This window comes from Sabethes cyaneus, chromosome 3, assembly GCF_943734655.1.
Source record: "Sabethes cyaneus chromosome 3, idSabCyanKW18_F2, whole genome shotgun sequence".
In the NCBI taxonomy this organism is placed as follows: Eukaryota; Metazoa; Arthropoda; class Insecta; order Diptera; family Culicidae; genus Sabethes; species Sabethes cyaneus.
The window spans coordinates 69,501,089-69,573,177 of record NC_071355.1 but is presented as its reverse complement, the minus strand read 5'-3'; the positions used below and the strand labels follow the sequence as shown (position 1 = coordinate 69,573,177).

General features: G+C 39.7%; 3 protein-coding genes across 3 annotated transcripts; all 3 read left to right on the top strand.

The window, feature by feature from the left end:
* The first annotated feature begins 22,574 nt into the window (after positions 1-22,574).
* On the top strand, positions 22,575-23,042 carry LOC128742705 (nucleoside diphosphate kinase-like). Its single transcript, XM_053839146.1, has one exon. The coding sequence runs from the start codon at positions 22,575-22,577 to the stop codon at positions 23,007-23,009; it is 435 nt and encodes a 144-aa protein (XP_053695121.1). The 3' UTR covers positions 23,010-23,042.
* Positions 23,043-26,614: 3,572 nt separating this feature from the next.
* LOC128739686 (WSCD family member AAEL009094) lies at positions 26,615-28,062 on the top strand. Its single transcript, XM_053835183.1, has 5 exons — positions 26,615-27,233; positions 27,299-27,378; positions 27,438-27,609; positions 27,676-27,845; positions 27,907-28,062. Exons 1-5 carry the CDS (start codon positions 26,615-26,617, stop codon positions 28,060-28,062), a joined length of 1,197 nt encoding a protein of 398 aa, XP_053691158.1.
* Positions 28,063-34,196: 6,134 nt separating this feature from the next.
* On the top strand, positions 34,197-70,810 carry LOC128739194 (ceramide synthase 6). Its single transcript, XM_053834630.1, has 5 exons — positions 34,197-35,130; positions 41,127-41,247; positions 66,308-66,751; positions 66,816-67,076; positions 69,125-70,810. Exons 1-5 carry the CDS (start codon positions 34,946-34,948, stop codon positions 69,317-69,319), a joined length of 1,206 nt encoding a protein of 401 aa, XP_053690605.1. The 5' UTR covers positions 34,197-34,945; the 3' UTR covers positions 69,320-70,810.
* Positions 70,811-72,089: the final 1,279 nt, after the last annotated feature.

Sequence of the window (72,089 nt, the reverse complement as noted above, 5' to 3'; positions counted from 1 at the left end):
TACGAGGAATTTATCTCCTAGGAGACTGGAAATTTCCACAGCAGGGTGGAATACCTGAAAAAAAAAATTAAAACGAAAACCGAACAAGTTCATTATTTACAGCCAAAGTATTTCTGCGCAGTGGAATATTCAATGAATGCTGATAAACGTTGCTTTGAAAACGAACAGGAAAACTTTGCCCGGCCGAACAGAAACTAAGCCAGTGACAATAATTTGTAACTCAGCACACGGGTGTGTATTTTATTGGATTTGGATTCCAACCTACAACTAATGCGATAAGTTTTAAAACTATCTCATATACCGTGCCTGCGGGTAATTCCGCGCAGCACATTATTCCGCACAATCATCCTAAAAAACAATTTTTCAACAGTAAATTTCACTAAAACATCATTAATAAGTATACTATCACAGTATACCATGTTCCTTTATTGTTTTTGTTAAAAACTGACAACTTTTGCTTCGTTAGTCTGGCCAAACCAAAGGCTATTTCATTGCATGCTGACCAAAACGTGATTTTCGAATGTTTTCTTAACAATTGTTCTAAGCGGAGGTCTAAATTACCGGAAGATTTTTTTCGCTCCAAAAAGTATTTTTTTATGATGAATTTGTGATACACAGGTACATAGATGTACATTTAACTGTTTTATGGAGATAGTTATGAATAACTCATTTTTCTGTTTGTTTTGTTTAAAGATTTGTTGTGAGCGGAATTAAGAGCAGATAAATTAGTGTTGTTTATAATTCCGCGCGGATGTAGCAGGATCATATCGGGGAAAAAATTGATAGCAGAATATGCATTACTCTTCAGAAAACTCTGTAGACACGTTGAAGAAAGTCAAATAAGGTTGCTCAGTACGGAAATCTGCGAAAATGTTCAGGATTCCGGTCAGTACCTTACGGAATGAAAAGCACCAAATGCACAGAGATCCAAAACCAGTGAACCAAAACGTGCGCACTAGAGGTTTGAGTAGGAAATCTTGGTTTTAGGTTTGTAGAACCTTTGCAAGAGTTTCTTGAGATTAAAAGATCTATCGTTTGGTGGAATTCAACTTTTGATTAATCTCCCTACAAGTGAAATAAAAAACTCATTTTTCTTCATTTTCAATATAACACATTGATGTGTTCTGAGAAGTTTTAGAGTAGGGGAGAGTAGTCAACAGTGAGACAACAGGAACAGTGAGACATCGGGAATAGCTTCGCCATAAAACATATAACATCCATGATATTTTCCTGCAAAGTAAAGTTTGTGAATCTATATCACATAATACAGTTTGAGAAAAATTTGTTAATTTTTTAGTATATTTTTCAACAAAAGTCGTTTTTGGGGAGGTCAAAGTAAATTTTATTGCGATCATTTTCAGGTGATTTTTAACGGCAAATCGCATAACTAATCCAAACTAAATTTACTACATGGCATCTCATAGGAATGAGAGATAAAAATAAAAAATATAAGACCATCGAATTGTTTGCTAACACCACTATTTCACTATTTCTTATAAAACATTTCTATTGGGAACAGTGAGACAAATAGATGTGGGTAATTTTCAAAAAAAAATTTTGTGTTGAATTGTAATTCAATCCATATAAATTGATTGTAAATGAGTTCTGAAGTGTAAGCTGAAGGTCAGATAACCAGGATTTGACCTTAATATAAATATAAATGTAGATGTGAGAAAAATCGGAATTTTTAATAATGCGCAACAATAATGTATCCTTTATGCACAAAATAAACAGTACGACCTTTAAACTATTCTTTGTAAACAAAAAATATGGTTTAGGTTTAATTCTAATATGTGTCTCAGTATTCAATACTCATTGTCTCACTCTTCCCACCTACTGGGGAACAGTGAGCCAAAAAGACACCTTCACATTTGCGTTTGTAACTATTTTATCTTTTAATCAAAAGAGCTGAAACTTTTTTTCAGACAACTAGAAGGATATACCTTTCAAATGGATTGAAGACCTCGTTGGTAACTATCACCAAAAATTTTTTAAAATTTTTGGAAAAAACGTGTCTCACTGTAGACGTCTCTCCCCTATATTATTACAAGAAAATTTAATGAAAACAGTAATCTTCTATCTCTTCAGCGAAGATAGAAAAATCCTATTTCTTATATATGAATCACTAAAATCAATTTTCCTATTTTACCTCTTTTTTTAGTTGTTGTATGATTTTTCCATGGTCTATAAAGTTGTACAAATAGTAAAAATGCACGACTTTGCTAAACATAGTATAACTCTATCGTTGCTTGTTTAGGAAGTGTAGAACTTTTAATGTAAAGAATACCCCAATTTTGACCCCGAACTACTCGACTATCGGCAGCTATATGACACTATATGAAAAATGCTACAAAATCCAGAAGGTTTCATTCGTGACCGTCTGCTGATACATACTAGTTGAGTAAATCGGGGTCGAAATTGGGGGTTTTTGATATTAAAAGTTCTACAACTCCTAAACAAGCAAAGATAGAGACATACTATATTTAACATAGTTCTGTATTTTTACTATTTGTACAACTTTGTAGAACATGAAAAAGTCAACAACAACAACTACAAGAAGCGCTCAAACAGAGTAACTGAGTTTAACGATTTTTTCAATCTTCAGATTTTTCTATCTTCACTGAAGAGATAGAAGGTTACTGTCTTCAGCAAAATTTCTTATAATAATATGCTCTAAAACTTTGCAGAACACAGCAACACATCAATGTGTTATATGGAAAAAGACGAAAAATAAATTTTTAAATTTTACTTTTAGGGGGATTAATCAAAAGTTGAATTTCACAAAAGGATAGAGCTTTCAATTTTAAGCAACACTTGCACAGGTTTCACAAACACTACTACTCAAAATTCAAGTGCGCACTTTCCTACTCAAAATTCAAGTGCGCACGTTTTTTTAGTTTTGGACGAATGTGAAATGGCGTAATTTCAGGACCACAAACGAGAATAAAACTCTAAACTATCAAGTTACGCTGAACGCGTTTAATACCTTTTCAACAATTGTAAATTTGTGTGGCAGAAAAATAAAGAAGTAAATTTTAGTGATCAATCTAATTATTATCACTAAGCTAATTTTAAAATGTAGTGTAATGTATCTACTGCCTAGAGGGTATCCAAGTAAATTTGTCCAAACATTTTAGCTTGAGCTATTTTCCGGCTTTTAGGCAGTTTTAATCTATTAACGTTGATGAATGCAGTCCATTTCTTATTTAGTTGTTGCCATGTGTTATTATCAGCACTCTTTCTTATTATGCTCCAAGATGTTATGTACATGCTTGTCTGTGTTGCTAAGTCTGTTTGTCTATGGTTCCAGTTCCTACCAGACGTCCGGACCTAAAGTGTACTCGTTTCAATTTTAGACTAGTTTTGTCTATGAACTTGTTTTAGACTTTGTGTTTGTGATTATTACGATAAAAATATAGTGCGCGGAATTAAGTACGCGTCCGAGCGGAATAATAATCAAGTCATAAATTAGTGCGCGGAATTATGTGCACTGACACGTAACCGGCCGAAGCATTTTTTTTCTTGTTTATTGGTACTTTACACCAACTGTCATATTTTTCTCATAAAAAGGACTAAAAATCCTATCCGATGGTGAAGTTATGGTTATTCTAACTCACCATTCGAATTTTTTACACAGATCATAACATTGTCTGCGCCTTAAGTGCGCGGAATTACCAGCAGTTACGGTAGCCCGTATAAAAGCAAAACCAATATTGCAAGCACATGCGACTTTCCTTTGGAGTTTTCAGTACAGTTTTGTGGTAAACGTTTTCCAAGAATTTGCTTACATTTTCGTTAAAATAATGTTTATTATACGATGCCTAGTTTATGAAACATGATTTTTTGAAGTACGCAATGGACGAGAAAATCATAAGACCATTTGTCCGTTCTAAAGTCCCGAGAACAAATTGCAAGGATTCTTAGGCCCAAATCGGAATTTTTAAGAATATTTAATTAATTGAGTGAATTGAAAAATTTCATATGGACCAAAAAATATTCAGGTTGTGCAATGTCAGGTAGAGTTCACACACACGATCTTTCGATTGGTACTCGACTGCTTTACTAACTAAACTACTGGCATTCGCTATGTCAGGTTGGTTACTATTCTCTCGATTCTAATGGTTTTTATATTGTACAATAAGCTTTCGCGAAAATTTTAGGAATAATTGGGTAAAATGGACATCTTCTCAAGGTTTGCACAAGTTGGGACTATTACCAATCGCATTTTTTTACATAGGAATAGGTAGGTAGGGTAACGACCCCAGAATTCGCCCCTTTTATCAGGTTTTTATGCTGTAAAATGAATAAATCGCCATATTATTATAAAATCAGCCCTGAACTCAGACAAGTAGGACTATATATTAATATTCTATCTATTTTGGCTATTAGGAATCGCGAAAATTGAAATTTGATAGCAAAAAAGCCAATTTTGTGCAGGAACCTCTAGTACCACATTTCGCCCATAGCGATCCAAAATTCGTCCCCCATGTGACCCAGATTTCGCCCACTTGTTATTTGTTGCAAATTTCCCAAATAACCTCAATTATTTTGTTAGAATTGTTGTTACTATTATTTAACTTTAAGATTATGTCTATCCAGTCCTTAATATGGCAATCAATTTGTATCAGGAATTCGTTAAATGTTAATCTAAATTGAAATAAACTGATCATCATCACTTCCTGATACCTGATTCAGTAAAACTAAAAAACACAGAGAAGGTGGGTTTTTACTAAATGTTTATTTTCATTGCAGTAAAATAAGGCTTTTGACACTCGTCAAAGATATTTAAAATGAATAGTGGTTTTTCTGGTCCTTTGTTGAATTCATTTTCACTATTGATATGTGGGCAAATAAATACAATTCAGTGCCTACAGAATGGTACAATGTTTATTTTAATAGTTTAAATAAACTTAATGATTACTTATATCAGTTTCACGTTTAGTAATTTTTTGGGAAAGAGTAAATGTTTACTGTGAACAATAAAAAATTAGTTGAACTGGGAAATCTTGATATTCGGCTATATATATTGACTAATCGAAGGTGAGACTCGAGTTCACAACCTAACCTCTTCGCCAAGAAATAACTAAGCTTAACTGCTTAATATAGTCAATAAAAAGATGAAGAAAAAAAATTGTTTAGTAAATCACTGTCTGTAAATGGGTATGTCGGTTTACAGTATTAAATATTCCTGGTAACTGGTAAGCATACCCATCTTACCTACTCAACTAGGATATTTTTTGACATAACTTGGAATTCTTAACTAGCATTTTTGGTTAGACCGGGTTTGTAATGCTAAGCTATTAGAATTTTCATGATATTATCGAAATACAGTTGGATTTCGATTTTGGCATGGTTCGTTTTTGGCATGGTTCGATTTTGGCATGCCTCGATTTTGGCAACAAAAGTATTCGTTTTTGGCAACACAAGATATTTCACTTCCAAAAATATGCTTAAATATCAATCAGCTTCCGCATACATCCTTTAAATGACGAAAAACTGATGCCCTCAGTATGTTCATAAAAAAAAGTTATGTGATTTCGAACAATAAGTTTTTTATTGCCGTAGGACTACGTCTTACCGCAGGGTGTCAATAACTTATTTGTACCGGACGGATAGCTCTTGGCGGACTTTTTAAACATAAAATGGTTGCAATCGTTGATTAATGATATTTAGTCAATTTCTAAAGCATTTACATTCAATTTTTTCACATCAAAAAAGGGTCTCGATTTTGGCACGGTTTCGATTTTGGCAACATAGGCGACAGGCATTTGTTGCCAAATTCGAAATCCTACTGTATTCTATTTTATCAACACGATTATTTCTTTGTTGTCTGCATTGCACATTAAATACTTTTCAAAGTTTTATTCATGACAACAATTTTATTGCGCTTAGATGCTTTAAAATAGTAGACGGATTTTTCGTGTGATTTTCCAATAGTCAGATTTATTCTCATGACAAGAAAAATTGTGATTTTTGAGAATATTATGCGCGTCTTATTAATTCGTGCGGTTTTAATCTTATTATCAATTTCGATGTCGATTATTGCTAATTCAACAGTTCGTTTGGTAGAAACCCCATTAGCCCATGTTTAGCAGGTAATTCTTTTGTTAGATGAATTCAAATGAAGATATGATGTGCTTTCTGCATCAAAATATTATTTATTCTATACTTTTACTCACCATTTTGATAAACATAAATCAGCGAACAAACTAATCGATTGTGACTTGCATTTGCTTATGTGTGGCATATTTGCATATATTTGATAGATGAGGGCGAAAACTGGTTCACGCAGTAAGTTCGGCTAAGTATATACAGATTCGACCCGGGCGAATTTTGGAACTCATATGATTTACAATACCCAGTTTTCGCCCAGTGCATTTATGTTCTATTTTCAGCAGAATTGCGATAAAATATCAAAATAAAAGCACAATTATGAAATTTGAAACAGATATAACCAAATTGATGCGAAAAAAGTGCAAACAGATACGATTTTCCATTACTTTTCCTCAATTTTATTTTTCGTGCTCGTTCTTGAAAATGGAAAAATCGCGTCTTAAATACATTACCTATTTTTCAAACCACATTAAATAATTAAAATACATAAAACAACACAACGAATTCTATTCAAATAACTGAAAACTGAGTTAAAATGAATATAAATTAAACTAACAACTTATATTTCAACTATATATTGAGTTAAATCACGGGAATACCAATGGGAGGGCGAATTCTGGGGTGGGGGCGAATTGTGGGGTTCTTACCCTATATTGCAAAATTCTAAACAAGCGGTTTCTAATTATTGGGATTACCCAGATAACACAAAATCGTAATAGAAAGTGCACATTAAATCGTTTTCATGTCAATTTCACATTGGAATTGTATAATGATTAGAGTATGTCAAATCGAAGTGAACAATAAGTTGTTTTGCAGTCGTGCGTGTCTTCATATACAATTCATGACTGTGAATTATAAAGCAGGATAGACAATTGCAATATTTGATTATATCTTAATCATATATTCGGGAGTATTAAGTTGCGTGTTATAAAAACTGCGCAAAATAGAATTACAAATAGTTGTCAAAGTTTTCGCACGTATATCGCCTCCACTTTGGTGCATATATGTTCTTATATGGCGTGAAATATAACTTTTTCGTTCAGATATGATTTCATATATCTCAGTTGTAATTGAGATATACAAACCAAATGGTTTACTGGGTACGACCTCATTTTTGCCTATTGTGCAATGCTCGGCGCTTACAAAGAATTCTCTACAAAATGCAGCGTTAGCGTCGATGATATTCTCGATTTTGGCACGGTTTCGGTTTTAGCAACATAGACGACAGGCATTTGTTGCCAAAGTCGAAATTCTACTGTATTACATATACGTTACCGCCACGTATTAAGTAATTTCTGCGCTATTTTCCATACCATCTTAAAGGTGGCAGTCATTTGAGTAACCTTCCCGGAGACCGCAGCTTTTTAGATAGTCAGCAGCGCCAAATATAGCCCATTTAAGATTACATATACACTAGCGCCACGTAGTGAGACAATTCCGAAATACTGCAATCCAACGAAAAGCCCTTGATCTGCTGAACGACTTTGTTGAGGACACCAACGTTTTATACGCAGGATCACGAGTTATCCCATGTTGGAACCAATCAAGTCAATTCCCATATGCTACATAGACTACATTAAGAACGTTTCCATTAAGGCGGTCCCTATTAACGTTCATATTCGGGGGATTTCTGTAGTGTCTTATGCAAGTAAAATGGTGAGAGAAAAATGAAAACGAAAGACAAAAGGGATTAAACGGAAGAGAAAATCAGAACGTGACAGAAAAGATAGTAGGGTAAGGGATCTAGTTTTTCGACCCTGTGCTAGTTTTCGAACTACTGCTGAAAAATGCACCAAATAAGTTTCTAAAACGGTTTTTTTTTACAATTTTCGGAAGGAACGGTAACAGGAACGGTCTCCTACCGTTCCTTCTGAAAATTGTAAAAATAATGTTATAGAAATTTATTAGGTGAATTTTTCAGCAGTAGTGCGAAAACTAGCACAGCGTCGAAAAACTAGATCCCTTACCCTAAACTACAGAATGAAAGGAAGAACAGGCGAGCGAAAAAAATCGAACGACATCCGGATAAGAATAAGAGTTAAAAAACGAAAAAAGACGAAAACCTGGACAGAAAAAATGGAAAAAGATTGAAACGTGACAGAAAATGAAAAAAATAAAGAAGAAACGAGTCTGAAAACGGGGAAAACGGAACGGAAGGAAATTCAGAACTCAGAAATAGGGCGAAAAATAGGACAAGAAAGGAAGATAAACGGAACAGAGAATGAGGGAACAGTGGACACAGAGAAAAATAGTGAAAACCTGACCTGACCTGAGAAAGGGAATATGAAACTGAAAACAAGATTGGTTTGAGTAGGATAACGAAAGAAAAAAAGAAACTAATAGAGGAAACGAGAAAAACGGGAAAAAGAGGTCAAACAGGATAAAAAAGGAGCAATATGTGACATAAAACGGAAAAATGGGTAAGAAATGAAAAAAGTAAACCGGAAAAGAAAAAGACGATAAACGGGACTTCAAAAAGAGTAATACGGTACAGACGAAGAAGTAAAATGAGGAGGAATAGAAAGAAAGATTTAGAAAATACGAAAACTAGAAACAAAAAAGGAAAAAGGAGAAGAGAAAACACTAAAAGCGGGAGAGAAAACAAAAAACGCGTGAAAAGCATAAAGAAAAACGTGGCTAAAAATAAGTAAAACAGGAACAGGAAACACGGGACAGAGGAAAGGAAACCACCGAAAAAGAGCAATAACGGATGGAAAGTGAAAGCAAAACAAAAAAACAACAAAATAAGGAACAAAAGTAAACCAAAAACGGGACTGGAAAAAAGAAAAAACGCAACGGAAAAGAGGTAAATCGTGCGAGAAAATAAAACGAAAATGTCAATTTTAATTTCAAGTAAAACTTCGCGTTTAATTTTGTGTCCAAGTCCGGTTTTAAGTAAAATATCACGTACATATTACTTCATATTCAAGTCTACTTTAATGTACAATGTCAAGTTCAATTCCTTGTTCAATTTTGAGCCCAATTTCAAGACTGATTTAGTTCAATTTTAGGATCAATTCTAAGTCAAACTTAAACTGATTTCAAGTACAATTTCAATTCTAATTTTAAGCTTAATTTCGATCTTAATTTTAAATCCAATTTCTAATCAAATTCCGACTTCAATTTCAAATTTCAACTTTGTTTTTAAATTTAGTTGCGCCCGAAAGTTCGGAAATGTCAACCTAATTGGCTGGTATTTTTGTGATAAGAAATAATAGATTTGCCATTCTACGATTATTCCATTTTTTAAGGGTACAGCATTCCTCTGAAAGGTCGGGTGCCCACCTCTTGTTTCTGTCTAGTCTAGGCACGCCAGTGGTTCTTTTTGAGATGAGACAAACCACACTTTCCAAAAACTTCGGAAGCTTCTTTTTTCCCAATTTCTCGCCGCTTCTCTTTAAGATCGGGAACCAGAACACTATTATCGTTTGTGGACTCTCCTAGGTTAACTTCCGTTCAGTCTCCTTCTGTTATATCGTCATTGAGATGTCCATTGAATAACTGCTTCCTTCTGCAGACCACATCGTGCTCGATTCTGACCAGGTTTTCCTTCTTATTCCTACACATACCAGGCTTCGGTGTGTATCCTTTACGGCATTGGTCTCATCACCATCTTAAGCGCCCAGTTAGCTTCGGGGTACGATGCTGGCCTAATAAGCCAGTCGTCGTATGTTCGAATCTTGGCTGGGCAATGCTGCCATGGAGTCGGTAGAATTGTTGCACTAGCCCCGTATTTGTCCTGTACTCTAACAACCGGCTGTAAAGTCTGTCGATAAAGAAGGGTCAAGTTCTAAAAGTCGTTTATACCCATGACCTTATTTTTGTCATTGGTATCATAGAACTTATCCCTGTCACTGATCGGGAAAAGTTGTTCCAGGTCTTCAAGATCTCTGCCATTCTTCTGGCGTGCTTTTCTCCTCAGGATCTAGGTCAACTGATTCCGCACTCGTCGATACTTGACCAAATTCTTCCTAGTAGCAATGCTTAAATAACTTTTTCCAAGCTCTTTTTCGCTGGCATACCCTGTCAAACCAATCCTTTTGTGCACTCGTGGTTTCTTTACCAAGCCGTGCGGTTGCAGCCTCATCGATGGCCTAGCGTATTTTACCCCATACGTCTTTCAGGCCTTGCTGGTGGTATTCCGACTGTTGAACGAAGCATTTATTATCAGAACGTTCGTGGACTTCGAACTAGAACTGACGCCATCCTTCGGGGAAACTAAATACCTAATGTGAAAAATTACTCTCGTCAAATGCCATTTCATCTTCCATCAATAATTCCAGGAGATAAAGGTGTTCGAGAGAGAGAGAGAGAGAGAGAGAGAGAGAGAGAGAGAAGAGGAGCTAGAATAGAATAAATAGAGCGAAAGAAGATAGATGGAGAGAGATAGAATTGAGAGAGAGAGTATTGTTTGTGTGACCATTTTTATTTCTGAACAACAGGTAGGGTACGGAAGGGTATTCCCAGCACGCTATTAAATTCGACATACATTCCCTTTTTTGCTGTGCTGTGTAAATAAAAACTTTACAACTAACAACAATACTGAACAATACTGAAACGAATGTAGCACTCCTAGGTTTTAATGCGTTATAACTATATTCATAAAATGTAAGCAATTTGATCATTTTTATTACACATCAAAACCACGGTTTCTCCACTAGCATGTATTAGGCTGAAAAAATAGAAGCAATCGCTTACGCGTATCCGTTCTTGATCATGGTTTGGAAAACACACAATTATGATCACGTTTACCTATTCCAGAAATTAAATAGCTGTGAATCACAGAACAATTCTACTTCTTTTTATCACGGAGAAACACAAAAATTCCCCTCTGATTTTGAAATATAAATCAATTTTCATTCACTGGCCATTTGCAGCATTTGGTTTTTAATTTCAGCATATGGTGCTCTATTCACACTACCACAAATTTGCGAGAAGATGCATCTGAAATTCTTCTATCGTGTTGACACAGCTAGTTTTTTTTAGTGACAACCACTTCCCAAGTAACATTTTTGTTGTACAATAGCTTATCAAGCACTTGTTCCGCGTGAATCAGCTGTACAACAGTTTAATAAGCTATTATACAACAAAAATGTTACTTGGGTTGCTTCTGGTGCTAGCGGATATGAACGATTTAATGTACACTAGCGCCAGAAGCAAGCTGTTGTCACTGCAAAACCAGTTATCTTCAATGAGCCGGTATGCAGGCAATACCGACACGTTATCCGTTATCCGTTATCACGTTATCTGTCTGTTTCGCTTTTGATCTGTGTTTGAACGACAGTAATCCTCCGAATAGGACCTAGGATAGGACTAGTTGTTGCTCTTTTCTCATTGTGATTTCTTAGGCTTCTTCAAATAGATACAGCTGATTTTTGGTAGACGTACAGGAAGCCTTTGATAAGCTCCAACAATATGCCAAAAATCAGTTATATTGTTAATTTCGCAACTGTGAAATTATGGTGGGCGCACACGCAATGCCACCTACTGAGTTATTCAGCGGATTGTTTTGTAACTGTTATGGTTTGTTCCATGCAGGCTTTTTCGTCCTGCCGAATATAGAAAACAATTCATCATTTCTCGCGACTATAACTCAAATTCACTAGCGTTTCATTAAGACCAAAATGCACTCCGATATTGAGTAAATATTATTCTACCAATTGGTATAAAAAACTTGTCTCAAATAGATGTAGTTTCAACGTAATTCTCGAATATTGTTCAGGCTACCGCTTAATGGACTGAAAATACCCTCCCGTACCCTATCGGTTCTGAATTCCATCGAAAAAGAAGTTTATACATGCAAAACGATAGTTATTTTGACAACGTGAACATGCCAAAAATTCGAGTTCGATAGGGTTGAAAATAAATCAAACGGGATGAAAAACCTTATACAAAATTGTGAAGAAGTTCCTAGACTTGAGGAAAGTTTCAAGTGCTAAAATAATTAATAATCTTGTAATCCAAATGCAACCCAATAAACATAATACTTCTTATCAAAGTTTATTCAGGAAGCAGTCTCAACGTCTAATAAATAAACCCTATAGTTCCATAATCACAAAAGTTTACGGTGCAAAAACAGAACGAACCTTTGGTTTTTGTCTGTTCTTGGGAAGAAATCACTTTTTCCTACTTCTACAGCATTAATCTGCTCAAATATATGCAGCCCATTCGCCGACGAAATGAGATGGGGAATTTATCCAAATAGCGAGAGTCATTTCCTGCTGGCCTTGTGTAAGAAATGTTGGAGAAGTTTTTCTCCATCTCCACCCGTTTGTTTTATTGTGGGTATACGGCATTGATTTCGGTGGAGGAGCACTTGGCTTGCTGAATAAGTTCCAATACGGTATCGCCCCGCTAATTCGGATCTTGCTAACTGAAAAAATTTCGAATTAAAAAACATTGTACCTACTTAGCTTCTTTCAGTCGACCACTGGTTTCGTTGGGCATCTCCGTTTAAGTCAAGATGGTGCTTCTTCTACCTAAATGGAAATTGTGAATGTGAACGGTGCTACTTCTCACTACGTTTGATTTAGCCGAGACCTGAATTTTTTCAGCGCTTTTTTGAATAGAGTGACGTATTTATGCTTGTTTAGAAGCTGACCAAGAACATTACTGAATATGGAACAAATTTTAAATCAAGACTAAATTTCACACCAACACTGACATTGGCTTGACTACCGATTTATCGAGTCAAAATTCGACCATAAATTTGCCAGACTGACAGGGTGGGACTGTACATACAGCGGCAGCAAAAAGGGAATACTGCACCCTGCGGGTAGCAGACGAACGCTACCATTATTTCCCATTTCGTAGGTACTTTGCTGCATGCATACATATAGTTATGGACTAAATAAAAGGAGGCGAACGGTCGAAAGTCGTCGAGTGAGGCTACAGCCGCGTCGTTAGATTTGCCGATGAGATGTTTTACTATGTTCAATCGACAGCAAACGATTCAACCGCACCCTGCACTGTGAACAAAGACCAAAATCGAGTTTATATATGTGTAATGGAGGAAATGGTTTGCATAAGTTTAATATTTATGATGCAATATTCGGAGCGTACACGTATCCTGCATGTTTGAAAATTGTTGCATTGCAAATAATAAAACGAACAAAATTGCTTTAGATATGCACATAAAATTTGCTAAACGTTTCTTTCTAGAATTTTCGAACGAGTATTTTTTTTCGTTAAAATTGAATTTATTACTCATCATTATCAATGCCATAATGACGAAATGTGCAAACGTAAACTATATTCTTCAACAATTTAAGGTAGCAACTTTTTGAAGCTGCCAGCACTAGATATTATCTATGCAAGAAGCTAACGTCATTAATGTCCTGACTGATGAATTGCATTAATAATAAGAAAAGACTCCATTCACAGTGGCTAGGATGTTTTAGCTCAATCTTTTGTTACGCCGTTTTTTGTCTTTGACCGGAATAATGCTAAACTGGTTGAAAGTCATGAATGATTAAACATTTTCCAAGAAAATATCTGAATTTTAAAGTCTGTTCAGTTCAAATAAGTGAGACAAAGGCAGTTTTCTTTCTGAATTGAAGCCATCATCCGTTTAAAGATTTACCTTAAATAACTACCAATCGCGCCATCTAACTACGCCCCGTATGAACGGTATGATAAAACATCCGGCATTCACCCCATCTCAGTGATTTCCGTAAATCAAAATCAAAAAACAATTACTTATCTCTTACGAAGAATGCCTGTCTAAAGCAGCTGGGCTAAATCATAATACATATGATGAAATAGAAGTTCACTCTGTAGATGAAATAGAAATTATTATAGGAAGGAATGGCTTCCGAAAAATTATTAAGATTCTATTCTACGTAAAGGCCGTTTGATAATTTAAAGGTACACTTGGTACAAAAATGCTCATTTTTCTGTCAACGATGTTGCAAGTGTTAGGGCATCCAGCAATACTGTAGAAAATAACTAGTTCTACAAGTGTCCCATCCATAACCTTTTCAAATTCTACTTGACTGAGCCAGTATAGTCAAATGAGCAAAGTTAAAGCATTCATCGACAGTTTTTCTGACCACCAATGATTCGCATAATGTCAATCTGGGATATAAGTTCTGTCAATTTTTTTTATCCTGAAAACAATCTGAAGCTGCACCCAAAACAGGAGAAAAACTGTTACCAAACGATGCTCGTAAAACAAACCGTTTTGCTGCTAGCGTCCGTTTGATAAATGACCACGATAAACGCAAACCGCACCGAGTCGCAAGAAACAAAAACCTCTAATTTTCATGCTGAAGTTTTACTACCTTTCTATGATCCATTCGGATGCAGAATGTAGCAAAGTAGCATACCTACCCAAGCTAGCAGCAAGGTGCCAGTTGGCGAAAAACTTGGCATTTGGTTTCTTCTTCCGGTGGATTAAGGTCCCTTTTACTGTACGTAGAGCTTAGCTGTACAGGTATATCATGGGTACCTACGTATACGGTACTGCTGATGGCGCATACAGATCTGGCTCATAAATTTGACAGCAACGCTAAACAGTGACTTCCGCCACGTTCCTTCCTAAGCGCTGCCGGTTGCTCCGAAGGAGAGAAGTGCAAACGAGGAAAAATGTTTCCTCTAGTTGTACCACCGATTTATGGACACGATAGCATAATTGGAGCTATTGTTTGCTTTTCATGCGGTCACATTTTAGTTGGAAAGTTTCACTGCCCGTCCGGCCATAGAAATGGCCGTCTATCCGTTTTTCGTTTGTTCAGTGCTAATGTCAAACGATGTTGGATCGAGCTTACGACATGATTTCGTAAGCTAATAAACACATTTCGTTGGATATTACCACGGGTAGGATTATTTGTGAAATCAAAATCAATAATATTTCAATGAAGCTACTATGTATTTGTGGGTGGTTTTTCTGCCCGAAGGAGCATCAAGCTAGCTTTTGAAAGCCGATTATCTTTCAAGGTTAATTTTTTTTGACTCATCTTGAGATGTTTGTTTGCCGATCAGTCCTGAAGGTTTAAATGAGAGAGGTTGTTTGTAATTTATATAATTTTACTAAGTCTAAATCAGCTCACCATCATCTAGTACAAAAAAATTTGGCAGTAATGGCGGACAATTGGATTCTTTTACTCGCTTTGCATTGAACATTGAATTCAACAGCTGTTAGCAGAGAAAACAGAGATGTCATATTTTTACAAATCAGTGCCAGTTCGATACGGGTTAGTTTGGAGCAGGAACTGAAACGGTTGACACTTTTTCTATAGAGGATTGTCCCCGGTTGTGAAACATCCACTATTTTTGACCAAGTTACTACCAACATGCAACAATAATCAAAATTTAACTTACAGAATGTGTTGTAGGACATGTATACGAAAAAACTACCCAAAAAAGTTTTTTTTTTGAATGTTTTGGGATTGGTTTTTTGTGTATCAAATAAAACAAAAAGAGGCAGTAAAATGCATATAACCTTAGTTTTGGACCTATATTTCATCACAGAGACAAATTTTGTGTGAAATAATTGACTCAAAAAATATTATATAAATTTATACAAACTGGTGTCCGCCCTGGTTCTCCAGTTATGAAAAATCCAGAAATTCAATTTTTTAATACTTCGACGATCACAAACACTTTTAAAACGCTTTTCAGGCATAAAGCAAAGCAAAGCCTAAGTGCTACATTCCGTTATCGAAGCTTGATCTTCTGTTTTTATACGACAGATTTCGCAGCCAGCTGTTAGAATACAGGACAATTGCAGGGCCAGTTGCTACGATCCTATTGATTCCAACTGCCTCTCCCAGCCGAGACTCGAACATACGACGACTGGCTTATTGGACCTTCATTAGGCTTTTTAGGCACACGATGGCGAAATCTGCCTATTGGATATCTCGAATATCCTGTTTTTGCATGCATTGATTGTAAATTGGCGATTACAACCGCGCTGGCCTGTCTTGGAAGTTGCATGCAAGCAACAAATACTTAGTCGTCGATGACCAGTCTTCCAGTATAAATAATGGCAGTTCCTGTCTTTTAGATGGCGTTGCATTGAATGGTCTTTACCAGATCAATCCGGTGCACAATCACAATGATCGATTCTTGGACCTTATTTTCGCTAACCAGTCAGCATTGGTAGCTTGCACAGTAACTAACGCATTTGACGAGCTTAGCAATATTGACCCTCACCACCTCCAGTTGTAGTTAGATATGACAAGCCTATCGGTGCTCTGTTTTTTGACGAATTCGATCCCAATGCACTTGACTTCCGACGAGGCGATTTCGATGCAATTGAAGCGGCCCTTTATAATACTGATTGGTCCTTATTGGCTAAGAGCTCTTCTGTCGATGATGCAGTTGCTGGTTTCACTAGCACTATTCAAGAGTTAATGTTACAACATATCCCTCAAGTTCGTCCGCGCTGCAAACCCGCTTGGGGGAACCGGGAATTGAGCCATCTTAAACGTCGTAAAAATGCCTGCCTGCGTGCTTACCACACATCTAGAAGTGCGCGGAATCGTTATTTGTTTAAGTTGGCTTGTCAGAAATACAAAACCCTGAACAAAAATCTTTATCGCAACTACGTGCGCAATATTGAGCGTAACCTCCGCGGCAGCCCGAAGAATTTTTGGCGATTTGTTAATAGCAAACGGAAGGAAGATGGTTTGCCATCTACAATGTTTATGAATGATGAATCAGCCTCTATCACCGATAGCAAATGTGCGATGTTTGCTAAATATTTTATGAGTGTGTTCAACTCTGATTCAATTTCACTAGATAGTGTAGCCGAGGCTTTGTCTTTCGTTCCAAGAGATGAAATTTCAGTTGAATCTTTCTTGGTTACTGCTGAAAACGTAGCTTATGCCATTCTAAGTACAAAACAATCATACTGCCCGGGACCTGATGGTATTCCTGCGGCTTTACTGAAAAAATGCTGCGACGCTCTGAAATCTCCAACAGCCACTATTTTCAACCTCTCTTTACAATGGCACATATTTCCTGAATGTTGGAAATCATCGTTTATGTTCCTTGTGTTCAAGAAAGGTGATAAGCATAGTGTGGAGCACTACCGTGGAATCACTTCATTGTGTGCTTGCTCCAAGATATTTGAAGCCACAGTCTATGACCATCTATTGTTTTATGTGAAGTCCTACATCTCCACTTCACAACATGGATTTTATCCTGGCCGATCAGTCTCAACCAACTTACTGGAGTTTACCTCGCTTTGTCTGCGTACAATGGAACAGGGCAATCAGATTGATGCCATTTACACTGATTTGAAAGCGGCTTTAGATCGAGTCAATCATGATATTTTGCTTGCTAAACTCGACAAATTAGGAGTGTCAACTAATTTGCTTTCATGGCTTAACTCATATCTACGCAATCGTAAAATCGCTATTAAATTGGGTCCCAGTCAATCGAGATGGTTCCAGAATGGCTCTGGAGTTCCACAAGGTAGCATTTTAGGACCTTTGCTATTCTCGCTGTTCGTGAACGACGTCACTCTACTGTTGCCTCCTGGAACAAGACTGTGCTACGCTGATGATCTAAAAATTTATCTGCCAATTGAAGCCACCACAGATTGTTTGCAACTTCAGAAATTGATCGATTTGTTTGTGGAATGGTGCAACTCCAATCGTATGCTTATCAGCACTCAGAAATGTACCGTTATTAGCTTCACTCGTAAAAAACAGCCTCTAGTGTTCGATTACTGCATCAATGGAACGTCTCTACAGCGGAGTAACAACGTCACGGATCTAGGCGTTGTGCTAGATAGCCAGATGTCGTTCAGACAACATTACACCTTTATTATTAACAAAGCGTATCGGCTGCTTGGCACTATCTTCCGAATCGGTAGAGATTTCTCTGATCCGGACACACTACGTACTCTGTACTGATCCTTAGTCCGCTCCGTTCTTGAGACTAGCTGTGCTATTTGGGACTCTTATTATAATTATTGGATACTTCGCATTGAACGAATACAAAAACACTTCATACGTAAGATCTGCGGCAGGCTACCCTGGAGAACCCTGATACTCTTCCGCCATATGAGGATCTTTGTCTGCTAGTTGGGATTGCACCTCTTGAGCAGCGACGGAAGGATATCATCGCCAAGACTGCTCATAAGATCCTGTTGGGTGCTCTTGACTGCCCTGCTGTTCTGTCGCAGCTTCAGCTATACTGTCCCCTTCGGTCTCAAAGGAACCAACAGTTCCTACGCGTCGATTCACACCGTACTAACTATGGACTTCATGAACCAGTTCGTCGTATGGCTTTGGAGTACAATCGTCGCGGAAATAGCATGGACTTTTAGCTACTTTTTGGTGCAGTTTTTAAAATGTTGGTTTGTGTATTTAAGTTATTTTACTGATTTTGTACTATGTATGTTTATTGTATATCGATGTAAAAGACACTGGGTTTTTGTGCCACTTTGAGTAAGAGTATGTAACTTACTCAAGGTGGCTTTTCCCAGTCCAATCTAATTTCATTAAGACGTAAAGTCGGATGAATTGAATTAAATAAATAATAAATAATAATAATAATAAATTGAAACTCTGATTTGGATGATTAAATTAAAACACTGATAAATTATTTTGCATTTAAGGTGTTTTTCGTTAAGGGTTTTTTTTATTTATTTATTTATTTATATACAGTCAACAGGTTAAAAACAACCCCAATGACTCCACTTAAATTTACTTACAAATAATACAAACATCTTTTAACATCACACCGATAACGCTCTTACAAAATTACTTTTAATAACACGTCTACACAAATTAAAATCGAAGCACTCGAAACAATTCTCAAATACACGACACATATTTTTTATTGGCTCATGCATCCCATAGTTTGTCCTGGATCTCCCTATATCGAGGAACATATGGGAACGTAGAGCACGTCTGCGGATGTTCACGTCCAAGAGGCCTAGAAGTTCAGGGCAGTCAATGTAGGACGTTAGCAAGTCGCTGATGAAACAAGCCTTGGCGACATCTCTCCTAACGCTGAGTGAGTCAAGGTGGATTAACTTGCAGCGATCAGCATAACGAGGTAGGTTATTCCGGTCGTTCCATGGCAGGTGTCGTAGTGCATAGCGTACAAATTTGCGTTGGACGGCCTCGACTTTGATGATCCCATTTTGATAGAACGGTGCCCAAACGACCGACGAATATTCGAGAGTTGAACGCACTAAAGCACAGTATAAGGCTTTGAGGCAGTAAGCGTCCTGGAAATACTTGCCGAATCGAAAGATGAATTCCAACTGCGACGAGGCCTTGGAGACAACATATGACACTTGATCTTTGAATGTCAGTGAGGAATCAAGAAGTACACCAAGATCTTTCACAGTGTTCTCAGGTTTTAAAGATGTACCATCGAGAATGTAGTCGTGAAGCATTGGTGATTGTTTGCGGCCGAAAGAAATAACACAGCATTTAGAAGCGTTCAAAACCATCCGATTTGTTTTACACCATGCTGCAAATGCTACGAGTTGTTATTGAAGAGGGAGGGCATCGCTTGGTTTGTTGATGACGTAATAAAGTTTCAGGTCGCCAGTGTAAGATTTTTTATAACAATCCAGGATCAAGTTTGCGTCATTCATGTATAACAGGAAAAGAAACGGGGCAAGATGGCTGCCTTGTGGAACTCCGGACTTAACTGGAAACGAAGGCGAAACAAAATCTTCTATCTTAACGGACATATTCCGTCCAGTCAGGTACGAACGCAACCAGGAGTGTAGGCTACCAGAAATTCCCAATCTCTCGAATTTAGCCAATGCAATATCATGATCCATTTTGTCAAATGCAGCCGACAAATCAGTATAGATGGCGTCTACTTGCGAGCCTTTCTCCATATGGCGAATGACAAAAGAAGTGAATGCCACAAGGTTGGTGGTAGTCGATCGCTTTGGAATGAAACCATGTTGATCTGGCCAGATATATGGCGAGCATTTCTGCGTTAAAAATTCAAGAACAATTAGTTCAAAAAGCTTCGAAGAGGCACACAAAGCGGCAATTCCTCGATAGTTGGATACGGATCGCTTGCATCCCTTCTTGTGAACCGGAAAAACGTAAGGATTTTTCCAGCAGCTAGGAAAAACACCAGTGGCCAATGAGCAGTCAAATATTGATGCAAGTGGAGATGCAATAGTATTGATGCAGTTCTTTAGCGTAACGGCTGGAATTCCATCGGGGCCGGCATTCGAAGAACATTTCAAACGTTTTGCTGCTGCTATAACGATATCACTTGTGATCGAGTAATGGGGACCAACGCCAGGTAAGGATGGCACATTCACAGCTGCTTCTGTGATAACAAGCGGGCTGGCTGGAGCATCTAGGAAAACACTGCTGAACTGTTCTCGAAAGAGCGATGCTATTTGATCTATTGTCGACGCCTCTATGTCTCCGTGATACATGGATGTAGGAAGACCAGACTCTTTTCGTTGATCGTTAACATAACGCCAGAATCCTTTTGGTTTAGATTTGAGTGTCCGTTGCAAGCGATTTAGGTGAATATGAAAAAGACGCTTATTTAATCTTTTGTACTTCCTATTGGCTTCAAGGTACAGGGCTTTCGATGTTGCAGTTTTCAATAAGCTGAATTTTTTCAATGCCTTCTTTTTCAACTTTTTTAGACGTTTTAGGCAACGAGTTGACCAGGCAGGGTAAGCAGGCCGTTTTCTTATTCGCTTTGGAACAAACTGATCAATTGCATATAGTAAAACATTGCAAACAGTGGAAGCAGCCAGGTTGATGTCACGATCACGGATTAATTTATTCCAAGGAACAGATGTGAGAAAGGCATTCATACCGGTGTAGTCAGCTTTACTAAAATTATAAAATATACTATTGGGACTAGCACTAATGATTGGACTTCGAGCTTCATAATGCATAGATAATAGCAAAGGCGGGTGGTGTCTACAATTTTTGACCAACGGACATAGTGCATGTGTCAAGCTAATATTAGTCACTTCCTTGCTTACAAAACAGAGATCTTACAAACGGCCATTTTCGTTGAATATCCTGTTCAGCTGTCCCAAACAAGCTGTACTAAATGCATCTAACAAACAGCTGGATGTAACACTGTTACTAGAGCGAGTCGCATTCGGATAGAGAAATCCGTTAGTGTTGAGATGCCAAGTAATGCTGCGAAGATTGAAGTCGCCTACAATGATGATGTTATCCTTGGCATGCAGCTGAGATACGATCCAGTCGAGCGATTTGATAAGCTTTTCGATGACATCAACATTGTTAACACGATCTGGAGGAAGATAGATAACACCGATGAAAGTGTTCGCTCCGAACAGCGCAGCTTTAATCCAGAGTTGTTCGATTGCTGAATAATCGGGCGGAAAGACTTGACGCGAGTTGATTCGCGGGTTATATACAATCAGAAGGTTTAAAGATGTCGATTATTCTAGAATTTGTCTAGAGAAACATTTTTAACTGTTCAAAGCAAAAATTTGAATACAGTATACCAGTCAATGAGCTGTTCCGTCCGTAGTTGGTGCGTTGAAAAGGTACCCTCAACATTGAGTTGTTCCGCAGTGCCCTGGGACGCACGTTTAGATCAATCGCCCCAAGAATAGCATGACAATCAATTCTTCCCTGCAACGTGTCGACAGCAAACAGAGCTCTTGCGATGTTCCTTCGTGTCTGTAGTGTCTCCAAGTGTATTAATCGGCATCGACTGTCATAACTCGGCAACTGGAACGGACGGTCGCCATGGTAGACGATGGAGAGCAAAGCGTAAGAAGCGGCGTTGAACTGATTCAATCCTTTGTATCCCGTTTTGGTAATATGGATGCTAGACAACGGAACCTCAAGAGTCGAACGGACGAGTGCACAGTATAACGCATTGCCAATGCCATTGAGGCAATAGACGTCAGTGAAGCTCTTAGCAATGCGGAAGACAAATCCTAATGTTCTGGATGCCTTGTCCACAATGTGAGAAATATGCCGTTTAAACGATAACTGGCTATCTAAAATAACGTCGAGATCCTTTACCTGGTCGACACGCTGGATTTCTGTACCGCGTAGCTTGTGGTTAAAAATGACGGGTTTTCTGATCCGGGCAAAAGAAATAATGGAACACTTCTCAGGATTGACGAGCATGCAGTTCAGATTGCACCAATTCGTAAAAGTCTCAAGCTCTTGTTGAAGACAAATTGCATCGTCCTTGGAACGTATCTTCAAGTACATCTTCAAATCATCGGCGAAGAATACACGAGGACCTCTGAGTACATAGTTGACATCATTGCAGTACAATAGGAAGATTAACGGTCCCAAATTACTACTTTGTGGGATTCCAGATGAGGCCGGTAACGCATTTGATTGAAAACCTGCAACTGTCGCAATCAGCTGGCGTCCTACGAGGTACGAACTGAACCAACGCAACATACTGTCGCTGATACCGAGTCTTTCCAATTTAGCAATCGCAATAGTATTCCGAGTTCCGATTCCGAACCATAGTCAAACATTCCGCGTCGTGCATTTTATATGATCGGTTCGATTCTTGCATTTTTCTCTTTATTTTCAACAGCCATGGCCGCCAACAAGGAACGTACTTTTATCATGGTTAAGCCAGATGGTGTTCAGCAGGGATTTGTTGGCAAAATCACTCAACGATTTGAGCAAAAAGGTTTCAAACTTGTAGCTCTTAAGTTCATGTGGGCAGATAAGGCCTTACTGGAGAAGCATTACGCTGATCTGTCAGCTCACCCATTCTTCCCTGGACTGGTCAATTATATGAACTCCGGACCAGTGGTTCCAATGGTATGGGAAGGACTGAATGTAGTCAAAACAGGGCGACAAATTTTGGGTGCAACCAATCCAGCAGACTCTGCTCCTGGAACGATTCGGGGAGATCTGTGCATTCAGGTTGGACGCAACATTATTCACGGATCGGATGCTGTTGAATCCGCGTACAAGTAAATCGCTTTGTGGTTTACCGAAAAGGAGCTAGTAGCATGGACCCCTGCCAACGAAGGATGGGCTAAGCAATTAGGCGATTTTTGAAATTAAGTAAAAGCCGCGAAACTAAGATACTGATGAAAAAAATAAATGAAAGAAGTATGATTGATTTTGTCAAACGCCACAGACAAATCAGTATAAATGACATCCGATTGAGCACGATCCGCTAGACTTTCGGCAACATATGTTGTGAGACAAAGGAGGTTCGTAGTGGTTGATCTGCCTGCGATGAATCCATGTTGGTCGTCACTCAAGTAATGTTTACAGTGCGACAACAGCGGAGTCATGACTACAAGCTCAAATAACTTGGAAATGGCACACAATGACGAAATTCCTCGGTAGTTGTTGACATCTTTCCGATCCCCTTTTTTTATGCACAGGGTACATTTGGGCGGTTTTCTATGCAAGCGGAAATACCCCGCTTGTGATTGATAGACCAAACACGAGTCGGAGAGGGATTAACAGGTCTTCAATGTGCTTCTTTAAAAACACAGACGGAATACCATCTGGGCCGGATTTAGTCGATGATTCTAACGTTGATGCGGCTCGAGAGATTATTTCTTCGTCGATGTTGAGCGTACACAGAGTATTCACAGTCACTAGCGGAACATTGCAAGCAGCTTGGGAGATTTGGTCGTCCGGGATGATTTCGTCGCAAAAGGTTCTAGCGATTTATCGGCAAAGAGCTGGCAGACATACTGGGGCAACCTGTCTATTGAGGATCATAGTTGATGGAATGCCCGACTCCTTGCGCTGATCGCTAACATACTTCCAGAACGTTTTTGGTTTCACCTTCAGATTGCGCTGGATTCTCTGCAGGTGTCGTCTAAAGCATGTCCAACTGGTTCTTTTGTATACAGTGTTTAACTTTATGTATTGATCACGCAGTGAGCGGGTACGAAACTTGGAATATATCCTAAGTGCAGTCCTTTTTTCAGTCTTCAACATGCTTAGCTCGCGGGTCAACCAGGGCTTGCTGTTTGACGAATGTACTACCTTGGGTACGTGACGATCGATTGCGTGCACAATTATGTGCGAAAGAATCAAGGCGGCGTTGTCGGCATCGTTTCCGTCGAGAACATCTAACCAGTTGATAGTGGCGAAGAATTCGGCAATGCTTCGGTGATCAGCATTTCGAAAGTCATGCGAAACAGAGGGGATAGTTTTTGTTAGACTCGAGTGGTGATTCCTGAGGGTAAGCACTAGTGGAGGGTGATGCCTCACTTGCTTAACTAGTGGCGACGGAGCAAGCGAAACGACTGAAGCAACATCCTGTGCGCTGGTGAAGCAGAGATCCAGACAGCGAATGTTCTCGTTGGTCACGTGGTTGATGTATCGCAAAATGGCAGAACTGTAGCAGTCTAGAAACCGTAATGCTGCACTGTGCACAGTGGAGTGATCGGGATCCGGATGGAGAAAATTATTACTGGATGGTTGCCATAAAAGTCCTGGTAGGTTAAAATCACCGATAATAATGAGCTCGTCAATTGCTGTTGCCAAGTCGATCACTGACATAACCAAGCGGGAGTGAACGTCGATCAGACCTTCGTCTCGTACTCGATCGGGGAGGATGTAAATTCCACACAGGAACAACCTGTGAATGTATAGTGAACTCGATACACACCATCGAACACGCACGCATCGAGACAAGCACGCCACCGCCCATTAACTTCCGACTATTTCTGGGTCCACGGTCGCATCGAAAAACTTCATATTCGGGACCTCCTGACACCTGACACGAGAGAGTTCGAGAGTCGAGCCAGGTTTCGGTTAGTACAATGATATCGTAGCAGCCATCAGATGCAGCCAGGAGGTACTCGTTCACGTCGCAGTTCATCCCTCCAGCGTTTTGGTAGTAGATGAGCACATCGCCTTTGGCATCACCGCGCGCAGGGTCCGGCCTTGATTGCATATTGTACGAACTAAAAATCGGAGTATCAGGTACCGGGAGTTCATCCACAAGTACTCAAGTTTTTCGCACGAGATGAATCATTCATTTCTTGCCTTTAGATGTACACCCATTTAGACAGACAAAATATTTCGGAATTCACTGTTTTTACAGAAACAAATTTACTTGTACAGCGGCAGTTCGTCATACGGGAACAGCACTTCATCATGACGAAGTTTTGCTTCCGTCTACCATGGACACACATAATTGTTTACAAAAATCTAAGCATGTATTCGTTATGTCGTGTGCACGAGCTATTCAACTGGCACCAAAAAGTGCAAGTAGTTTGAATCAGGTTTTTACTCCGAGTAATCTGCTGCTGATGCTCTTCGTCATATTCAAAGCGGATAGTAAAACCAAGAGGACTTTGATTTTTGAAAAAATAGTGAAAAATAATGGTTTTTTACATTATCATTTATCGATTACGAAGGGACAATATACTTAAATATTGATGCCAAGTATTGGTTTGAATGTAATTCGCGTCAAAGTTGGTTATAATGCTGGTTTTTCGTGCCTATGTCGGGAAAGTAGACGAAGACCCGCCGTAGACGAACACATCCAGCACCCTACTTACATTTTTATGAAAATAGTTATAACACATTAAAGCCTATGAGTGCTACATTCGTTTCAGTGTTGTTATGTAGCGGTAAAGTTTTTATTTGCGAAAGCGCAGCAAAAAAGGAAATGTATGCCGAATTTAGTAGCGTGCTGGAAATACCCTCCGGTACCCTACCTACTTGGGGCACAGTCTTACAACCTAGCTCAACTCCTTCAATGGGTATGAGCAATTCGTAAACTGTGTACAGCAATCGGGGCCTGCAGTGCCCTTCTGGCATAAAAAAATCCACGTTGTTTCCACTTGAATCTTGTATTAATTGTCTTTCATCAAATCCACATTCTAATCATTCAGAAAAGATTTGAGTTATCTTAATTGATTGCATTTTACGACTGCGGTTGATTGACTTCATACGATTAGAATCATAAAGATTCATTGCACAGTCGAATAATTCCGCCCAAGTTCATGGGGTAATTTTTTGCCCAAAAGGTGAGCTTTAATACAAACAGTTGATAATCGCAATGTCTTCTTACAATATAGATATGATCCGTTATGCGCAGTTGGGTGTGTGTATCGTTATCTACGCTTCAATGATTCGAATCGATTCCCCAAAGGCAAACGACACAGTGTGACGATGCATCGAAGCAATTCATCGAAGTCGTATCTGAACCCAATTGAGTGTCACAAGATTACGAAGTGTACTTTACCAGTTAGTTTGCTTGCTGTTCAAATCACAGTCTGTCTTTTGTGCATTAACCGTTTCATGACTTAAAGTTTATTAAGCATAAACTATGTTTCTCACTATCCAACAATAAATTTTGCTTAACTGATTCAGGCAATTTATGGTCAAAAGGAAGCATGATTCATTTAACCTATTTGAAGGTAACGGTTACAAAATGGTTTATCCCACCTCATATAAATTGAAACATGCAGTAGCTAGGAATTTCAGGGAAACCCACAAAACTGAATAAATGAAAACCAACCTGCGCCCTTAAGGTGAGCAATAAAATGGAAAATTAAATTTTCACTTTTCTCTTTCAGCTGCACTAGAAATGCTCCGCCATGGTTCTGCGAGGTTGGCGACTCATCGGGTTTGCCGGTATCATAGCGGTGTACATCGGCGGCATTCTGTTTATCTCATTTGTCAGTCTGCAAAATCCCCAGCAGAAGCGTAACCATGGCCGAGGCTACGGGGAGTTCGAAACGTTGCGCAACCGGGACCTGGGACTGTTGGGCAAGAAGCTGCCCCTGCAATGGTGCACTGAGCTGCGCTACATGGACAGTCCTCCGCCGGCACCGAAGGCCTACCAGTTGCTCGAAACCTTTCCGGGTCACATTGTGAAAAAGGTTCACACATACAGCCTCAACAATCAGATCCCAGACGTTCCGGAAAATGACCATGACCAACGACAGCAACAACGGCACAACGATGTTTACCGTGACAAGCACAAACGAACGGCGTCGTCTGCCGCGGTCGACCTCTCATCTTCCTCTTTATCGTCGCAATGGCCTAATAGAAATAATAACAACAAATTTACCAATAAGCTAGCAGATAATGATAGGATTACAAGTGATAGGGTGCTGCCGGCTCAGAAGTCTTCCAACCGGAAGCTAACAGCACTGGTATCGTTTCCCGGCAGCGGAAACACTTGGCTGCGATATTTGCTGCAGCAGGCAACGGGTAGGTTGAACGTTGAGCATTTTTTACCAGATTTGCGATCCATTATTTATTATCTGCTGTTCAAGGTATCCTAACCGGAAGTGTGTACAAAGATTACGGTCTACTCAAAAGTGGCTTCCCAGCTGAAAATGTTGCCAACTCTTCGGTAAGTACAATTTCTATCTGAACGTTAACTTTCATCACAATGTGTTACCATCATTGCAGGTGCTCGTGGTAAAAACGCACGAATGGGGCCCAAATGCTTGGGCTCCCTACGGCAAAGCCATTCTCCTCGTGCGGAACCCGAAGAAGGCTATTCTGGCTGAATTCAATCGTCAAAGCGGTGGTCACGTTGGGTTTGCTTCTCCCGATCGCTATCGCCGGACCAAAGGACGATGTAGGTTCACCCGGAAGCAAAATTGCCATAAGCCTTACTTTGGTTTTTTTTTTGTTTCCATTGCAGACTGGACTCAGTTTGTTAAAAACAAATTATGGGCCTGGGAACAGACCAACCTCTCGTGGGCCAAAAACTTCACCGGTGAGGTGAAACTGATATTCTACGACGAATTGGTGGAAAATGTTGAAGGGACACTTCGAAGTATTCTCAATTTTCTTCAATTTCCTATTAATGAGGTAGGTTAATACGCATAGGCTGGAGGAATATAATTTGAGTTCAATCTAAATCTTGTTGCAGGAGCTACTAGCGTGCGCTCTGGCGCGCAAGGAAGGTATCTATCGACGGAAGAAACGAATCTTGCAGTTCGATCCTTACAGTCCGGCAATGCACGCAGCTATTGACGAAAAACGTACCGAAGTCTACGCTGCGCTAGGACGTTTCGAAACTCAATGAAACCAATCTAGTCGCACAAATACGTAGTGCATAGGGCATTCAATAATCTAGTCATTGATTTCGGCCATAATCTAGACAATTTACAAAGCGACGCCGTTCTGCCAGAAAGACGAACATTTCGTTCAGCTTCCAGTTATTTTTTGGACGTTGTTTTTGTTTTGATATTTTTAAGCAAAGATGTCAGTTTAAAACTATTTTAATCGTAGATCTGAACTCTGCAAACGCAGCTATGTCTGAGATCGAAATAGGTACTCGCGTAATACTACTAAAGTTTAAAATTGCAAATATAGCCATGTTTATGTCATGTTTACCTACTAACAGATGTGAGTGGTGAGTTCTTACCAAGCCACAGAATAGGAATACAAAAAAACCTTTAAGGAACAACTCTAGTCAATGCAGCATTAAAATCAACAGGAAATAAATGGTCCGAAAAAATTGCAGCTGCAATACACAACCAAAACAATATCGTAGTACTTACTTAGATACATTTAGAGTTTGTGAAACTTGTAAGACTTTTAGAGAATATGTGAAAAGTTACTCAAGCCATTTAGGAGTGTAGAATTTTTGCGACAAATACTGTACACACGAGCAAACACATGAAATAACTTTGTTTACGAAATGTTTACATAACCGTCAAAGCAAAACTGTTTGCCATTAATAAGAGAAGCACAATAAAATGGTTGCTGATGGAATGATTATTTCGAATCCGAAAATTATGAATTATGGATTTTATTTCTTGCTGATTGAAATTTAGAATAATCCGTCTTACTATTTAAAAGGAGAATATGGTCTGACGCCTTTCACAAAATTGTTTGTTTTGAAGTAGGAGTACATCTTACGGGAAGGTAAATTGTCATTTTAAACAATCTGAAAACGCGTGGCAGCATGGCTTTGATAGTGACCGGACGAGAGCCATAAATACGATAACCATACGGCCGGTTGCCATACGTACGAATGCCATTAGACGAATGCCATAATGTATGTTTGCCATAATGGACGGGAGCCATACAGACGGATGCCATAATGTATGTTTGCCATAATTTAAAAATATTTAAATTATAAATTATAAATTACAATTTATAAAACGTTTTATAGATGATTCAGGGCGAGCCGGCCGCAGGCAAGGGCGAGTGTTCGCCGTTGACCCGCCGTCGGAAGCGCCGGCCACTGCGGGGGGGGGGCAGCCCCTCCCCAGAAATCACATCTATCCAGCTCTATTCGTTTTCCTAGGTTTACCGTCCTCTAGTTACTTTTCCCTAGTCCTCGCATCGAGATAGCCTTTATAAAATGAAAAGCGGCAAAGCCGCTTTTTTAGCCTAAATCAATTAGGCCTCTTGCGACTTGGTCGCTCTGGTCCTTTAAGCTTTGAACTGGTCGAAGTGTAGTTCTGGGCCTCCATACCAAAAATATGAGTTATGGCAAATGTACATTATGGCTCCCGTCCATTATGGCAAACATACATTATGGCATTCGTCTGAATGGCAAACGTCTATTATGGCAAACATACATTATGACATTCGTACGTATGGCAACCGTCCGTATGGCAAACGTATATCCATCGTATTTTTTTTTTTGTATGCCAGAAGGGCATTGGGTTAAAAGCCCACTGCGACAGTCTTAATGGTGGACGCGTTCATAATATTTGAACTGCATTTTTGACATTTCTCTAATACATCGCACGTTTTCTTTCCGGGCGTTCACGGTAAAACTAAAGGAATGTACGGAAAGAAAACGTGCGATGTATTAGGGAAATGTCAAAAATGCTGTTAAAATATTACGAACACGTCCGCCATTGTCGTCGCTGTTGATGTACAGGACAATTGCGGGACTAGTGACTACGATTCTGTTGACTCTTACAATTTCCTCTAGTCAAGATTCGAATCTACGATGAGCGGCTTGTAAGACCAGAGTGCCGTACCTCGAGGCCCACCGAGAGAGTAAATTTGTTTCTTGCTATTGAAAATTAACCCCTTATAAGACTATGGCAACTACACGTAGAATAAACACAATCTTCAGACCTCATGATTTTTTTTGTTGAAAAATTGGTGGCAATATAGTCCGTTAAGAACAAGAACATTAGTTGCAACATTTTCTCAAATATTCTTGTCAAGTTTCAGGATAAATCTGCATAATCTATAACAAGAACAGTTTACTCGGTCCTGGGCTACTCGTCGCCAATTCGTTGAGCGTCTCGACACACGCCAGTCGGCTTCAACCTGGTCGAGCCATCTAGCACGTTTGACTCCTATGCTATGTATACGTATGCTCCTTGATCGAAGCGTCTTGCGGGGGAAAAGTAGCTCGATTTCCAGCATGAATGCGTCGTTGGATCTCCTTACTCGTATTTTCGTCGGCGGTGACCAGAGATCCAGAGACCAGAGATAAAAGGAAAAAAACAGTCTTCTTTCCCTGTCTTTTCCCTTTTATCTCTATTCATTTTTTATCCCCATTTTATTTTAATTTCATACCCACTTTACCTCTTTATCTGATTTCATTTCTTTATTCTCCGGCTCCTCTATTTTCCCCTTTACTTTTCCTCCTTTTTTATCTATTTTTTCCATTTTATCCCGTTTTTTCTTTTTTTTACGTAGGACTGCGACTTACGGCAAGGTTTTGAAGAGGGTGTCATTCCAAAAAATCGAAAAATGCGAACGTCTCGAAAAACTGAAGAATTTTGAGCGCTAATAATTTGACTGTTTCCAGATGGATTTTAAATATTTTTACGCCAATCGATCGAAAAATCTTCTACGCATCCACAACCAATGATGAAAGTTAGTTAGGTTAGTATAGGTAAGTTAGTTAAGAAATGTATTGTTAGTGCAATGGTCTACGATTGATTGACGACGTATAAATATATAAATAAGAGGAAGAACGTATTAGACGAATGAGCTAAACACGCGATAGAAAAAGAGAAGCGAAAAAAGGTGAAAACCGGGACAGAAAATGCTGAAAAACGAAACAGGAAAACTGAAAACCGACCTGAAAACGGGGACAACGGTAACAGAAAGGCGAAAAACAGAAAAGAGGAAACTTAGAACTCAGGAAAAGGACGAGAAAATAGGACAACAAAGAAGAGAAAAGGAACAGAGCAAGACGAGAGAGAAAAATACGAAAAGAAAGGGAGTACGAAACAGAAAACTAGAGATACCAAAATAGAAAAGAAAAATAACTAGAGAAAAAAGACAACCATTAAAGAACACTACAAAAATGGGAAAAGAGGCCTAACGGGATATAAAAAGATAAATGTGAATCAAAAAGCGGGAAAATGGGTTAGACAAAGAAGAAAAGAATAACAGTAAATACGGACTGAAAAATAAGGTGAAACGGAAGAGAAAAGAAAATGGCAAAGATGAAAACGTGAAACGATTCTAATAATAATTAGAAAAATATGGTACCTTGACACAAAAAAGGGAGAAAAGAAAAGAGAAAAACGAAAACGGGAAAGAAATTAATAAAAAATGAGTTGGAAGTATGACGAAAAATAGGACTGGAAATAAATAACATTGGAACGCGACACAGTGCAAAAGGAAAACAAGATAAAAAGATGGAAAGTGGAAACAAAAACCAAAATTGACTGAGGTTTTTGGAGCGTCTTAGTAGAATACGAAACCTAAAATTAAAGAAAAGAAGGGAACTTCTTCCAAGTTAAATTCCACTATTTATATTTATTCGTGACAGATACGTATTTCGCATATGACTAGCAGCAAAAACATTCCATCAAGAAGACTGGCATCTCTTCCTCGCGCCCATACAAATGACGAGCAACAGAAGCAACAGCGCATCCTTCCCGACAAAAGTTGAAGCTGGTGTGTACATGTATTGGTGGGAAAAGATGTATGCGGGTGTGCCAATGCATTGCATACGTGTTTGTGTACATCCACATTCTAATATACACAGACTAGTATGTGAAAATTCAACTTTATCTCGGTTGATAGCGTTGCTGTTACTGTCGCTCGACTTTTGGCAGAGTAGCCAGTCTTCTTGATGGGATGTTTTTGCTAGCAGGGTTGCTCTAACTCATGCTGTAACTTAATTGAAACCTAAATCTAAATCATTTGTTTGTCAACTACTATCATTATAAACGATAAAATATCAACTTGTGCTATATTTACGATTCCGAATTGTTAAGAGATATTTACGATAATTTTCGTTCATTGATATACGAGTTGGTGCTGGCTGGGAAGTAACCATAAAACAATAAATCGTTAAGAATGTTCACCATACGAAAAAGGTAAAAAGTTATCTAATTATTTACGAGCCATAATGGCGGACTGCGTTCGTAATATTTGGACAGTATTTTTGACATTTCCTAAATATGTCGCAGGTCGCACGCCCAAGTAATAATTTCAGGCTGATCAAACGCTTTTATAGCTGATTTTATTCAACCTGTGGCTGAACTATGGTTTAGGTTTAGAAATAAAAACCTTTTTTCAGCTCTTAAACTTCTAAATCTGGTGATTTCAGACCAGCTTCAGACTTGTTAAAAGCTGCTTTCGAAGCTGCGATAAAGCTTAATAGAGGTTTTTGCGAACTTTTAAATAGCCAAGTTGCGCAATGCTGTTAATTCTATTTTTAGAACGAGAAATAGTTTTGCAATATCTATATTTAAATTTAAAAAAATGGAACGCGCCATTTTTAATTTTGCCGTGAACATTGACGAACGCGATATTTTTCATTTCGAATAACTTTAATTCGTAAAGTAAAGCTAGCTAAATTGAAATTTGCAAGTCTTTTTTCCGGGAATTGAACCCGCCATCTTTTGATCCATAAGCACTCACCGTATGATCCGCCCCATTTGCATCTGCAAAACAGGCAGTGAGAATATCTTTACATCTGAAGTCTAGCCAGCCTAGCGTGAAACAGGCGATAATGTCGATAACTGACAAACTTTTGCTGTCAGCCGAATTGCGAAATTGTATGATCTGACATTATTTGTGCTGTGAGCCGAAAGAAAACTTGGTAGAAGCTCGTAACGTCACTTTAACACCCTTAGGCAGCCTTAAAGTGATTTGAAAGCTGTGAGTCTAATGAAAGCTTCCACTCTACACTTTAACACCTTTAAGCAGCCGTTAAATGTTTTGATGTTTATGGCTGTTTAGAAGCAGATTATTTAGCAGAAAAATCCGATATTAAGCTTGTTTATCAGCTTTTGGGAGAGAACTGGTTTGAAAAACTTAAAGTAGCTTAGTCATCGCTTATTTAAACACCCTTTGAGTGCTTACTTAATGCAGCTTTGATCGCCTTAAACCAACTCGTAAACAGCCATTGCTCTTGCAATTCAGCTACGGTTGATACTTGGGCGTTTTCTTTCCGTTCTTTTAGTTTTACCGTGAACATGCGGCAGAAAAACGTGCGATATATTTAGGAATTGTCAAAAATGCTGTTTAAATCAGAGATGTGAAATTGTCAAAATTTTGCGGACTAAACATCCATGGACGGCAACAACTTGGAACCAGCCAGTATACCGAAAATAACAGCTAATATTAGTTGAATTATAGCTAAAAGGCTGTGTTTAACTGCTTTCTCATTAGTTTCAGTAGTCTTAAGATGAATAAACCTTTAAGTAGGCATCAGAACCAAAAGTACCAAAACCAATGAGTGGGACATGGACAATGTATGTAGTTTGACAGCCCCACCACCCCTGGTTTAAATATAACGAACACAGATTATGCGTTCTGCCATTATGACTCGTGAAAAGCTGGATAAATTTTTTAATGGATATAAAGTCGGCAAAATTTTAAGGGCACCCAAACTCCGAAAAAGCACCCTAAGTGTCAAATAAAAAATATGAGTTTAAAATTTTTTTAAAAAGAAGTAAGTGTACACCAAATTTCAATAAATTTTAAATTTTAATAATGTCAATATTTCGTGGAATTGCTTTTGATAGTCTCAGAAACTTGCTGGCATCTCTGCGCGCTGACAATTCGAATGAATGAAAGAGGCCTAATAAACAGAGGGTGTCTTTTTGTACATTTGTAGGGCTTTGTATACTACCACCATGCACAGCCGCCACTGCCGGGATGATTTTCGTTTTTATTCAATGCAGTGTGTGAGTGTATACGTTTGAGTATATACGAGAGATACCGTTGCGCTGACGGTTGCGTTGGACTGTCATTGCATTGCTTGTGTATGAGCTGCCAGTGCCAGCGGAGGTAGAAGACATTTTTATGGATTAGTCATTCTGGTTCGCTCCGCACGGTCCATTCGAAGTTTTGCTTCTAATCTGGTGATTAAGTTAAGTGTTACCCGACAATATAGTGTGTTTCAGACGGTATTTAAAAAGATTCGGCATTTAGCACTTGCGGAAAGGCATCGATTAGGGCCGTGTTTTGTAACGAATGGCTGCCGTTCATAGATAATGTATTGGTGAGCACAGTCAATAAGTGCCAATCCCACAAAAAGTGACCACGCGATCCGCAGTCCGCGAGGTGAAAGAAAAGCGGAAAGGTGATTATCGCCAAAGAAAATATCGATTTGAGTGAAAAGTAGCCGTGGATCTGCGGGAAACAACTTACCGCTGGAGTAGTTCTGCTTTCGCCAGATAGCAGTCAGTTCTTGTTTGTTGTATTATTTCGCTTAATCGTATGATTCTTCACAATTTTGTCCAATATGGGATTCCCTTTCGTGGGTGTAAGTAATCGTGAATGAATGCAAGTGTTCTGAATCGTTTCTCTTTGGATATCCCATCACGTATTTCTCCCGATAAGGGGAAAGTTACGGAGTGATTAGTGTGCTGCTGTTGCTATTTTTCTTTTTTCGTTTGTGTGTTCCAAATTTTTCGAAGCCGTCGTCGTGTGTTGCATATAGCAACGGTGGATAACAAAGTTCCAGTGCAGTTGTCAAATCAAGCTGCAATAATTGCCCTGTCCTTGGCGAACGAGCAATGGAGCTGTTGCATACAATCTCGAACACATTCTGGTCCACCAGTGTTTGGCTGCCTCCGAACGTTACCTGGGACGACATTCGGCCGGGAGTTCGACCGGATGTGCAGCACGCCGACTACCGGCATCTGGTGTACCCGATTCCGATAGCAGCGATAATTCTGGTGATAAGATTTTTCACTGAGCGGTAAGTTTTCCAAAAAAAATTGTAATTCGTTATTATTTGCTGCCATGTAGCTGAAGCTCAATTCATAACCTCAACTTTCTACGGCTATGCACTTACTTTCCTTTCACACTGTTTGTGAGTTATTTTTCTTTTCGTTTGTACAATCGTACACAGTGGGGCATCTCGTATCGAAAACTAGTCAAAATATAACAACGTTTCCACTAATTATACAGGTTTTTATAAAAACAGTATATAGCATTTTTGACGTAGTCCAAAAAACCAAAAAATGTGAGCGTCACTAAAAAATTAAAGATTTTGATCGCTAATATCTCTGCCAATTATGAATGGATTTTGATAATTTAAATACCAATCAATTTATAATAGATGTAGCAATGATGTGGTTTTTATTGCAATTCTCATTTTCAATCACTAAATAGTGAAAATGAATGTTACAAGGTCAAATTTCCCCATACATTTTCTTCGTGATTACCTTGCTTCACAGACAGGGACGGCAGTTAAACACAGCATGTCGAGGATTCTTTACTACGTTTAAACCTATACCAATTTCATATCTGTGATTGGGAAGTACGCCAGAGTGCAAAACCACCCCTTCACTTCAATCAATTTTATCGTTTGAACATTTAACGTAGTCCAATTTGATGTCCTGAAAGTACACAATTTTCTTGAAGTGTAAGACCACTCCTTTTCTTCAACCGATTTTATCTTTAAACATTGAATCTAGGCCAATTTGATATCCTGAAAGTGAAACGTCATAGAAAAGTGAGCGGTCATCCTTTTTTTTACCAGATTGCATCCATATATTGCAAGAATTGGTACGGAAATGTTATCTTGCCCGGAAACAGCTGAAGGGATATTTATGCATGCGACATGGCGCAACTATTTTCAAAGCGAAGAAAATCAGTGGCTGTCTTATCCGAGAATAGTTTTTGAACGTTTCATTTGCTGTTATGCGTCAGTTAGTTGATTGCAATTCTTTACATAGTTTCAATTGTATTTCTGCCAGCATGCAAATAGCTGTAAAGTAGAGTGGCAAAACGAGAAACGATTAAGATACAGAGACGTTAGCTATCGACGCTATCGCTATCGAGTGCTATCAACGAACTGGGAACGGGCATTGTAGTGTTGGGCGGAATGCAGGATCGCGTGATAGATTGGAAGGCGATCAACGAGAGAATGTGTGTATTGAGAATAATGGACCGTTTCTTCAATTGTAGCATCATTAACGTGCACTGCCCGCACGAAGGTAGACCCGACGATGAGAAAGAAGCGTTCTACGCGAGGCTGGAGGCAACATACGACAGCTGCTCGTCACGGGACATCAAGATCGTCATCGGGGATATGAACGCCCAGGTTGGTAGGGAAGAAATGTATAGACCGGTGGTAGGACCCCATAGCCTGCACACCGACACAAACGATAACGGCCAACGATGTATAAACTTCGCAGCTTCCCGAGGCCTGGTGATCCGAAGCACCTTTTTCCCGCGCAAGGATATCCACATAGCCACCTGGAGATCACCTGACCAACGTACAAAGAACCAAATTGACCACGTTCTCATAGAGGGTCGGTTTTTCTCTAACATTACGAACGTACGCTCCCGACGGGGTGCGGATATTGATTCTGACCATTACCTAGTAGCAGTACATGTGCGCTTAAAGCTGTCCACCGTATACCGGACACGTCAAAGCCGCCCTCCTCGGCTGAACATCAGGCAGCTAAATAACCCGCAAGCTGCCGAGAACTACGCGCGAGTACTGAATGAGGCACTGCCTTCTTCCGAGGAGTTAGGTGCTTCGAACCTCAAAGACTCAAAGTTGGCTCTGAATACGCTTGGCCATCGGAGAGATCGCTACCGCGGCACTAGGTATTGAGCCTCAGAGTACACAAAATGATTCGTTTGATGGGGAATGCCAGCAAGCGGTGGACTAGAGAGAACCTGGCCAAATACCGACGAGCTAGGAACCAGTTGACCACGATCCTGAGGAGGTAAAAGCGCCAAAAGGCGGACAGAGATCGTGAGCAATTAGAACAACTATTCCGAGCTAATGACACGCGCAAGTTTTATGAGAAGGTGAACCAAACTCGGAAGGGCTACACACCGAAACCTGACATGTGTAGGGACGAAGGAGGGTATCTAATCACAAACGAGCGCGCGGTGGTCAACAGATGGAAGCAGTTCTTCGATGAACACCTCAATGGCGAAGTCGCAGAAGGAGGCGGAACTGAAATTAACCTTGGAGCGCCGATGGAAGATAGTAATGTCCTAGCACCTGATCTCCAAAAAGTCAAACAAGAAATCGGGCTGCTGAAGACCAATAAAGCTACTGGGAAGGACCGCGCACCGGCAGAGCTTTATAAACATGGCGGAGAAACGCTAGCAACTGGTTTATTTCGACCATTTGGGAGGAGGAAAAGCTACCGGAGGAATGGATGGAAGGAGTAGTTTGTTCCATCTACAAAAAAGCCCGTGATCGGCTAGACTGCTGCAACTATCGCTGTATTACGCTGGTAAACGCCCCCTACAAGGTACTCTCCCAGATTCTCTTACGCCGGTTGTCACCGATAGCACAAGGTTTCGTAGGGAATTATCTGGCGGGTTTCATGGGGGCTCGCGCAAATTTTTACTATCCGACAACGTGCCCACGCATCACCTCTTTATCGATTTCAAAGCAACATACGATACAGTCGATCGAGACAAGCTATGGCAGATAATGCACGGTTTTCCGGACAAACTGACGCGACTAATTAGAGCTACATTGGATCGAGTGATGTGTTTCGTACGCATCTCTGGGACACTCTCGAGTCCCTTCGAGACGCGGCGCGGTTTGAGACAAGGTGATTTATCCTTTATCCTGCATGTTGTTTAACATCGCTCTTTAGGGGGTGATCCGACGAGCGGGCATCGAAACGAGAGGCACGATTTTTACCAAGGGTACCCAACTTCTAGGGTTTGCAGATGACTTCGATATCATAGCCAAGAACCTTGCGACGGCAGAGGCAATCTACGCCACACTGAAAGCGGAGTCTAGGAGAATTGGGCTAAAAATAAATGCGTCGAAGACCAAATACACGAAAGCAAGAGGCGGACACAAGCGCGCGTCTCCCACGGACGGTAACCGTTGACGGCGACGAACTAGAAGTGGTAGAGAAATTCGTGTATTTGGGATCGCTGGTGACCGCGAACAACAACACTAGTAAGGAGATCCAGTGGCACATCCAAGCGGGAAATGGGGCCTACTTTGCCCTTCGTAAAACGCTACGATCAGGAAGCATACGCCGCCAAACGAAGCTAATAATGTACAAAAGCCTTATTAGACCGGTAGTTCTTTATGGACTTGAAGCCGTGACGTTGCTCACGGAGGACATACGCGCCCTTGTCGTGTTCGAGCGGAAAGTGCTGCGGACGATATTTGGCGGAGTACAAACTAAAAGCGGAGAGTGGCGGAGGCGTATGAATCACGAGCTACAAGCAGTGCTTCAGGCGACTCCCATCGTAAATCTAGCGAAAGTTAGCAGGCTACAGTGGGCCGGACACGTCGTAAGGATGCCGGACGACAATGTGACGAAAATAGTCCTCTTCAATAACCCCACCGGCACCAGAAACAGGGGGCCTAACGTGTACGATGACTCGACCAGGTCGAAAGCGGTTTGCGCCTTCTGACACGACTAGAAAATTGGCGATGAGTCGCCCAAGACCGAGTTGAATGGAGACGAGTGCTTGAAACAGCACGAGCCACCCCGGCTCTAGGCTGAAGAAGAAGAAGAAGCAGAAGAGAGATTAGGCTTTGATCTAATGATCTGACGTAAAGTAATACTTCATCGAGTAAAACATGTTATGAATGCAACGAGTATTATATGGCGCAGTACTACGTCACCCTTTCGTACAACCCTTAGAGCTGTACACCTTGTAGTTTTATCTCAGAATGTAGGCATTTGTTCTGGTTCATAGTACCGGTTGAATAATGGTTATTCTTTATCTATTTTCTTTCATATTGCGGCTGATAACGGCAAGATGCAGGTAACATTCGCTTGCTGTTGATCTATATCAGTCCGCTAACAGGATTGCGTATTACTTAATTCGATGTTTGAATTAAAGAGAAATGTCGTGTTATTTTGGTTATTGGTTAAGGTACATTTAAAGATATATTTTGATTTTTTTGGATCTCGTATAGCGATGCACTTCTCTTGAAAAGATCCCATAGTTTTTGTTGTGAGATACATCCCATGTCAATCTGAAACCGAAGTTCGCCTGCGACGACATCAACGTGATCCCATAAGCATTCAATTTAATATGAAAGTTGAAAGATCGATATCGAACTTTTATGAATGAACCTAGGAATTGAACGGGTCATATCTATTAATTGAATTAACAGCTTAACGACGTTAACGACTAGTTCGTTTGTCTCGAAGTACCCCGATATCAATATGCATTATGGCACGTAGCACATCGTACTGCTTCGAGTGTACAATTAATTGCCTAGGCATTCTGTAGTTCAATAATCTTACGGTGTGAAAAATAATGCATTGGAAAGAAACGTGCTTACCATCTAATTTATATTTATCATTCGGAGGATTATGGTCGGTTTTTAACAATCACTCTTACTACTAGACTACTAAACTGAGAGTGTGTTTAAATGAAGATATCGAAATATCCTTTGATATTGATTCAATATATCAAGCAATTAACTGTGATTTTCAGCGCAAACAGACAAATTTATCACCCCTTATTTGCATTATAAATACCGGCCATTCAGAGGCTAACGACAGGCACGGTAATTGCGCGTAATTACTATACTTCGTAAATTATTAGCTATGTTCACCAAAAACCAGCTATTCCTAGAAGAATAAATAATGCAAGTGGCAAGCAAAGAGTGTGGCCTCGCCAGAGGGACTTCCTGCGCTGTTGGAGCCGTCGCGTCGCCGTGTTGGCGAAAGGAGTGTACACACCAGAACCGAACCGAGTAACGCAAACACGGTGCAGTGGGTGATCAGTGTGATTTGTCAGGTTGTTGACCGTGTCATTCAGCAAACAGGTAGAAAGAAAGACACGTAGCAACAACCGAACGTGCATTTTTGACGACATTGTATCTACTACGTTCAAGGTTGTGGTTCGAAAGAAGCCAAATCTAAGCCGGACGTTTTCTACTGATAAGACTTTGGTTTGTATATTATACGAAATTTTTTTGGTGAGTCCTTGAGGTAGCCAGATAAAAAATAAAAAAGAACAATCCCAATTTGTTGTATCGAAATACATTATTAGATAGGGAGCAAGCTTTCTCTCGAATCATATTGCACTGAAAAATTTGCTTGTTACCATTACAAAAATCATCACTTTAAGAAATGGGAAATATTTTTTCCAGACACGATATTTCAGTTCAAATTGGGTCCCAACATATCGATCAACGTTCCATCGCTTCACACCTACGGCGTATTCTTCATAAAAGTAAATACCCTCAGATACGCTGAAAAATACTATCTAATCTGAACCTTTCTGGGTGATGCACCCAGTTTGGTCTGATTGCATGTTTACGATGCTGGCATATTTACGGCATTATTACACCCGTATCATGTTTCCACCAATAGCGTTCGTTGTCGCAAGCCACGAAAGTACCGGCTTATCGGCTTTAAATTGGGGTTTTGACGGGAATGACTTCTCAGCCACCGCGGAGTGAATTTATTGCACTCCCTTGCGTCTCCTGTCAAAACTTTGCATAGTGAAGTGTTGTAATCACCGGCCGTATTATTTCGGCTATTACCATGAGCGCTGTATAGTAACAAAAATGCCCGTATGGTGCGACCCGCTTATCAACTGTCGGTAGCGCGATAAACAATCATCGAAATCGAGTGTGACGCACACGGAAGAAATGCTCCTCGCGGTCATGAGTAATTGATGCCTAAATGACTTGATTTTAAATCCTTGGTTTAGGTCACTAAGCAAGCAAATTTGAATGACATTCCGAATCAACTCACACTTTCCTTTTTGTACGTCACATTTCAGATACTGGATCGCACCGATCGGCAAGGCGATTGGCATCAAAAGTACAGGACCCAAGCCACCAATATCAAACAAAACGCTGGAATGGGCATACAACAGCAACAGCCGGCTGCGGCATAAAACCGTAAGTACTGAAGAGCTGCTCATATGACTTGATACAGTGTAAATTAAATGTCACCTTTCGCAAACATTGAGAGGCTACTTATTCAGGCGGTGCACGACTATAGATTGTAGTTGTTAAAGTACTTATATATACAAAACAATCACCAATTTTACCACAAAGTAAAAGCGAACGACGCGAATGCGTATCCAGTGGAGTGTGATTTGCATGACCTGGTTGGAAATGCAGCTTCGTGTTTTACTACCAGTCAAGTGATATAAAGATTGGCCTTGCATACATGAGATGAGGAGATGTGTCACGAAAACAGTACTGCAGCATTGAAATTCAGTGTCGTGTCATATGTTTATCATTACCAATCAAAGGGTAGTTTTATATTTAACCTGTAAAATGCAATTAAGAGCAACTGTACAGTGCACTAGCGGCATTGCTCATAATTGCAAAAAGTAACAATCGAGGATACTCTATCTTTCAGAACATGTACACATTTATTCTGTAGATTACCGATACGTTCTAGCCGGACAGTGGCATGTTGGCACGAAAAACCGCCATCAAACGCTTGTCGATTGGTTGAGTCTGATAACATTCGTTATGAAAACGGAACCTGCAACTCACAAACGGTTTTAGAATTTCCTGTTATGGATTACATTCCTTCCTTCCAGTCTAAAATTCCAGAAACAATTTATTGGATTCATTCCAAAAAAGCAATTACCCAAAAGCCAGTGGGCTAAAAAAACAGTGAAATTGTCTGACATAATTCTTTTCTCTATATTTGTTTGCTTCGCTACGGGTTTTATTGCTCTCAGCTGGACTAGCTTGCACTCTATCTGCCATGCATACCTCGGGTTGACCTTACGCAGCTATTAACCTGCTACGATAGCTAGCTAGCCAGGCGGTGGATTACGTCATGCGATAGGCTTCTTTCAACGTCATGCCACTTTAGCGCTAATCAAAAATGAATCAGTATTACGCTACGGTTTACGGACGGCGTGCTTTTTTCGGGAATACTCGGAAGAGTATTCACTGTTCATATATTAGGAATGAGCGTTTTTTTTTGCTGATTCGTTCAGATTTTATCGATGAAAAAGTGTACATGCTTTTATTTTTTTGAAACAGTGGTTCTACAATTGGGGAAGGGACGGTAGGGGAAAGTAATGAAGAATTTTTGAAAGTGAGTGAGGGTTATTGCTAGCTACACTTAACAAGTTGTCGTTGAGGCTCCTACCTTTTGTCCAACGCTGGAAGGTGCATAGGTCGAACCAAGATATAATCTGAGACCATGCACCTTCCACCAACGAGATTTCTTTCGATCATGATTAAATCTAAACCAATTTGATGTCTGTGTTAGAGAAGTGCGCAAGTAAAAGTGACAAAATCTCTTCTTCCCAATATAATGTTTTTCGATGCTGGCGATGATTCAAAATGAAGGCTATTCGTGTTTGATTGCATCAATTGCGATCAATGCATGTATGAAAAAGCATGCATGCAAGCAGCATGAATCAGTACTTTTATCGATGAATAGCAACACTGTCCGTCGATATACGCCTTTTAATCTCACGGGTAGTATTGTTGTCCTCTGTTGCCAGTGAGCTGACTGCCTCAAATTCATCCCCGGAGATTACCACGGTACTGCCTAAGGAAAGTGACCAGATTGTTTTGACGTAGGACTACGCCTTACGGCAAGTTTTGAGATAGGGTGTCATTCCAAAAAATCGAAAAATGCGAGCGTCACGAAAAATGAAAGGTTTTGAGCGCTAATAGCTCAGCGGTTTTCCGATCGATGTTCAATATTCTTATACCAATCGATCGGAAAATCTTCTAAGAATTGACCCAAATGAAGAAAAGTATGGATTCTTGATGTTGAACTATTGAAACATTGAAAATAATGAACCTATGTTTTACCAGAATTCTCGCTTCGTGCTTGGGAAGTAAACCAAAACAAGTGACAAAGTTTCCTCATTTCAACAAGAACACCGCGGTTCAACCTAGACCATTTTGATGTCCTTGCTTGGGAAGTACGCCAGAGAGAGTAACAAAGCCCCCTCGTCCCAAAAGATTTCTTACGAACGCGATTAAACCTAGTCCAATTTGATGTCTGTGTTAGGGAAGTGTGCCAGAAAAAATGACACAAGTTCGTTGTCCCAACAGATCGCAAATTCTTTACTGCGAGACGATTAAACCTAGGCGAATTTGATATCTGTGTTGGAAACATGTGCTACAGCTGTAGTGTTCGGTTAAAATATGACTGTATGAATACGCATGCTTGCCGTTTCATTAGAAGTGTAGTGAAAAGATGTGCTGTTGAGAAAATAGGATTGAATTGGTAAAATCCCTTCAACGTGGGGAACCATGGGTAATAAAAACAATCTTTAATTTCTGTAAGGTAGCAGGAAACCAATAGTTTGTGTTCTTGATTTTGTTAAATTGTTTCCAAATGCACATAGAAATAACTCTGAAATCTTTTCAGAATTGAACGTATGCAATGTTACTACTTTGATAAATGTTACATACAACGCGTGTAGCATGCATAGAGTAGGGCGGGGCATAAGTGCGATGTTTGAAGTTGTCATCAATTTTCGCGAGATATAAAGAAGAACAACAACAAAATATATTTTACAGTGATGCAGCAACTCAATGTCTTTACATTCAACTATAAATCATCTGGAATAATAGTGTTATTGAAAATAAATTCTTCATTCTTCTGAACAAGCGCCGATTCGCACTTCTACCCCACTAGCGGGGTAAAAGTTCAATTACCGCGGGGCAAAAGTGCGAAGCTCGAATCCATGAAATTAGCACAGCAGTAGCTAACAAAACCATATTATCGTCAATCTGCAGTATGTTTCGGTAAGGAATATTCTCAATTTACACCTTTCCTATTTTTCGCTGATGTATTGCAACCTCCGACAGATCGAAACTTTCCCAAACGTTTGTTTTATGTTTCATCAGCGGAAAAACATTGTTTTCCTTGGACCAACCTCTGTAGAACACAGTTTTCTGCAGATCTTCCATTTCTAGTATCTGTAATATAGTGCCAAAAGCTGTATATAAGCTATACATTTTTGCCCCGTCCGTGAATCGCACCTTTACTCCGCTAGGCGCTTGACGGGGTTTGATTAAATTATGGAAAAGCGAAACTGTTATTTTCTTGATTCAAATAGAATTTCGTTTCGAAACAAAAATATTTTTAGGTTGTTATAAAAATTTCGTTTGAAACAAACGAATTTTTTCGTTGCGTGATAGAACTAGAACTCCTTTCCCCGAACAACCCCGTTGAGAATCGCGGTTATAACGCTGACGGACGAACAGCGTCGCCCGCAGTACCTTACAAGTCGCAAGGACTTGCATAGTGTCGTCGTCCCGTCAGTAAAATGAGTTAGATTCTCGATCCATGAATCGAACTTTTACCCCGTCAATAAATCGAACTTTTGCCCCGCTAGGCGCTTGACGGGGTTTGATTAAATTATGGAAAAGCAACATATATTTTGTAAATTCTTCTCACCGCAATTTCAAGAGAGATATCTGAGTGATGTAAAACGCTGCTACAATTTGTGAATAAGTAATATCCTCCTGTTGATATCGTATTTGCCGTACAACGAAATATTACATCAAAACCGTTCTAAAATAACTTTTACCCATAACTCAGCAACTATGATTCGTAAACAACAAATGTTTATGATGGATTTAAGCTGTCAAAGTACTCACCCATCCATGCCAATGTAGTCAATTTACTCGGAATCCGCACTGATAAATCATTGAATCGCACTTTTACCCGCATCGTACTTTTACCCCTCCTTACTCTATATGTTGCATATAGCATGTATACATGAAGAATCGAATGATTACAAGCATGAATACGTGCTACTATCAGTACAAAGAGACTTACGTAGTCCTGCGTCACCTATATATGCGGTCGTGTCTTGTACACAGCCCCTCTGATTTTTGGATGAATGCGGGACATAGTGAATGACTTTGCTAAATCGGTTCGGTAGTAAAAATGTGACCATCACCTGCAGAATCCATTAGCGTCGGCTCGGGAGTTGGGGCGGGACTGACGGATTATCCTGAAAGAGCTGTGGTGTGAGTAATTGAGGGGTGCAAGGAAACTGTCAAGACTGTCCGCAAAACGCAGGCCAGACGTTGGAGTTGAGCTCTTGATCACCAATTGAGGTTGAGGGTCATTCGGAAAGCCAAGACTGATCTCAGCATCACGGATTGTGCTTTAGCGAAAAAACTGAATACTGACCGCTGCACAGTGGGGAATCGCTGGCCAGCAGCCAAAAATGAAAGTTCATTTCGACTCTCCCTTGTATTTTTCCTGTGATTCTATACTATTGAAGTGTTCAAATCCAAAATTTTAGATCAATATAACAAAATTTGAATTTTCTATGAATTTTTAAAGTATGCTATCTCAGCATGTTTTAGTGTTTTTTTGAAAAATAACCCAATATTTCAAAACAAGCTAGAGGTCTAACGGTAGCTCGGATTTCAACGGTGTCTAAGGAAAAGTTCTTCGAAAAATAGTGCTGAATAAAGCCCATTAATTGAGTATGCAGTAATTTTATCATAGTATGCCACAATTTTAATTTTCATTAAAAAAGTGCCATATTTTCGCGTAAAACACGCTTAAAAGTTTTGAAGCCAAGGTTCGCCACTATTGACACTACCGGTAAAAGTTAGCGTAAAATATGAGCTTTCAAATGGATATAGTCTCATTTAGCGCAGAGTAGCGCAGAGCACAGATGTTACGCTTGTAAGGCTACTATATCAGAATTCAACAATATAGACAAAATGCAAACACTCAAAGTAAACGTAGGATATCTTAATTATGGGATATCTCCTTTACATGGTTGGATAAGCTGCATCGAATGTATGGTCCATATTGCATATTGACTAGATTTTAAAGGTTGGAGAAAATCTGGGGGATACAGCGATAGTAACGACGGAAATACAGCTTGAAGATCTTATGCCAATCCTGGTATAAGTTCTGAAATCACGGATATAGATATGAATTTAATTAAAAGGTTGAGAAATTTTCTTTAGCAAGTTATTGAACACATTATTTCAGAAAAATTCGAAACTTATTGTTTGTATACCAAAAACCTTTATGTCAGGGTATAGTCCTCATATAATACGTCCACTGCAATGCAAAGAATTTGAATTCGCGGTCATAAATGAATCTAGACAACTATATTGCTGATAGGACGAATGATAGAAGAAGCACAAAAATAAGTTTTTTTTGTTTAATTATATAGTCACTTTAACAACTCGGGTCATTCGTGACTTCCGCGGGGTTGGGAATTGAACCACGGTCCTCGGTGTGAGAGGCATGAATGCTAGCCACTATACCGGTATTGACCCTCATGCCTTATGCTAAAAATAGTCGTAAAAATACAAGACAATATTTTACATGCAAAAATGAGTGTGAAAATACAAATCGTGATAGAATTATTCGTCTTCTTATTTCTCCGGATAAAGCTTATAGCTTCTTCGAAACGGAAAAATGTGATTAGAAAAATCTTTCTGAGAACGCTATATGAGGATGAAATGTGAAACAAGTGATTCTGCAGAAGGAGAAGAAGAAGAAGAAGAAGAAAAAGAAGAAGATGGAGATAAAGAAGATTAAGAAAACTAATAAGGGGAAAAGTTTTGATTTTTGATTAATATTAACTTATATGGATTTTGTGTTGATTATAAAAGCTCATACTTGCTTTGTATTGTTTTATATAATGTTTTATCCTATAAAAATCCATCTGCGATAGTTTTCCAAATGACCCTCATTTCTTATGCGTCATTATACTTAAAAAATACTTGAAAAATAGTTGAAAATTCTCCCTAACACAAAAAATATACGTTCTAATCAGTGGCGACTCGTGGTGGTTTAGCTTACCTGTTCAACCAGCGAAAAATACAAATTATTATGCAGCTTTTTTTTATTATCGAAATTCTATATTTTATTTATAAAACAAACATTAGGGGTATTCACGTAGCGCTTGCTAGGTTGCGTAAACGGTGTATTTCGTGTATACGCTGCCGCAATTCGCATAGCAGTTCCGGTTTCTATGGAAGCGCCAGAGTAACGGCAGTATAAATACGCAATACTCCGTATACGAAATATAACAAGCGGTACGTGAATACCCCTATTATTTAAATAACAACCGAATACGGCGGTTTACTTTACCAGCAAACTCGTCTCAGAATTTTAACTACGAACCTAAGACTTTCCGTTCAATTTACCTATTGAACCAAATTCAAGAATAACCACCACACGCACCACAAGCAATATGCGTAAGTTGTTCAATGCTAAAGATGAACGAGTTAATGAGAAAATTTTTCGAATAATGCATGCCATCCCCTTCGTACCAATACGTTGTTCCTGGTGCTAATCTCTAAAGCAACGTTCAAGCGTCGTATTGAACGTTTTGCTCATTAGCTTCGTGACTAGATACAATGGAATCAAAGCGCAGGCCACAGGGATATGTGGTAGTAAGTTGTTCAATGCTGAAGATGAACGAGTAATGAGACAATAATGCGCGCTTTCGAGTAAAAGCTGTTTCACATTCTCTTTTTATCTCCTTCGTACCCAGAATCAACACCAAGAATAATGTGTTGGTATATGCTTGTGCATTGAGATCAAAGCAACGTTCACACGTCGTGTTGAACGGTTTGCTCAGCAGCTTCGTAAACTAAACTAATAATTTACCGAATTAATCGTATTGCATATGCGTCGGTTCAAACGAAATCATGAACTAGTGATGAAAAAAAATATTGTCGGGTTGAATTTTGTTGCCTGTCCTATGAACAGGTTGAACATGCGGACGAGTCGACACTGCACTATGGTCCAGAAAGCGATTTTAGACGGACAAAAATGATTGCGCCTAAACGGAATATTCTAGCTCAATGAAGTCTTCGGCAACTTTTTGAATGAAAACATGACGCATCTTTTGAAAGGGTCGTCCAATGTTCAGATGATACCGTAACAACAATTCAAGTAATAATTTTTTAAATAAGTTTGTTTTCCATTTTTTAGTTTCAAAACATTAAAGATAGATTAATTTCCCATAACTTTTCTAAACATTTCAAATTTCTAACTCTTACGTATTTTCAGCAGTGGACGTTTGTTTATGGACGACCCGTAAAATCATATTTCCTCTTATAACTCATTTATCTCAACAAATAGCTCAATATGATGTTCTACAAAAATTTGTATACGTAAGAGAAGAATATTTTTGCAGAAGACTGTTTTGCTTTATCTTTATGAGTTAATAAGTTATAGCCGAATTCAGGTTAAAAACAGACCAATTTTACTGAAGCATAACTCAAAAAGCGGCAAACGGATCTTGATGAAACTTTGGCGATTTAATATACACATATGCATAAAGTTTTTAGCTAAAAATGGTGGAGGTGTTATTTTTTTAAAAAAAGATAAAATTCTTTGAATTTTATGATTTAGGGGCATTAGGGGCATAATGAGCACCCTAACTTGTTGGTTGATTTAAGCACCCAAAATGACTGAATTTTTAAAGTCTCGTCATTGCAAAACATACATTCACTATCGATAATCAAAGGTATACGGTTAACAAATTGAAAAATAATTGACATGATGACGAAAATTGCAATTTAAATTCATGCTTCCAAAACTAAAAATCGGGCAGTGTGTGGGGCATAATGAGCACCTTTATAAACACATGCTTGAAGGGTGTATGTGAGTACAACAACCACACACACATACACACACACACTCACACACATGCATAATCACATACATACACACATACATGCACATATACACATACACATACACACCCATACATACACAAACATAAAACGTGTAAAAACGTCGAAAGTTTTATTGACCGCAAGCCGCGTAAAGCCAATTGAGCCGTGGAGGTTGCCTCTAGAGCACACAAGCAATGTTTCGGATGACGCTTAAGCAAGCTGTGTTTTAGTGTTGAAGACATGCTTTTTCGTTTCCCTCTGCCAGGTGGTATACGAGGGTTCTGATTTCACGGGTAGTAATACCGTACCATCGAATCTCCGTATACAAAATATGGACCACCAGCTCTTATTCTACAGCGGGAACTAAAACAGTTTTGAAGGTTTTGAATCAATTTGGTCCACCTCCTGCCCCGAAATTGCCCTTTCGTATGGCCCCACATACCGAGCTAACGTCTGTCGCAGAATGCCTTGGTACTTGGCGACTTGTTTTGTGGATATTGCGTCTCACCTTATAGTGGTCAAGGCCGCTTGCAAGGCCTTTTTTGACCAATTATGTCTTCCGGATTCCCTTGGCATATTCATACCATCACTGTAAACAAGCATTGAAGCGATAAACAAAGAAACTGTCAGGTTAGTTAATGCGACATAGTGCTCGTTTCACCCCACCTAAGGGTGCCCATTTCACCCCCAGTCAAGTAGTTAAAGTAAAAATGGGGTTTTACACTAATTATAGTATAAAATCAAAACTTCAATGAAGGTGAAATTTGAGATACAATGTATAAATCATGTTGCAGTGTGCACTTGATAGATTAAGATATTTATATGATCGTAAAAGCTTATATGGTAGTGCACCAAAATTATAATTTTTTCATCGTCTGAGAACCTAGTTAAGTTTTTTAATATAACTCCGTGTTTTAAAAGTAGAGATCACTCATTTTTTGATAAATTGACACTGTAGTACCTACAGCAGTGTTTCGCCTGCCATATGATGTTACAAAATGCGTGCTTTCGTAGAAAAGAGGGGTGCCCATTTCGCCCCGTGTGCTCATTATGCCCCTAATCCCCCTACTATAGCTAAAATTGTCGTTTTCTTCATAGATTCACATTCAAGTAATCAAGTATGCGACCACGGAATACTATACTCAACAAATATACTGGCAATAACCATGGTTGATACTAAAATAGTGAATGCATTCAAAGAGTTACATTCGCAATCTTGTTTTTAAGCGAAAAAACTAAAAGAATGTTTAATAATAACCTTGAATTAAACGATTTTTACGATCCCTTTAGATACTAACACGGACTTTTACTGTTATACGCGTATATTCGCAATATGTTTTGAATGTTTTTTGAAAATATTTTATAGACTAAAAATAACTGCGATGTGAAAAACGACGAAGATGAAGCAGAGCTGCGGAAAACTTATGATTTGCGCGTAATCGAACTACTTACGAAGGAAATTCCACTAATTGTTATACTTTTCGGGAAATTTATCTTTGAAATTCAAGAAGAATTCTATTATGATTTTTAAATCCATTTAAAACTATAAAATTAACAATGGAAATAAATCGGGATTTTTTTTTTCTTTATTTTCAATCTTAGTATTCCACTGAAACGCTCAAAAAACTTCAGTTTCAAAATTTCAACATTTATTAAATATACACCACGTTGATTTATTTGAGCGAATGCACGAGATGCTAATAATTATTAGCAAACATATAACTAACCCTTCAACGGGTAGACTTCTGTAGATAGTTTTTGCTTTGAGAGTCTTAGAGCCATATATGAAATTTATTCTAATTGGATAACACAATATCTGTGCTGATAATAGATTGACATTTTGGCATCAGCATTGCAACATTCTGACTATGCGTTTAAGAGTTCTTATGTTTTAAAATCAAAAATTCAGGAAAATTGTGACGAAAATAATTGCACGATTTTTGTCAATTTTTACTTTTGAAAACATAGGACATCTAAAACAAAATGTTCGACCTCAAAAATATTCAGTGATGAACTACGCACTGAGTTTTGTAATATTTGGAATAAACAAGGATTGGATATGAAACCCAAAATAAAGATTTTATAATATGCCTTAACTGTTGCTAGTCCAGATTATTACTTTTGCATGAATATCAAATTGACTTTCTTTTGAGTGTGCTTTCTTGAAAAATAGTCATTATCTATCGTTGCCTCTTTAGAAGGTTAAATATGTACAGTTTCGGGAATACACAGAACAATCTATATGTATAGCTCTATGACTGGTATCCTTTGCCTCCGACAGTGCAAATAGTATTTAGATTTCTTAATTATGTAATTGATCAGCGTATATATCATAGTTTTTCTCTCAATGTAGGCATTGATACTAAACGTATCAAATAAACTTCATGAATATTTTTCACAAACAGATTGAAAAGACCGCGATTGTCGTAAGATAAGCGTTCGTATTTGTCTCGATAAAACATAAATAGTAAAGCAACAAGCTTTGTATTATGTTTTAGACATTTTCTAGAAAAATAGTTACACAAAATTATGTTTTAACGCTTTGAAACTGAGCAAGAAACTGTACCTGGGCAGTTAGGGATGGATAAAACGAAAATTTTAGCTATAGTAAATCATAAAGTTTAAAGAATTTTATCTTTTTTTAAAAAAATAACACCTCCACCATTTTTTGCTAAAAACTTTATGCATATGTGTATATTAAATCGCCAAAGTTTCATCAAGATCCGTTTGCCGCTTTTTGAGTTATGCTTCAGTAAAATTGGTCTGTTTTTAACCTGAATTCGGCTATAACTTATTAACTCATAAAGATAAAGCAAAACAGTCTTCTGCAAAAATATTCTTCTCTTACGTATACAAATTTTTGTAGAACATCATATTGAGCTATCTGTTGAGATAAAAGAGTTATAAGAGGAAATATGATTTTACGGGTCGTCCATAAACAAAGGTCCACTGCTGAAAATACGTAAGAGTTAGAAATTTGGAATGTTTAGAAAAGTTACGTGAAATTAATCTATCTTTAATGTTTTGAAACTAAAAAATGGAAAACAAACTTATTTAAAAAATTATTACTTGACTTGTTGTTACGGTATCATCTGAACATTGGACGACCCTTTTAAAAGATGCGTCATGTTTTCATTCAAAAAGTTGCCGAAGACTTCATTGAGCTAGAATATCCCGTTAAGGCGCAATCATTTTTGTCCGTCTAAAATCGCTTTCTGGACCATAGTGCACTGGTTCTAATGCAAAATAAACCTGAAATTCGGGCTCAGCACCCCAAAATTACTTAAGAACCACATATTATCCTTGATTTAAAGAGATTTTTTTGCTTGGCCAGCATTTGTATGGAGTCGCCCCACTGTGCGCTGTACTGTACGACGAATCCATCTCGGAATGGCCACAAGTGTTACCGAAAAGGTGGGGAGCCCAACACAAGCCTCAAACAATAAACAAAGGCTAGAATCCGGTCTCGTGGGCTCTGCGGCCGGGTGGTGATAAAATGCGATGCATGTGTCAGACTCGATAATGAATAAGCTTCAGAGAAGGCCAATTTCAGCCAAACCCAGGGGTGAAAATTCTTCATGCTCTGGCTCGTGGTAGGGTTTGTAGCAGATTCGAGATTGGTTTTGGGGAAGGGTTCGTGATAAAAGGTCATGACTTGGCAAGGGATCTGTTTCATTGGCATTGGCAAAACTATGCTACAATAGACAATGGACTTCAGTTCATCTCAAAAGTGCTGCGTGCACTGCACCAAGTTGTCCCCGGATTCATCCAGTATTGAAGTACTGGAGGATAATGAAGCGAAAGCTGACCATGAAGAGAACAGTCACCAGCGACATTGGTCAGATGAGGAGCTCGAGGTGCCGGCTGGCCGGGGCCGTGGCTGGAGAGGGTGTGCACCGGCCGACGAGCGGTATCAACAGTAGGTTTTTTCATGCAATGTAACATGATTTCCTATGGTTCATCCTTAGAAACTGTTTCGATTAAAAAATTAATCAATGCGGGATACTTTCCGGGACGCTTAGTAATCTGGGACAACCCATCCAAATCCGGGACGTCTTGTCAGCCTCCTAAGCAGCTCATGTCGCGCTCGGTTTAGCCCGCCAGCAAAAAAAGGAAAACCTTGGGCTTAAACGTCCTTTTTAAGACTTGACCCGTCTTTATCGACAGATTCCACAGCCGGCTGGTAAAGTACAGGACAAATATGGAGCTAGTACAACAATCCTACTGACTCTATCTAGCAGCATAACCTAGACCACTGGCTTGTTAGGCCAGCATCGTACCCCGAAACCAACTAAGGGAACGCATATTTAGTTTAGGTGGTCTTATCTTCTACTTCTTGAAATGTTCAGCCGTCGGCATTCATGTCATCGGTAAAGCAGATAAATTGACAGGATTTATTAAAAATCACGTCGATCGTCGCTCGCTTCGTCACACCTGCAAGCGAAACGTCGAATAGTAGGCAGGAAACACTATTTCCTTGTCGAAATCCCCTGCGAGATTCGAATGGGTCCGCCAAGCCACCCAAAATTCACATACAACACTGGATTCCATCCATCGTAGCCATGTTCGTCCAATATGTTCCATAGTTCTAGTCGATTTACACTATCATATGCGGCTTCAAAATCATCGAACGCGGAAGAGCACTTTCCACATTCTGATGAGTGCCACTGTGCATCTTTGCCACCAATGCAACGTTTTCCTCATCTATCACCCATTTATATTTCTGCAGATTTTAAGTTAGAGGGTTAATTACATGCAAAATTGCAAGCATCAAATAAGCTGATTTGATAAATGATAGGATGTCAACAGTTCAATATATATGAGTAGCTTACTGCGTCTACACGTCAGAACAGACGATTCCCGTGCCAAGTTATAGCTATCCCTGAGATTCAACTCTTGGATTCTCCTATAAGAATCCTGCTTCTATAAGCAAGGTATTCTGTGCGAATCCTGTGCAGAATTTCTTCACACGATTCCAATGTGAGGAATCCCAGAGACTCTGCGCGAATCTTTTTGGTTCGTCCTGGTGAAGCTGCGGAAAAACGAACTCACCGTCTAAAAACGCCAGTACGAAGAGCACGTCCAGAGGAGAGGTTCGCCAGCAACGACAAACGGAGTTTCTACAAAACGGTCAGGTGCAAGAATTTTGCCATAGGTGATAGGTGCTCTCTCTCTATCCTGTGTTTTAGACTGAGACCGTTAGCGGAGTTCTTCGTCGGCGAGTACCAAGCTGGTTTTCACGAGGGTCGCTTCACGATGGATATTTACCCTGCGTCTAGTAACTGACGAGTTCCGGGAGTACAACTTGCAAACTCATCATATTTTTATGGATTTCAAGGCGGCATACGATTCAGTCAAACGAAATGAGCTGTGACAGTTAACGCTAGGACATGGTTTTCCCATAGAACTAGTTACGTTGATTCGTGTGACGCTGGATGAGTAAAAATTATGAGTCAGAATAGTAGATGCGACCTCACGTGACGTCGACATCACCGAAATCAAAAGTAGAGCAGGGAAAGAAGCCTTTAGGTCATTTATTGATAAATTGGGACTTACCATTAACACCGCCCAAAACGAAGTACGTGGCGTGGAAATCCAAATGGTGTTGGTGCCGAAGAGGAACTGAATATATTTTGGTATGCTCGTGACATGTGACAACGATGTAAGTCTCAAAATAAAACGACTAATAATTGCAGCTGCGAATTGGCCTTTACGCAGGTAAGGGTAAGCGGGGCAAGACCGCCCGCCTAAGCAAAACCACCTGTATAAAAAAAAGTTGTAGCTCAATTTCTAATTTATCTGCTTTAAATGAACAATTGATCTATTACATATAAAAAATAAAAACATAAATATCTGTAATGATTTTCTATTTTTTATTGCGATTTGGAAACACGTCCAAAAAATAGAGTATTTTTTTCATGCGGGGTGAAACACGCCCACTAACGGGGTAAAACCGCTATAGCATATAACTTTAACAATATTCAACCGATTTGAATGAAACTGGTGGCATTGGATTCATGAATTTATCTAATTTAAACAAATTGAATCAGTTTGCTATCAAACAATACATAGTTCCCCAAGATTCGCAAGTTCGAAAGAGTGTTCGGCAACCACTCGTATTGGAAGAATATCAGTAATATAGGTGCCGACAGTCTTGAAATTGATACCGTGTATTTTCCTTAGACAACAAGATGGATCGGGTTAGGCATCCTGGAGTCAATCTTTAAGGACTAGAGAGGATCTAAAATAAAATATAACAATATGGGTATTAAAGTTCCTGCAATTGATCCGGTAGGTCATTTTTTGACATTTCAAATTGTTCTGATTGATAAAGCAGATACATATTACTTTTCCATTGCTAAGATAATTTGCTATATTTTCATAAAAAATATGTTTATTCTATGTTATTTGTCCCAAGAGGGAGGAATTATTAAAAAAAAAGCTATATCCGAGAAAACAAGAAAATGTCCATAGCGCCCGCAGGGAAAATTGGCGATTTAGATTTTGCCAAACAGTTCACCAGCTATAAACTAAGCACATTTATATTGTTTTATGTAAATCTGAGATCCTTTGGTCCAAACTATGCAATTATTTTAAAAATCTCCTTATCGCACTGGCATTATACACGACGGTCTTGCGCCGTTCGTTGTGGGCGGTTTTACCCCCAAATGACCGATTTACACATTTCACTATTTATTTCAACAAAACTGCATGAACAGTTACCTAATTTAGGTACTGTCGGATGAAGCCAGGATCAGAGAAGCGATGTGGGTTGGATTTACTGAAAGTTTTAACGTTTTGAATAAAATAAACCCTAAGTTCTGCGGGAACAAAGTTATAAAAAACGAAACGATTATAACGAAAAATCTATTTTTATTTATTTCTCCGATAGTTTATACGATATTGCTGTACAAGGTATTGTAAAATATTGCGTACGCATTCAGTAATATGACTGTCATCAACATTTAACACCAATTTGAGCAAGGCCCTGTAAAACCATGGTGGGCGGTTTTACCCCGGCGGGCGTTGTTACCCCGTTTACCCTTATTACATTTTGTAGCTGAAGTCCCGTAGCTTGCAAATTCGCATAAAACTGACGCTCTAGAGAACACTAATCCTCTCGGTGGCTTTTCACGGACATGAACCATGGACGCTAAAAGAAGCTGATCGACGAAAGCTTGGGGTTTTAGCGTAAAATTTTGCAAAATCTAAAATGGAGTGTAGCGCAGACGCATGAACCACCAGTTGTATTAAGAATGCAAATATGTTGTTATAATGAAGATAGTATAGTGTGGCAGTCTGCGCTGGGCTGGTCACGTGGCTAGAATGCTCGACGAAAGAGTAGCGAAAATTATTTTGAGCAGAGAATCAAGAAGAGGCCGTAGACTTCGGAGTAGACATCGCACTGATAGATGTGCGCTATCGAGGATGATGAACGTTCAGTTGGTGTTCGAGGGGTTTGAAGAAAGGTAGCCCAGGATTGAGTACTGGAGGACCATAATTTATTCGGCGCAGGATCGATAACGGACCGTCGCCACTGGAGTAAACTAAGTATGGAGCCGACAGTTCAATATTTATGAGTAGTCAAATGACTGCGGATGAAATATTAATTCTACTTTTAAATACTCAGAATTGAAGTTGGTAATATTTTCGGAGCTTAGACCCCAACAACTCTACTTAAATGATTTCATGAATCATGGGGCCACAGCAATTGAACATTCGTGAGTCGTTAAAAAAGTTTAATTGAAATAGAAATTTTGGTTTAAAGTTCGGGGCCCCAACAGTCCCATTTGAAGCTGAATTTTCAATCATCAAATCGGTTGATTTCATTAATCATGGGGCCCCAGCAAACGAGCATTCGCGAGTCATAGAAAAAGTTTAATTGAAATGGAAATTCTGGAAAATCTCATTTTGTGTAACGACGAAATTTTTACTGGGGCCCACCGGACATTTACTCGGTTGCCCGGTGGGCCAGTCCGACCCTGCTCAAGTGATCCAATGCGAAATGGCATTACTGCCAAGAATGGGTTGAATCCCATCTGACTGGTCAATATTTCCCCACATGCTAGAAACTGTTGCTTGGAAACGGTTCGTTATGTGGAAAGTATGCAGAACAATAACCATAACGCCTATGAACATGTGATGCATGGCAAGGTCTGATGCAATTACAAAAATATCTCGAGTGGTAGGTACTGAGAGATAAGACATGTACTTGTTGACCTACGCACTGATATTCGCGTCCGAGGCGTTTGTCAGTTCATTTTTACTCAAAACAGCAAAATTATGATTTCCAATATTCGTCGTATGGAAACATCATTTGAGAAAATATGGCACATAAATCAAGGCAATCGTAACAGCGTCACTAAAAATTCGCACAATTGCAAATTTCCTACTTTATTATGCTAAAAATTTTATTTTTTGATGATCAGGTCTAGTACGCAATCAAAATCAGCGTGGAACGTGCGAATAGGTCTATGTTATTATTAGCTTTTGCTTTACGCGATACGGAAGCAATACCACTTTTGTTCGGACGAGCAAAACAAACAAACAAATGTGGAAGCAATGTTTGTTTGTGGATTGTTATTCTACTTTTTGCATATCGCTATCGTTGGAAGACTGAAATCGAGCACGCCTCCAGACCCGGATGAAATTTCATCTTCAGTGCATGAGCATGTTCGAGCAGACTGAAAAAATGTGCTACAGAACTTACCACTTTTCATTTCATGACATACAATTAGCACTCTGCAGTCGTATTGTGATTTTGTAACGCCCGTTTGCAAGGCCAATACCTTGACAGTTTGTTTACGATAGATCCAGTTACTTATCGCTTTTTGTGGGAAGATTCCCTCCTTATTACATTGAATAACTAATAATTAATCTAATTAATTTTCAATAATAATGTTTATGTCGGCCAGCCCAACTAAAACATTTGTACCATACAATGTTGATAATTATTAATTAACTTAAAAAATCCAGCGTAACATTGTAATATTGGTATGATAAAATTCTTTATGTCCGATGCTCATCTTTCTGAAATCGGTGCGGTAGACGATTTTCGCTTGCTTCCACAGTGTTGAGAATACACTAGCGGCTACGAAAGTCAACGATCAAACAATCATCGCCATTCATCGATTGCCCGCTTCTCACAACTTTCAGTTTCAAGCTGAGTAAACAGTGAAAATGATACGAACGATACATCAGCAGCAACGAATGTTCAATTAAAGTGGCAGTAAAACGCAACGGGCGGGTTTGATCACGCGAAGTTCGAGAGAATTTCTTCTTCCGCTCGCTATGGTTTTCTGAGCATTACCAAAGGGAGAAGTAGGTGAACTCGAACAAATGAGACCGAATTCTCTGTGAAACAGTTGTTCTACTTATATGTCTCGGATAGATACGTAAATGTAAAAAAAGTTAGGATTTGAATTTAAAAACAATCAGGTTGGGAATAACTTGGTAACATAGTTGATTAAATTTCGATATTCTCAACGTTGTGGAATGAGCCACAACACGGCATGGATTTCGATCCACAAAATAATTTTCAAAGTTTAATTAAAATTCATCCCAATATCATAAGATACGTAGGGAAAGAGCTAAGAAGATCACAATTTTCCTAATAAGTAGAGACTGAACAATGAAAGTCTCAATCAGTAGACCATAAAACTAAAATATTTTTATTACGAATTCGATTGTTAACCGTTATCAATCTTGTGAACTATTCAAAAATCAAATCACTCTAAAAAATAAGTAAAAAAGTGAAACTCAATTGATTTTGTTTTCGGCATGCTTTTCGAACCACTACGCCACCGCAGAGCCGGCTCGCGGTCAACTGTGCTACGCTGGTAATTTAATTCTGGTTGTACAAACAACGTCTATGAGTGCGTCTCGAAAGCACCAAATAAATTAACTTTTACGTCAACTGGGCCAGCTATTGGTACGAGTCTAGTTTCTTTTTGGGCGTTGTGTTAGGCATGCTCAGTTCCATTTGAGCCGAATATGCATATCACAGCAAATAGCCGGTCTAATGCACTGCACAACATGACCAATCGATTGCCTTTAGCCGGTTTGGACAATTTCGTTGATCTTTGAGCACCTATGTCGAATTTGGTTACGAAATACCCGAAAGTCATTTTTTCTTTCAGTTTGATTAGGCATTAGCCTGCACGTTGCCCTACGGGCTATATATTGGTTTATAACGAAGGCCTATAATGATCGCAATTTACTAATGATTATGTAGAATATTATACTTTAAAAGTAGCAACATATCTTTATCATGAATAGTGCCATGTAAAATAAAAGATTTTGGAGAAAAAAAACCTCAATATCATGTTGCTGCTACTGGTGTGTCCGTTTAGTAGTTGATCTTGTACTCTCAAAACTCCTCATTTTTCGCTTTAATTTGTACAATTTACGACACGTTGTTCCCCATTTTGCGTGTTTTTGCTGATCGAATGGTCCGCAGATTCAGTCACTCGTCACTCGTGATTTATTCAACTACTTTTCTTGAATATCGTGCAAGAAGATTTTAAGAGCATCCGGTTACCCAATTTTTCTGAAAAATTCTGAATTCTGCAAAAAAAATTTCTGAATTCTGCTTTGAACACGTACATCTACCTAATCACAAGTTCCTCTTTTTTGAGAATTCGAGGATCCTCTCCTCGCAGGCTGATCTTCTCACGCATTCAGAACTTCCAGGCGAAGTTACATGATTCTAGACAACTGTTCGCTGCAGCTCTACCAGTGCCAGTTGCCAAACCGATATGCAATAACTTCGGTATCATGTTAGCCCCTGACCTTCTCGCCGCAGTCAAACTATTCCTGCTTGCAAAGAAAAGTTCCGGTTCTGGGTGGCGGAACGGGGATTAAAAAACTGAGTCCAGGCAAGTGTGACAGCTCCTTCAGCAGTTTCTCGTCGTCCCCGATTTGAGCTCTGTGATTGACCTATTCAAACAGTAGTCTGTCCATCCGCTGCTGGTATAATACCAGAATGTGCGTGAACTCAGCACCAGGGACGTAAACTGTACTGGTTGGTGACAAACATTTGAAGACATTTACAATTCTTTCTTGCTACCAGTCTTGCGACATGTTACTGGTACACAAGCACCGAAAAGAAATGCAAGAACAACGAAAACATCGCTTGGTCTACGTGTCATACACTGTTCGATATCGGGGAGAGAATGTCACCAGTCTTGGAGACACTTTTTTGTATTCTCTTTTACTGTTGCGCACGTAAACCAAACATACAGCTTTCCCCAAAACAAGAGGGTTTTAAATAAGAAGGTCTCCAATACACCTTATTCTCTATCACTGCTCCATACTATTTCAACTACAACTGTAAGCAAAACGCGACAAATGCATGTCATTTCTACACGACATTTTGTATGAATGGTCGGCTGACATACGAAAATGTTTGCTTATTATCATGTACGTATTCGGGCTAGTCTCGACACGTGTAAGAGATAGGCACTGTCGATACAGAAACAGTACAGAGCGATGGTATTGGTTAGAGTCTGACATGGCAGTGCATTCTGGTAAATATAAAGAAAAAATGTAACCATTTCGGTCCCTGTTCAGCACCAAAATCGGTGGTTTTTTTCCTGTTGTGGTAGATTCGGATTCCGCCATAATCGTCAAAACGGAAGCCTAGCTTGAGGAAAAAGTTAACTCGCTATATAGTTGTTTAGATCTTTTTCGTCTTCAGATACATTTGTAATCGGCAGAACAGCCGAAAATTTTGCATTGGAGATCTGTTGATTGCTGTATCTGACAAATTAAGTTGCTTCATTGGCCATATGGGTCGAAGCCATTGATGCTAATCTTTCTTCTGACTTTCAAGTATCTCGTACTTCTAATCTTAAAATCAATAGCTAGGTATGCACTTTGACAATATGATTTGCTCGGTTTTCGAGGCTAGATACCAATCATCCCGCTCTCAACCTTAGACTCAATTTACAGGTTCCTGAAAAACACGCTGTTGATCACTACAGTTTAGATTTTCGCAAAATGGATTGTCCAGAAATTGCTCAGGTTTGGCAATCCATGCTTTCTTTCCACAGCATGCTACAGCAGTTGTGCAATGTATTCGCTTTATGAAAGGTTTAACGATGATGTTCCCACAAAAAAGAGCTTGGAAAAACCATCTGACCAAATCCACGACAGAGAATTTGGCCAAGTATCGCCGAGTGCGGAATGAGTGAATCACGATCCTGAGGAGGAAAAAGCACCAGAAGGAGGACAGAAATAGTAACTGGAACAACTATTAAGAGCTAATGACACGCGCAAGTTTTACGCAAAGGTGATCCAAACTCGTACGGGCTACACACCTAAACCTGACATGTATAGGAACCAGGAAGGGGATCTAATCACAAATGAGCGCGAGGTGGTCGACAGGTGGAAGCAGTTCTTCGATGAACATCTCAATGGCGATATAACAGAAGGAGACGCTACGTAAGTTAACCTAGGAGTGCTTATAAACGACAACAGCGTGCTGTAATTTCCGCGGCTTTACGCTGGTCAATGCCGCCTACGAGGTGCTCTCCCAGATTTTGTTGCTTCCCCGTCTATCCCTAACAGCAAGCGAATTCATAGCGCAGTATCAGGCGAACTTTATGAGGCCCGTGCTGATCGAATTTTTACTCTCCGACAAATCCTCCAGAAATGTCGGGAGTACAATTTTCCCATGCATCATATTTTCGTTGGTTTCAGAGCAGCATACGATACAGCTGAACGCAAACAGCTATGGCAGATAATGCACGAGTACGGTTTTCCAGACAAATTGACGTGGCTGATCAAAAAAAGCAAAGGCATGGGTTTATACCGTCTTTAGACATTACGCTTCTTTATCGACAGACTTCGCAGCCGGCTGTTAGAGTACAGGAAAATTACGGGGCCAGTGCAACGATCCTACTGACTCTAACTAGCAAGCACCGCCTAGCCGAGATTCGAACATACGACGACTGGCTTGTTAGACCAGCATCGTACCTCAAAGCTATCCTGGAACGAGTGATGTGCTACGCAGGCTTTACTCTCGGTTTTTTGCTCAATAGATGCTCATTTGACTGCAGCGCCTCAACGAACCAGAACTCGAAAAAGTAGAGTAAAGGGCAATTGTAGAGCTAATTATTATCTACATTATTGTCAAAGAAAGTATCGTTTTATCTTTTGTATTTTGGGCGCTATGCGATTGCTACTCCGTTGGTAGCCAAATAAGCGCTCTTTTTGCTACCAACGGGGTAGCAGCCCCATAGCGCCGTAAATACAAAAGATAGAACTATACTTTTTTCAACAATAATGTAGATAATAATTAACTCTACAATTGCCGTTTACACTACTTTTTCGAATTCTGTTTCGTTGGGGCGCTGCGGGCAAATGAGCATCTACTGAGTAAAAAACTGAAAATGAAGCCTGGTGCTACGTGCGCGTTTCGGAGTACCTCTCGAGCCCTTTCGAATCGCGCAGAGAGTTGCGGCAAGGGGTTGAACTCTTCTGTATGTTATTCGCCATCGCTATTGAAAGTGTGATCCGGCAAGCGGGCGACGAAACCAGAGGAACGATATTCAGCAAGAGTAGCCAACTCCTAGCATTCGCAGACGACCTCGACATCATTACTAGAACCCCTAGGACGGCGGAGGCAATCTAAGCCAGACTAAAAACGGAGGATAGGTTACAAATCACTACGTCGAAAACTAAATATATGGTAGGAAAGAGGTTCTAGAGAAGACAACGCTTGCCTCCCGCGCACAGTGGCTATAGACGGCGATGAACTGGAAGTGGTTGATGAGTTCGTATATTTGGGACCTCTAGTAACCGCCGACAATAATACGGGTAAGGCGATTCAACGACGCATTCAAGCTGGAAATCGAGCCTACTTTTTTCTGCGCAAGACGCTTCGATCAAGAAGCATTCGCCGCCGTACAAAGCTGACGATGTACAAAACGCCAATCAGACCAGTAGTCCTCTACGAACTAGACAGCAACTTTGGTGACGGAAGAAATACGTGCACTTGTCGTATTTGAATAAAAGGTGTAGCAGACTATTTTTGGCGGAGTACAAATGGGTAGCGGACATTGGCTTAGGCGTATGAGCGACGAGTTGCAGGCACTACTTGGACAAATGGGCCGGCCACGTCGGAAGAATGCCGGACGATTATGCTGTGAAACCCGTTTTCTTCAAGAACTCCACCGACACCAGGAATAGAGGGGTCCAACGTGCCAGATGCCTCGACCAGGTTGAAGCCGACATGCGTGTGTCGAGACGCGCAACGAATTGGCGACGATTAGCCCAGAACCGAGTACAATGGAGAGGAATTCTTGATACGGCAAGAGCCACTCCGGCTCTCGGTTGGTGAAGTAAGTGAGATGTTCCCACATGCCGATCGGTTCGCAAAATCTCTTGGGGAAATGCACATCTCCATCGTTTTAAACATACTGGATCCATTGTTTTGCGCGCACCAACGATCTCGCTACCAAGCCATCAAGCAACGCTACAACTATGCTTGTCGCGATTCAAAAGTTTTTTAATTGTTTTTCTACATCCGTGGAATTTGTCATCACTGGTGATAGATGCTTTTCTGACGACGTATTAAAATAGAACGTTTTACGGGTAACTGAGAAGGTCGTTTCGAAAAGTTTTACATGAACTCCCAAATGAATTTTAACTCTGCGACTAATACGGAAAGCTTATGAAATATGCACGCTTCAAGAAGGTCATCTCAGCTGTTAAAGCGACTGATGGACAATTGGTGAAGTTTTCCAGTGCTGCTGAATCAACGCCAATAATCCCACGAGTCGCTGTTCGTGAACCACCGAAAAAACGTCGCACAAAGAAGACTTGAAAACAAATTTACATGCCATACGGACCGCTCCATCGCCAGAGGTACTATTCTGGCCTGACTCAACTACATTCTAGTGTGACAACGGCGGCTTTTTCTGAATTGTTTAAATACAATCTGGATTGTGAGGATCCCGAAGTAATTTCTTTATTGAAAAAGGATGACGCGATGAATTTTATCTCATTCAAAGTAGTAATCGATTAAAAAATTTAACACGTAGTACTTGCCACATGTACCTGGCCACTATAGTATTTTGGGAGTTTGAAGGCACTGGCACAAAAAAATAGTGGTTCGTAGTTATGGTTTCTGCGATGACGATCCACAGTATACTTTTACTGCAACCCGAACAATGGAGTTTTCGCAACTACAACTGTAGAAGATATTTGACCCATACGCTTCTACTACCAAAACGTGCGAGGATTACGGATAAAGACAGTTTTATTCTCTTTGACTGTAAGTGAAAGCCATTGTGATGTCATTGTGCTAACGGAGAAATACCATGGACAGCCGTTTCCAATTTGGTGAATACATCATTATCAAATGCTTGCTCTCCAAAGCTCTAAACCTCTTTTATACTGTTGGTCCAAATGGCGTTACAGTGTATGTTTTGCAGCTGTGCTCCGAAGCTCCACTAACAAAATTATTCAATAGGTCACTGCAAGAGAACAAATCTAACTGTGAAAATATTGTTCCCTGTTCACGACAAAAAGGTAATAGTAAGAGAGATGTTTAAAATTATAAAGCGATTATCTTGTGTTGCTGCTCCAATGTTTTTGTGATCATCATTAACCCTCCCTATCCCTAGGGAATTTGGGTGATTTACAGTTTTTGGTAATGTGAAAAAGTTATTAATAAGCAATTTGTAAAGCAAACTATACAGCTTATACAGCAATGTTTCTGCAATGTTTCAGCTGATTTTAGTATCGAAAGTCATGGATCACCTGTGCTACCAAGGGACAGAGAGGGTGAATGAGGCACTTTTCAACTCCTGTAAAAATTACATCTCAAACGCTCAACATGGAATCCATCTAAAGCAATCAGCGACGATAAATTTGACCGAATATTTGTTATTCTGGTGGACAAATATAACCTAAAGGCAGCTTTCGGTCGATAGGGTGGCGGAATTCTGCTCAGCAAGCTAGTAAGACTCGTAGTCTATACACCCTTGGTCTATTGGTTCAGATCCTCTATGAAAACCCGATCGTTTTGCGTCAGCATTGGAGTTTCTCGTTCTGAAATGGTAACAAATGTTTTCCCCCAGGGGAGTTTCTTTGGTCCCATTTTGTTTTCGCTATTTATGTGCCGATTGTTCTACGCCCACGACGTTAAAAAATATATGATCATTAACGGTACCAGCAATTGTGACGACAGTATCGATGCGGGAGCTGTATTGCTCTTTAGTCCGTTAAATTCTTAAATTCGGTGCTGTTGTGCAATTTTCGTACCAACTATATTTAAAAGGGTACAAAAAACCATCCATCGCTGTGATAATTATTAGGAAACGAATAAGTCTCTGTCTTAATGGAGGAGCATCCGAGCAAACTTTCTACCTCGATTTTTCAGAACGTTTCTTTGGCTCGTTTTATTACATTTGTTTTTCAGTGCAAGATTCATTTTTCATTATTGATATTTAGGTCACTGCCTTATTTTTGTGTCCAACGAAATGATATATCATTTCTGTAAAAAAGCCGAAAGTAGGTCTCCTATCATGATTAAATCGCCTTATTGTCATACGAATGGTTCAGTAGAGATAAAATAAAGTATTCCAGAGAACGACATGATATCGAGATAACAAAAACCGATAATAGGCCGCAGTTTGCATTGCAAGATGGAATACATTGGTCAATCTGTACCAAGAGATGGGCATGCCTAAATAGCAGCAAATTGTGTCGCAATTTGCATCTGCGGACTCTTCACTTAAGATTGCTGTTGCTATTAGCATAAAGAATCAGATGATTGAAAATCAGAATTCCAAGTCTGTACGAGCCGAGCGTTTGTTCATTCGCATTTGAAAGGCGAAGCATACGAACTGGGTATGACACACTAGATAGATTAAATAGATAGATATTTCCACAAGAAATTACGAATAAACGTTCTATCATACTAGTACGAAACAAGTGTGTAAGAAACGTAAGTGATGATATACGTGCATTTAGTCATTTATGCGGACTGTAGCGAGTATGCGATAATCACCTACGTTTACTACTTCCATGGCGGTAAATTTAATGACACCACTTTTTAAGATGGATCATATAACATATGATATTTTTAGATACTATTGTACTGAGTCAACTTCTACTGGTCAAGGCCATTACAATAAACTCAATTGGAATTTTTTTTAGCTAAATCTGTGGTGGCAAACTCAAAGTTTGCATGAAGAAATATTACCGCAGACTATGAGAAAAAATGCATATCGAACTTTTTCATGTCTGGGCATTTTTCTTCCTACAACCTTCATACTAGCCACTCCTCCTACAGTTTATTCTTTCCTAATATAATCCATTGATTATCCATTTCCAGATTGTCAAGCTGACGAAGCAAACCGAACTGACCGAGCGGCAAATCGAACGATGGTGGCGCCGGCGACGAGCCCAGGACAAACCGACGACGTTGGTTAAGTTTTGCGAAAATTCGTGGCGATGCATGTACTACACGTACAGTTTTATCTTCGGTTGCATCGTTATGTGGGACAAATCCTGGCTGTGGGACATCAAAAACTGCTGGCATGGCTATCCACACCAGTCGGTGACCGACGATATCTGGTGGTACTACATGATCTCGATGGCGTTCTACTGGTCCCTGACTGCGTCGCAATTCATCGATGTCAAGCGGAAGGATTTCTGGCAAATGTTTGCACACCACATGATCACCATACTGCTGATGGCACTGAGCTGGGTGTGCAATTTGCACCGAGTCGGTTCGTTAGTTCTGCTGGTGCATGACTGCGCTGACATATTCCTGGAGGTGCGGAAAAGAAGATAAGTTTGCACAATAACAGCAGTTCTAAACTAGCTCTCTTTTGTTTTAGGCCGCCAAAATCACCAAATATGCCCAGTACCAAAAGCTTTGCGATGGGATTTTTGCTGTTTTCACCCTGGTTTGGATCGTTACCCGATTGATGTTGTATCCGCGAATCATCTACAGCTCGTCGATTGAGGCTCCGCGGATACTACCGATGTTCCCGGCATACTACATTTTCAACACACTGCTGATATTGCTACTCTTTTTACATATTGGCTGGACCTATCTGATCATGCAGATCGTCATCAAGGCAATCAAATGTGGACAGGTAAGTGACACGCACGTTAGAACGTCTAATTAAATTCCCGTCGTGAGGTGTGGCAGAGAGCCGGGGTGGATTTTGCCATATCAAGAATTCCTTTCCACTGTACTCGGTCCTGAGCTACTCGTCGCCAATTCATTTAGCGTCTCGAAAACTCGCCAGTCTGCTTCAACCTGGTCGAACCATCTAGCACGTTAGGACCCTCTGTTCCTGGTGCCGGAGCTCTTGGAAAAAACGGATTTCACTGCACAGTCGCCCGGAATCCTTGCGACGTGGTCGGCCCACCGTAGTCTCCCAATTTCGCCAGGCATTCGATAACTTTGTGCGGTGGCGTATGCTCTTTGATCGAAGCATCTTGCGGAGGGAAAAGTACGGTCGACTTCCAGATTGAATGCGTCGTTCAATCTCCTTACTCGTATTACTGTTGGTCATGACCAGGGATCAGAAATATACGAACTCATCAACCATTTCCAGTTCATCGCCGTCAATAGTCACTGTTCGTGGGAGACAAACGTAGTTTTCTTTGGAGCCTCTTCCTACCATATATTTGGGTTTTCGACGCATCGATTTGTAACTCAATCCTCCTAGCCTCCATTTTTAGTATGGCGTAGATTGCGTCTGCCATCCCAGCGTTTCTAGTAATGATGTCAAAATCGTCTGCGAAGGCTAGAAGTTGGCTACTCTTGCTGAAGATCGTTCCTCTGGTTTCTATGCTCACACATGTTGAATAACATACAGGGCAGTCCATCCCCTTGCCGCAACCCTCTGCGCGATTCAAGAGTATCCCCGAAACACTCACGTAGCACGTTACTTGCTCCAGGCTAGCTTTAATAAGCGCGCTAGTTTGTCCAGAAAACCAAAGTCGTGCATTATCTGTCATAGCTGTTCGAGTTCAACTGTATCGTATGCTGCCCTGAAATCCACGAAAATGTGATGCGTTGGCGCATTCTGACATTACTGGTAGATTTGTCGGAGAGTAAAAATTTGATCCGTTGCAGCACGGCCCCTATAAAACCGGCCTGATACTGCCCTACGAATTCTTTTGTTATTGAGGATAGACGACGTAAAACAAAATCTGGGAGAGCACCTTGTAGGCGGCATTGACGCTGGTCCACTGGAATACCGCGGTAATTAGGACAATTTAGTCGAACAGACCACACCTTCCATCCACTCCTCCGGTAGTTTCTCCTCCTCTCAAATCCTTTAAATTATCCAGTGAGTAGTTCTTGGCCATTTTTGTAGAGTTCTGTCGGGAGTCGGTCCTTTCCGGCGCCTCTATTATGCTTACACTGGCCGATTTCTCGCCGGATCTCTTCGAGTCGGGAACCAGCACTTCTAGGTTAACTATCGTTGCGTCTCCTTCTGCTGTATCGCCATTGAGATGCTCATCGAAGAACTGCTTTTTTCCGATCCTGGTCAACTCATTCGGCGAGACTTGGCCAAATTCTTCCCCGTGTATAAACTTAGATAATTTTTCCAAGCTCGTCAACGCGCAAGCAGTATATTTCGCATGTTGTCAAAGTCTCGAGGGCTTTAAGCTTTATCTTCAGGATTGCGATAAATTTCTCTGATGTATACTGCCTCAAATTCAAGTTCCTCAAATTGGTCGCTGGTGTGGCTAGTTCTGAAATACAGTTTGTCCGTCTGGAATCCTAACTAAAAAAAGAGCGCTAGGAGAATCGAGTCAGTTTAACGTTGATATCTCCAATTCGCTTTACGCAAGTTGCCATGGGTTTCTCCATCAGACTCCCAAATCAGATTTGTATTGAAGCTCTGATCAAGTATAATCCACCACAACTCATTTTGCTTAACTGAATCGTGCACCGCCTTAAAGTCTATGAACAGATGTTTGATCTACAAGTTGACCGCCATTCAGTCTGACCGTGGCTTAACAGCCGAAGAATAGTTCTTTGGTGAATTGGGATTGTAATAGAAAACGTAATGTGGCTTAACAGTTTTTGACATGGGATTTTGTGAGCTCCGCGTCATTGATCGGATTTCCGTCTCCGAAACCAACTCAAAACTTACTAAATACAACTTACTCCCCTTTACAGATGGATGGCGATGTGCGTTCCAGCTCGAGCGATGAACTGTCGGACAGTTCCGAGAATGCCCGACCAGTCGTTGCAAATGGCACTCCAAAGAAACAATCGCACCGGCCATCACCTAGCAAATCGTCGAACAACGGCGCTGACGCCGTTGGAAGCACCGGTTCGAACCCGTCGTCACCTAAGAAGAAAAGCAAGTAGGTAGATGTCGGCCGTTGCGTTTTGCGAGCTTCGTGGCACCTACCATTGCTATCTACTACAACCAATGTTGCTATGCTAGTAACGATATAAACGCGTGCGTTAGAGAATGGTGCGTATAATATATTTAAATAAATTGTTAACCTGACCTATTTAAGTGAATGGAGACTACATGTGCAACTAGCAGACAAAGAATGATATAACTAAAAAAATGAAAGCGAACATCTAAATTACTGAACATATTTAAGAATCAACTTTTGCTATCGATATATTTATTGAGAACTAATAGAACAAAGAGGTAAAGAGAACGTCGTCAACGAAAGAGTCAAATATCTATAGGCGACGGTCATGAAGAGTCAGATCAGAGTGGTGATCTGTTTAGTTAGATAAACCACAGACTCTGTAAACCGCGTGTTAGATCATAAATATGTTAATCTTCGCTTTTGTTTCAACATTCCCGGTCACATTCAGTAACACTGGTCATCAAACGTTCTATGGATAGGACCAATTTAGAAAGGATCAAAAATTGAGCATACTCAATGCCAAAAAAGTTACTACTTACCAGGTTTTATTCTTTCTAATGTAATCCTGCTCGTTCTTTAGGTTGTTGTCCAGTGTATTTTTTTACGAAAAACCAAAAAACAATAGAAATACTCGTACGACAAAACGAATTTCATACTATGAAGCATGTTCATTAAATTGTAGAGTGGAAATTAAAGTAGGAAGATGTCGTTTTTACTATGCTTTGAGCGAGCTAGTTTCGAACAATCAATGCGATTCTGTGTGTATTGAAGAGAATGATAAGGGTTTGCAATATTTCCGTAGAAATACACTCCATTTCATTACGCCCTCTCCCCCGCCGGGGTAAGTTATCTGTTTACCAATTGCTCATACATCATAATACACAGTTGCCTTTCATTAGCCGCCGGATAGAAAAATCTTTGTTGTTTGAACTACTGTTATTAGTTTGCCTCCGCAGTGACTAACGTGACACTCTTTTCCATCTTCCAAAGAGAGAGAAAGAAAGGATTGAGCGTATGCTATCACCTAGAATAGATGATCTAAACCAGAAACTGGATACAGTAAAATTAAATCTAGGTTAAAAGAAATAAATAGTACTATTGTTTCCAATTTACCATCCTAGTTATAAGGCAGAGCTTTTGTTGAACGCGTGTAGAAGCTATGAAATGACAATGTATATGTGTGTGCGTAATATAATGCTAATATGGTGCATTGAAGATTTGCATTTTTGTCCATCACACGAGAACTAGCCGACAAATCAAATTATTTTCCGTTCGCTAGTTTTGCTATGCTGCTTAATTCTATCGTTTCATAGCTACTTCTCTACGTTCATCGCTTAGATTCGTGGAAATTCTTGGTAATTATTTACTATCGTACTTTTTGAAGTTACTTTGATATCCATAAAAAAAAACAAGGAAAGATTTCGAAAGGAAATATGATCAAAATGAAGCACACAATAAAGTGTAAAACAAACAAATGACATCCTACCGGTATTTGTAACTGCTGATGACGGCCTCAATGCTGCTTGTCACTGCTGACGATGACAAACTCCTGCTGCAAACAGACTGTTTTAAACTTAAGATCATCACCGGTTACCACATAGCTCCTGTGCCCTTTTAAAATCATAAGAAAGCAACTTTTTATTTTTATTTTGATCTGGTTTTAATCATTCATTCATCACGCAAAAAAGCAATTTAGAAGAAGACATAGCTTAACCTACATCTAACGTTACAGCTTGCAGTCTACTGAGCAAGTGGCCAATTGTCGCTCACAACAACTAACTAGTTGACAACGATGACTTGAAATTTTGGTGTGGAGATAAACATCATTATTCTGATTTCGACGGATCTTAATTTCGATCGAACCCGTTTCGATCGAGTTGTTTGCCCATTTGATTTTGCTGGCGAAATGAAGCATACCATCGTTGTATATGCGACCGTTTTACTATGTTCAGTATTGAGTTATGTAGTCTTCCGTTGACCCCTATTCCATTCGCGTTGCACCATTTCGTATTCATTTGGTGTTGATCTCCATTTGAAGCGCTCAATAGTCTGTCTACGACGTAACCACACGGCCGTACAAGTAGAGGTCGTCTGCATATAACAATTTCGGGTATTTGAATTTTTCACGTAGATTGTTGAAAAACAGAAAGAACAGTAAAGACCCTAAGACACTGCCTTGAGGAACAGCAAACTGGATCTGGAACACAGTAAAGCACGCCCGCCAACTTCACTGAAGAGCTGCGTTCCGTAAGATAGGTCAGAATCCACTGTGTCAGCCATTTTGGCAGCCCCATTCTTCTGAATTTTTCAACCGCTAGAATTTGTGAAATGTCCGTGGGAGGCAAACCTTTCTTTCTGTGGAGCCTCTTCCTACCATATATTTGGTTTTCGACGCATTGATTTGTAATCCTATCCTCCTAGCCTTCGTTTTTAGTCTGGCGTAGATTGCCACCGCCGTCCCAAGGTTTCTAGTAACGATGTCGAGGTCATCTGCAAAGGTTAGGAGTTGGCTACTCTTGCAGAAGATCGCACCTCTCGTTTCGATGCCCGCCTCACACCTTTAATGGCAATATTAAATAACATACAGGACAGCCGCAACCATCTACGTGATTCGAAAGGACTCGCGAGTGTTCCCGAAACGCGTACCTAGCATATCACTCGCTTCAGGGTAGCTTTGATCAGCCGCGTTAGTTTGTCCGAAAAACCGTACTCGTGCGTTATCTGCCATAGCTGTTCGCGTTCAACTGTAT

Bases quoted from the DNA above. Each gene is read 5' to 3' on its own strand.
- LOC128742705 (XM_053839146.1), top strand. From the start codon at position 22,575: ATGATCGGTTCGATTCTTGCATTTTTCTCTTTATTTTCAACAGCCATG.
- LOC128739686 (XM_053835183.1), top strand. From the start codon at position 26,615: ATGGTTCTGCGAGGTTGGCGACTCATCGGGTTTGCCGGTATCATAGCG. The intron at 27,234-27,298 runs GTAGGTTGAACG...CTGCTGTTCAAG, and splicing joins TTTGCTGCAGCAGGCAACGG to GTATCCTAACCGGAAGTGTG. The intron at 27,610-27,675 runs GTAGGTTCACCC...TTTCCATTGCAG, and splicing joins TCGCCGGACCAAAGGACGAT to ACTGGACTCAGTTTGTTAAA.
- LOC128739194 (XM_053834630.1), top strand. From the start codon at position 34,946: ATGGAGCTGTTGCATACAATCTCGAACACATTCTGGTCCACCAGTGTT. The intron at 41,248-66,307 runs GTAAGTACTGAA...ATCCATTTCCAG, and splicing joins GCCGGCTGCGGCATAAAACC to ATTGTCAAGCTGACGAAGCA. The intron at 66,752-66,815 runs GTGCGGAAAAGA...CTTTTGTTTTAG, and splicing joins GCGCTGACATATTCCTGGAG to GCCGCCAAAATCACCAAATA.